This window comes from Ahaetulla prasina, chromosome 8 (assembly GCF_028640845.1).
Source record: "Ahaetulla prasina isolate Xishuangbanna chromosome 8, ASM2864084v1, whole genome shotgun sequence".
NCBI lineage: Eukaryota > Metazoa > Chordata > Lepidosauria > Squamata > Colubridae > Ahaetulla > Ahaetulla prasina.
In genome coordinates this window covers 75,195,821-75,267,909 of record NC_080546.1, presented here as the reverse complement: position 1 = coordinate 75,267,909, position 72,089 = coordinate 75,195,821, and the positions used below count along the sequence as shown (strand labels likewise).

Genomic DNA, 72,089 nt, shown 5'->3' with positions numbered 1-72,089 from the left:
TGGCCAAGTGTGATTGGACACACAAGGAATTTGTCTTGGTGCATGTGCTCTCAGTGTACATAAAAGAAAAGATACGTTCATCAAGGTACAACATTTACAACACAATTGATGGTCAATATATCAATATAAATCATAAGGATTGCCAGCAACAAGTTATAGTCATACAGTCCTAAGTGGAAAGAGATTGGTGATGGGAACTATGAGAAGATTAATAGTAGTGCAGATTCAGTAAATAGTCTGACAGTGTTGAGGGAATTATTTGTTTAGCAGAGTGATGGCCTTCGGGAAAAAACTGTAGGTAGCTGTTTTGCTTTCTCATACATCATGCTTTAACATAATTCTCACTCGCTCACATCATCCAGTTTAAGTTGGCAAAATTCCTAACATACAAAGCTCCTTGGTACATAACTGTTAAATATGAGACTGTCAGAGGAGAGAAACTCTTACTGAGATTTTTAAAAGCTCTTTTCATCTTGTTTATTAAGGATTTCATTACATTGATTGCTGCCGTTACTTATTCATAACAACCTTGAGAAAGTTAGATCAATTCATAATTATTCTGAAGCAGTCTTAAGCTCTTTTACATAGTATTATGTAATATATAGAAATGCACAGTCTGATTCCTTTGGCTACATGTTTCTAAACTTTACAAAATGTAATGTGACAGATGCAGAAAAAATATTGAATTCAAGACTTGGGTAGTCACATAATAATATTACAATTTAATTAAGTGCAAATACAAATGCTTAATAATTTAAACAATATTTTTAAAGCAGTGTTGCTCAATCTTGGTAACTTTTAAGTTTGGACTTCAACTACCATGTTGCCTGGGGAATTCTGGGAATTGAAGTCCACACAGCTTAAAAGTTGCCAGGGTTGAAAACATGCTTTGTGGTTTATATCTGAAAAGCTAAATGTGAACCTCAGCTTGGAAAGTAGTTTGGATCTTGTAGCATTTGTCTACTGAAGCACTACAATACAGTGGCCAGTAGTAATTGGCCATTTTATAACAGATTGTTAACTAAAACTGAATTAATTGAACAAGCCTTCAATTATTATTATTTACAAAGATATTTTAACTTTGTATATTTTATTGTTTTTATCTTTGGCTGTACACCGCCCTGAGTCCTCCGGGAGAAGGGCGGTATAAAAATTTAAATAAATAAATAAATAAATAAATAAGCCTTCCAACAGGCTTGTTGGAAGCCTTCCAAAAGCCTTCCAACAAGCCTTCCAACCACTTTAGAGCAGAAAAAACAAAAGTGCACATTTCAGCACATAAATCAGTATGCTTTAAAGATTTTTTCCCCCTATCATGAACTTGTTCTGTTTGTGCCATTCCCTTTAAAAACTTTCCGCGGAATGCATTGCGCTCTATAGAACATCAATATTATATTTATATGTGAAATAATATTTTAAGGGCGTGACACAGTGGTGGGTTGCTATCAGTTCACCCTGGTTTGAGCGAACAGGTAGCGGCGACAGTGGAAGGCTCCACCCATCCGCCCGGATGCTTCTGTACATGCACAGAAGCGTCACACAAGTGCAAGCATACGCACGAGCGAACCAGTAGCGACGGATTTTGAAAGCAGCCCCTGGTGTGACTTGCATGCTAAAGGTTGGCTTCCCACTTTGCATTCAGAAAATTGTTAAAAATGAGCTAGAATTGTGGACTACTATAGCAGTCCTTTCTGTTAAAGATCTAGCTTATTGAGGAAAAGAAGTGCTTTATTGACAATTTTACAGATAAATGTATTTATAAGGAGTTTAGATTTATTTTAAATTTAAAAAATTCACACAAACTTGCTCACTGGCTCTGCATGATGTAGCAGAAGCAAAGGAAAAGGTTTGTTAAATTAAACAGGGTAAAAGACATTTAGTAGCCTTAAATATAGCAAGGCGGCTTACTGTATAGTACACCATGACAACATAAATAGTCCCTAGTTTATTAAAAGTTACATCGTTTTAGCTGTTATGCTGTTACTCATTAAATGCTCTTTCGGAATAAGTGAGTATAAGTGCAGGGTCCTGCAGATTTTCCTATACCATATTTTAACAAAGCTGATAATAAACACACAATTGGACCATAGTATTAAGATTTGTGGTGGTTATAGAAAGAATTTAAATCAGATCTTATAGCTCCCCCATGTGGAAATTTAAAACATTGAATGTAAGAATGAAATAAAATTAGCAACAATACTATTTAAATTGATTAAAATTTATGTTATGTTTTTATAACTTATATTTTGGAGACAAACTCTTCTATAAATATCTTTGACAATCTAGTTTTAGACAGTAAGATTACAAAATTATAAATACTTTATAAAGTGGTTACTTATTATTTTAACACAAATAACACAAATAACAATATTAAAAAGCATACATGCCATTTGTCTGAAGTTTCAGAAAAATGTATACATAATAAAAAGCTTCTATGATCAGCAGTCTTGGGTCTAGTAATTAGAGACCCAGATTTCTCATTTTTGTTAGGAAGCCCAAGGTTTTAATACAGGAGACAGTACTTCTCTGTATTTTGACACAATCTTTTGTTTTACTTATATATTATCAATTTCTCCTTATTTTCCTCTATATTTAAATTTCTTGAATTACTTTATAAAACTACGGTTATGCATTTTTCCACAGGCAAAAACTAGGAATGTCAGTCATGTAAAAGTTCGCCTTGAATGCAGTTTACAAATTGTATTGTTATTTCAAGATACGGCATATATGTTTGCTCTTAAATTTGCTTTTAAGACTATCAGAATTTTATCTAGGAGCAGTAAATTGAGCTGTGTTAGATATGACTTGATTCAATCTTGATTCATTGTTGAGGTATATGTTAGCATATATTTGAATATTTTTTATAGAGCCATGGTGGCACACTGGTTAGGATACAATATTTCAGGCTTTCTCTGCCCACAGAGTTCAGTCCTGATTGGCTCAAGACTGATTCAGCCTTCCATCCTTCCAAAACTAATTCTCCCTTCTTTATCAGCTTTAGGTCTTTTTCAAGTAATGTGACACAAAGCAAGTGCTCCAGTGCTCATTTTAATATATGTTTATGAAAATTATTATAATTATTTAAAAAAATCACTTTAAAATATTTTCCTCTGCAAATAATTAGCTTTGTTAAGCATAGACATTTTCTAGATATTCTTTCTCTTCAACTTCAAGCTGGATATTATCTAACATACCATATGTTTCTGGGCTTAGGGACAACTCTGTGAATGTCCTAGAGTGGGCCAGAAAGAGCCCTGACTTGAACTCCATTGAACAATTCTGGAAGGACCTAAAAATGTGATTCCCTTTTGCTATCTTTTCATAAGCAAAGTAAATGGAGAAGAAAAATTCACTTAACAACTGTGTTACTAACTTAACAACTGCAGTGATTCACTTAACAGCGGTGGCAAGAAAAGTCATAGAATGGGGCAAAACTCACTTAACAACAGGGGTGGGCTGCAGGGGGTTTGCAGGGGTCTGGGAGAACTTCTAGCTAAGATTCTGTGCAGTTCGGAAAACTCCCAAATCCCACTCCTGGCTGGCCCCGCCCCACCCTTCCCTTCCCAGGAGTCCCCATGCAGCCTGTTTTGGATGCAGGTAAGTCCAGGGCATGTGCAGAGGCATGGGGAAGGCGAAAAATGGGCCTACCGGAAGTTCGGTAAAAGGGAAAAACAGGCCTACCAGAGCCTAAGGAGGCCGTTTTTGCGCTCCCAGAGGCTCAAGGAAAGCCTCCAAAGCCCGGGGAGGGCAAAACCATGGCTCATCCACATCATATCAATTCTAGAAAAAGATTTATTTATTTTATTTTATTTGTTTGTTTGTTTGTTTGTTTGTTTTGTCACACAGTATATATAAGCATAAGCATGAAATAACTATACAATATATAAGCATATATATAAGCATGAGTATGTAATAACTATATTAATTGGATATAATGAAAGGAAACAATAGGACAGGAACGGAAGGCACGCTTGTGCTCTTATGCACGCCCCTTACATATCTCTTAGGAATGGGGTGAGGTCAATAGTAGGCAGTTTTTGGTTGAAGCTTTGGGGATTTTGGGAAGAGACCCCAGAGTCAGGTAGTGCATTCCAGGCATTAACAACTCTGTTACTGAAGTTATATTTGTTGCAATCAAGATTGGAGCAGTTAATATTAAGCTTAAATCTATTGTGTGCTCGTGTATTGTTGCAATTGAAGCTGAAGTAGTCTTCGACAGGAAGGACATTTTAATAGATGATTCTATGAGTTAAACTCAGGTCATGTCGAAGGCGGCAGAGTTCTAAATTTTCTAAACCCAGGATTTCAAGTCTGGTGGCATAACGTATTTTGTGAAGAGTGGAGAACTCTTCTTGTAAAATATTTCTGGACACGTTCAATTGTATTGATGTCAGAAATGTGGTACGGGTTCCAGACAGGCGAGCTGTATTCAAGAACTGGTCTAGCAAATGTTTTATATGCTCTGGTTAGTAGTGTAGTGTTTCTGGAGAAGCTACGCAAGATTAGGTTTACAACTTTTAAAGCCTTTTTTGCGATGTAGTTGCAGTGGGCTTTGGCACTTAGATCATTTGATATGAAAACTCCAAGGTCTTTAACAGGGTGGGGGTCATCTGTAAGGTAATGTCCATCCAGCTTGTACTTAGTGTTTAGGTCCTTTTTTGCAATGTGTAAGACTGAGCATTTGCTGGTTGAGATTTGGAGTTGCCAAGTTTTAGATTTATGTCTCTCTGAGGAAAAAATTGTGTCCTTTTGCCAGTCTACCTTAACATCTCCATACATCAATCAAATCTAAGATATCAATCAATTCAAAAAAGAAGTTTGGGGCAGTTTCACTTATCTTTCTTTAATTCTTTTGTCAGCTACTTTATCCAATTCTGGAGCTACTACTCCATTCCTATTGCCAAGTATACATCAATACTGAAAAGAGTCAGAGAGTAACTGTTCAGACAAGTATTTTAAAAACTTAGTTTTTTTCTTGGTACGGGGCAGGGGTAGCTTCTACTCACCTTTCCTACTGTTCTCATCGTGCTCACACACACACTCTTCTTTGCATGCGCAGATCCCTTTTGATGATGTTTGGGTCAGTGGGCGGAGCCTCCCACCGGTTTTACTACCGGTTCTATAGAACCGGTCTGAACCGGGGGCAATCCACCACTGGTATGGGGGTGTATATACCCACTTCAATAGATTTTATTTGCTGTAGTTCAGTTTTCACAATTACATATCTACCTTGGTCCTCAGCAAACAATAAATGTGATTGTAATTGGGAGTCTACCTACTTCATAAGTTTTCTTCTTACAATTGGCAGAGATACATATTCCAGACCCATCATTTCATTTATTAAATACTTTTAATCAGTCTCTTTGATATTAGTTTCTTGCAAGTATATTATGTCTTGATTTATTTATTTTTTTTACATAATGAAATAACTTTTTTTCTCTTTTGTGGGAAATTTGCTTCATTAACATTCCATGTCAAAATCCTACAATCCATCATTATTTAAAAAAAAAAATCAGGAAATCCAGCTATGACTCCCATTTCCACAGCTTGTCCTCAGTCAGCAACAGACTTCCTTTTGCCTTTTCCTTTCAAATCCAGTTCATATGATAGTTGAGTTTTATCTTTTGGAAAATGGCGCAGTTCTGATCCATTATTGCTTACATCCATTTTAGCTGCAAGACTTTAAAAAGTTTTACAAAACTGCCTACATGACGATCAAAATGGTTTTCTACCCGGAAGACAATTAATAGATAATGTGAAAGTAATTGTAGACATAATTGAACATTTGCAACAATGTAATGACAAACTGGTTGCACTAATCTTTTTATATGCAGAAAAAGCTTTTGATAATTTGAACTGGGACTTTATGTTTTAAGTAATAGAAAAGATGGATTTTGGACTGGGTTTTATACAGGAGTTAAAGTCCATTTATATAGTCCAGAAAGTTCGGGATATGCTAACTGAAGATTTTAGGTATTATGGCCAAACCAATTGAAAAACTGTATATTATAGTAAACAAAAACCAGCACAACAACCAACAGGATAATTCTGACAATTAATGATAAGCCAGACCAGGCAACTGCTAATACTATTTCAGCACCAAAGGAAAACATTTGTACTGTTAGTGAAAACTGGCTAAACTTGAAATATGCCAACAATGTAAATATGAACGTACAAAAGAACTTAACAGATCCAGGCAACTTTGTAGATAAAGACGAAAGTGCATTGAAAAATGCAACACTTAAGAAAAACATTTCTTCAGACTGCAATTTGAAGGAGGAACTTCTAACAAATATGTTTCCTAAGGAAATGAGTCTTAAGTCTCCAGAAAATTGAGCTCAAAGAACCTGAGGTTTGTCCTTCAAAGTCATCAAAGAAATTGTCTGAAAATCACTTTCCAAGATCTTCAGCTCAACAACAATCAGAATTGCAAAAGAAGTCAAAGGAAAAATAGCAGTGTCATTTTGAATAATTTCTCAACAGACAAATACATATGCCAGAAAATAGATTTTTGTAAACTAGGATTTTGAAAATAAGTGCTAGAACTATAGCAACAGAAGTTGGACTATGCCAAATATTTTAACAATCATAACGTTACACTGCAACCCCAAGCATTTTAAGAAGCAGCATTTAATTGGATTTTCAGCATTTAACAGTTATGGAAGGTACACAGATATGACACAGAGACTGAAATTTTATGCATATTTTATAGGATTAAGATGAATTGTAAATGAGGAAGTTCCTTCATAGTAAATTTTAAAGTGATTGAAATACAAGCATAGTTTTCTTCACCTTTATTTTACTTTCCAGAAAGGAAAGAGGTTTGGCAAAACTCAAGTTTTATTTATTTGGTCAGACCCAAAGATTTTTCTAATGTATCTTATGAAAGAGCATTTTCAATTTAAGAAATCGAAAATTTTTAAATCCAATCTAACTTGGTGCTAACCTGTACTATAAATTTCAAGGAATACATGTCCATAATTTTTCATGGTTTATTAGTGGCTATTGCAAATGATGGAAAGTACATGTCTATTGCTTAAGGAAATATTCAAGCAAGTTCTCCTAAGAATGAAACGGGAAATGGTGAGACATTGCAAAAGCAGCTAAAGACTAACCGTCCACAAAGACAACAGAGAAAAAAGAGCTTAAAGATAAATGGCTGTATTTTCGAAAACAGAAATTGATTTCTCTGGAGTTTTGTATTTTAGATCTCATTGCAATAGTCACTTTTTTAAAAAAAAAAAATAAGGAAGTAGGTTTACATATGAGCCAATCTGAGGAAAGTTTTGTGGAAGCTAATAATAGCACAGTGAATTGTGGCTGTTGGTTAAATTGACATAAGCTATATGTAGCCGTATTTCCTTTCTTACTTCACACTTTTAACAATTATCTATTATTATGCTCTATGCATTGTGTGCATGTGTATGTATGTGGGTTACCAAAATTGGGATGATTGAGTTAATGAGCTCCATTTTTATCAATTAGAAAGTTTAAATTATTTAATTAAAAAAATTAAAGGCTTTGTGTGATCTCTTAGATTTGATTAGATGCTGTATGCTGTATGTGAATTTGCTTATACTGTATAATTCAGTATATTGAAATATATAAATATTTAGATTTGCAGTTTTATAATCTTAATACCAGAACAAAAATATACAAAATCTGAATGAAATTTACATTTAATCTTTCCTTTGACTAGCCCTGGCTGCAACTATATCATATAAAACTGAAATAATTTTTCAGGAAACTTTAAACCTCATTGGAAAAGTGAGTGAGAAGAAAGAAAGAAAGAGAAAGAGAGAGAGAGAGAGAGAGAGAGAGAGGGAGGAAGGAAGGAAAGGAAAGGAAAAGAAAGGAAAGGAAAGGAAAGGAGGGAGGGAGGGAGGGAGGAAAAAGAGAGCATTTATAATAGGCCTGCTTATAGCCATGCTCATCTGGTTTTTGTCAGTCAAAATTTTATTATTTATTCTTGCTTCCATTCCAACCCTATTTGGATTTCTACCTCAAAAAAGAATAAAAGAATCTGAGAAGGAAGAGAAAAAAGATTTATGCTAATTTATTCAGTATCGTAAAATGGTAGCCTTTCAACAGTTGGTTATATTGAATATGGTACCAGCATAGGGAGTGTTTCCACGATAGTAATCTTTAATTGTATTTTTATTCTGAATGTTCCTGTCTGTAGAAGGATTTTTTTTTTCATTCCTAGTTCCTTCCTCTTTTTCCATCACCATACATGTCCGCTTGCTGTATTACGGGATTTCTGCAATATTTTAGAATGAATACTCAAAAGGATTCTGAGGGAAGAGAAAATGAAGAATCTTAATTTTTTTTCATTGTGTTCTTTGGCTCAGAAACCTTTGCCAAATAGCAGTAGTAATTCTGTTCAAGAAAGGGAGAGTCTGGCTCCATCCATTATTTTATAATTATTCATTTTACTCATTCTCTTGTTAATATGCAACCTATCGCTTCTGGATGTTTCAGTTGCTATTTAATGCAAGCATCTAATGATCTTAATATAAAGTGTTGTCATTATGATTCATTCACTGACCAAAGACTTAAAAGGAAACACGGGAGACATTTTTAAAAGGTTTCTAAGCAGACTGAACTGAAGCATGTGCGCAGTGAAAAAGATGAATTCAGAACTACTATTAATATAAAAAAATAATATCAAAGCAGTTTGATATTAATATCAAAGCAGTGCGGGAACTTACAAAGGAGATAATAAATCTACACACAAGAGAGGCAAGTAGACAGCAAAAGGTAAACGGAAGGCAAGCAATATGAAGTTTTTCATTTGAAATCCTTTTTTGTGATTCTAGTCCTCAAATTTTTTAATTCGTATTTTAATTGTATATTGCACTGTTTGTTTTACCTTGGCTGTACACCACCCTGAGTCCTTCGGGAGAAGGGCGGTATAAAAATCGAATAAATAATAATAATAAAATAATAATAATAAAAAAATCAAATAATCCATGAAACAAATTGATTTGATTTAATGCTATAAATTGGAGAATAGCCTAATCTTTACATTTGCTTGTCGGATTAGGACAATGGGAACCAGTGACCCCAAAAAAAAAAATCCATGATGATCCTTATAATCATACATAAAACTATAAACTTTAGAAATAGTCATAGTTTAGAAATGAGTTCTCCTTATTCTGCTGTGTGTTGAAGTTGTTTAATCATTCAACCTGTAAGAAGTAGTCACCTGCCTATCCTAGAGAATGAAATATTTTGGGGAATATTAAAAGAAGTAAACTATTATATTTCCCCAAAGGAGAAATGGAAAAACACATTCTTAGAGGCAGAAATCAGTCTTCCTTAATAGCCTACAGCAGATGCCCATTAAGAAATCCTGGGCCTATTCACAAAATACCTTTACCTCCAGGTGATGGGATTAAGGATAGGGCATGACCTTAATCCCATTCATTGAGAAAAGTGGAAACAATACCTGTCCATTTAGAAAAACAGGCTAAAGACAATATTTAACAGGATTTTAAAAAAATCAATTACACATGCCTGACAGGATTAGGACCAAAGAAGTGATAATTAAGACCCACAATGAGCCTTTGCGGAACAAATAAAACCAACAAAATGATAAAAACACACAAAGCAAGCCTCCAGATAACAAAATGCTGTTAAAAAAAAACTATGTACAAAAGCCCATGTAAAACCAAACCAATTGGTCAGCTGCCCCAGAATCACGTGCTGTTGCTCATCGCTAAACAGAATCTTTCTTTCCGATCAGCCTCCATTTTGTTTCCAGCGCCTTTCTCCCAGCTTGGAACTGAACCAGGTGGATTTTTCTTCCAACCTATCTTAACAGAAAATGGAATAGAAGAGAAGAGCAAGTCTGCTTACTTATTGGCAAGAATGCAATGAAAAGAGTGTTAAAGTTTGGTTTTGTTAACTGCTTTCTGAAGAAGGTTTCTACCAGTAGCCTAAGAAGAAATGCTTGGAAAAGTCTTGTTCAGACTGAGGTAAAGACTGTGGAGATTCTTCTGCAAGTGTACAGGCCAGTCAGAGCAGCTGGGGAAGATGCAGCAGCGCCAGCAATTGGAGATGGAGAGAGGAAGACTCCTAGCAGACACTTCCTTCCTTCAGCTTTGTGGGGTCTGTTCACATGTTCTTTGTTTTTTTCCTGTTTGGGGAAAATGTCAGTGCATGTCACCATCTTACATTAAACACTGAATTTCCTCCCAAAATTTTTATAATGTAAGGTCCAAAAATGCATTTGAGTCACCAAAATGCCAAAGAGAGAGAGATCCGAGAAGAGATTTGAAAAGTAACAGCTTTTATTTTGCAAACCAAAATAGCTGGGTGGACAATTTTTCACGGCATACAGGCAGAAAGCATGCAAGGAAAAAAGCCACACCTTGTTGTGACTCGTCCTCCCTCCTCTCCTCAGCCAGGCCCCTCCCGTCTCCAACCAGGCTTTTTATCAGACTCTGAGTCTGATAATGAAGATGAACGGCCTGTCATGCCTCCAGCCCCTGGCCCTGGCCCCATGCCCGGAGAGGATTCAAGGAGTGAAAGGAGTAGCCCAAGAAACCTCACTCATACAGCATGTGTTCCTTTGGCTCAGCCTTCAGAGCAGGAAGCCAGCCAGGTGCTGGAATTACTCAGGCCTACTCCTCTGACCCCTCACTTTCCAAGACGCTGACAGCAGATCCAGCTAAAGACAATTCAAAGTGGGAGGACCCTCTCTTCCGGAGATTTGAGAGGTGAAGCCAGCAGAAGGAAGGGTGGGGCAGGCCTGGATAAATGCTGAGTTATGGAGCCACACCCCACAGCCTATATAAAGGACCTGCTTTTGGCATTCCAACCTTGAGTCAAGCAAAGTCTTATCTAGTTTGCTGATATCGGACTCTATCGCTGAAGTCACAACTTGGACTCCTGCCTGCCCTGTAAACCTCGAAGGAACTTGGCAAGCTACAAAGGCTTCGTTGCCAAGTTTGTTACGGACTTCCTTGACTCGTTCGTCGGAGTGGGAGTGGGACACAACACACCTCGGGGAAGGTGTGGCATCCTTTTATACCTTCAGAGACATCAGCTTAGTATCTAATTCTGGTCCCCTGGCCCAGGCTTCCCTTGTAGCCCTGCATTGGCAATGCAGCAAGGAACAGGGGGGCTGAGTGCTTAGCAACACAGGTATTTGCCCGATGTAACCCTGACAAACCATGACATACCTGGCACCAGGCACTGAGTTGTACACAAAAACAAGATAAACAGGAGTTAGATCACTGGTAGAAGCAAATGACAGAGGCAATTCTAATTCTTACAGGAGCAAAGCAATTCTTACAGAAGTGAAATAGCAAGTTATTATTATGTCCCACTAATTCTACCTATTCTACTATTATTATGTCATGTCCCTTCAAAAATATTTGCTATTAATTAGCCTTCAGAAAAATAATGAATAACAAAACAAATCTTAATTGCTGCTATTGAAGTGTTTAAAATAGGCATACCTTGAGGAGACAAAATCCAGAGTTTATCTGAAAAAGATTCTGCTTAAACTAAATTTCCAATCAACTATTAACATATCTTCAGTCAAATATCTGAACATCATTTTTGAAGATATTTTTATTACTTTTATTATTTTTATAAATACCTGTAACTCGAGCCTCTTCCTCCTATTTTCCCCACAACAACAACCCTTTAAGGTGAACTGGGCTGAGAGAAAGTGACTTTCATGCCTAAAGCGGAATTAGAACTCACAGTTTTCTGGTTTCTAGCCCAGTGCTTTAACTGCTGGACCAAACTGGCTTTTTTATTTCAAGACCATAAGAGGCATTTTTAAATTTAACTACAGACAGTCCTTCTTAAACCAGACACTTGGCAACTCACAACTGCAACAGTCCCAGTGATGTGATCAGCCTTGTCAAACTTTACTGCTGACTTCTGACAATTGAAGTCACTGGGGAAGCCAGCAGGGGGTAGCAAAACTGATCACATGACACTGCACTTAATAACTCTGGAATTTGCTTAATGATGGCAATTGGAACTGCCATTGTAATTCGACATGGTCATGCGATATTGCGATATTGCACTTTCCAACCTGGTCACCAAGTTGGTCGTTCCAATTACCACCATTAAGTGAGAACTGCCCGCATAAACCATTGAGTCTTTCCTTTAACAATTTCTATTTGTTTTTCCTGTCAAATTTTATTACATTTATTGGGATTACTATTTTGGATGCATTTTAATAGTCTCATGAGTTGTTAATAGCATAATTTAAAGGGACAATGAATGCAATCCATTGTACTTTGAAATTTATTATTTGTGAAGGCAAGGGGACAAGTTTGTTTATAGTTATTTATAGTTACTTACCAAATTTATATATTATGAATTAATTATTACTGGGACTGTGGTCTTATTGTAGTTCTTGATATATGTCCTCTGTCTGTTTCTCAGTCTTTTTCTTTTCTGTGACTTTTTAGAAATTCTACAGAAAAGAAAGAACATCTCTATAAAAAGATACTAAAAGTCCCAATTGGGGGCTACCTGTTAAATCATACATTCCCAAAGTTAATGTATTATATATATTCCAGTTCCTGATTCTTAGTTTTACTCCGTGCAGGGAAACATGCAGTGGTGGGATTCAGCCAGTTCGCACCACTTCGGGAGAACCAGTTGTTAAGTGTCTAAGCAGTTTGGCAAACTGGTTGTTGGAAGAAATCATTAGGGCAGAGAACCGGTTGTTAAATTATTTGAATCCCACCACTGGAAGCATGTTTCATTTAATTATTTTTCACCTGATAATCTCATCACTTTAAATATTTCCCACAATATCTGCAACACCAGGTAAAGGCTTTTGATAGTTCCTCTTTTCTATTGATTATGCACAGACCAACTGTTTCAAATAAAGCTAGCAAAGGAATTTTAAATTTATTTATACATTTGATTGTTTTTACTGTTTATTTCATATATTTCATTTTATTTTAGTAATCTGCCCCTTTTTTGATTTAACTCTGTGTGTTTGTGTAACTATATATATATGTATGTATGTATGTATGTATGTATGTATGTATGTATGTATGTATGTAGGTCTTTGGTTATTCGGGTTTTCTCCCACGTAAAATTGGAAGTGTCTTGGCGACGTTTCGACGAAATCCCATTCGTCATCATCAGGCTAGGTGCTTACAGCTTCCTATTTCTAGGAGAAATGTATGATCGCTGCTGTTTCTTCCTTTTAACTGCTAGTGGGGGTTTGAACTGATTGGTTGGGAGCTTGGCTGTGTTCTGATTGGGTGGAGGTGTGTTCTGATTGGTTGGGAGTTTGGCTGTGCTCTAATTGGATGGTGGGGTTGGCTGTGCTCTGATTGGCTGGGGATGTGTTCTGTTGGGGGGGGCTTAGTTGTGCTCAGGTTGGTTTGAGATGCAGGGGGATTTGAATTGGTGAGTTGCATTGCTGTTGTTTGGCTTCACGTTTGTGGTCGTGCTCCATCTTCATGGTGGGTGTCAGTCTGCTGCATGTATGGATTGGAGGGGTTTGAAATGGCTAATGATGCAGCTGCAGTCTGGCTTCTGGTCCGTGGTCGTGCTTCATTATCGGTGTGGGTTTGAGTTTGCTTTCTGTATGGATGTGTGGCACTCATGAGTGTGGGTCTTGCATCATTCTTCGTGTTAGGGACTCGTTTGTCGATAAGGGCGGGTTTCCAAATGGCTGGTAGGCGGGAGGTATCATCTCGTTTATTCATGCTGTGTGGGCGTTTTTCTATCTCGATGGAAATAGGAAGAAATAGGAAGAAATATTCTAGAAATAGGAAGCTGTAAGCACCTAGCCTGATGATGACGAATGGGATTTCGTCGAAACGTCGCCAAGACACTTCCAATTTTACGCGGGAGAAAACCCGAATAACCAAAGACCTACATACAAACACCCGCGAAAACCTCAGAAAACAAATATATATATATATATATATATATATATATATATATATATATATATATATATATATATATATATATATATATTGTTAAATAATATATATTATCTTTCTCTGCTCCTGTCCATGTCCATGTTTTTGGAGTATCATATAGAAGTGGTTTGCCATAGCCTGTGTGCGTGTGTCTTTGGGGGGGGGGATTCTCAGTGTAGCTACAGTCTTTGATTTTCTTAGTAATATTAAACCAGGTCAGATTGCTTTGTATTTTGAGATCAGACAAAAGAACTGTCAGGATTCCAAGTAATGGATCCCTTGCAGGCAAAAACTCTGAGGCAGGTAGATTCCTCAGGTAAGGTAAAGGTAAAGGTTCTCCTTGCACATATGTGCTAGTCGTTTCCAGCTCTAGGGGTTGGTGCTCATCTCCATTTCAAAGCCAAAGACATGCTGTCCGACTAAACGCCAAAGGCGCAAGGAACACTGTTACCTTCCCACCGAAATGGTCCCTATTTTTCTACTTGCATTTTTTTACATGCTTTCGAACTGCTAGGTTGGCAGAAGTTGGGACAAGTAACAGGAGCTCACTCCGTTATGTGGCACTAGGGATTCGAGCTGCTGAACTGCCGACCTTTTGATCGACAAGCTCAGCATCTTAGCCACTGAGCCATCACATCCCTTAGATTCCTCAAAGAATAGCTTTATTGGAAATATCATATTGGCACATATCTGGCGGAAACCGACTCTGAAAGGTCTCTCGGTTTTCACCTAATTAAAAGAAAAAGTTTTCCCCCAATCCCAAACTATCAGTCACATGGCCCAATCAAAGCAGCATCCGCTGGTCTGGTGACATAACTCCTCCTTCATCCGGCCAGATGTGAGAGCATCCTTGATTCCCTAGAGAAAGTATTTTATCTTGACTACACAACCCCAGCTATCTATAATCCCCCCCTCGCTATCCCTCAGCTCTAGTGTGGCAGCACTGAAGCTCCAAGATGGCTTTGGCCAGGCCAGCTTCAGGGTTGACAAGAACAGCTAGATGCTGCCATGCAAATATTTTGATCAAAAACCTGTATAGCCATTCCTCTATTTGGTTACATTAGATACCATGCCTGGAATATATGTGCATGTCCATTTATGAACATAACCATAATCAGACTCTTTCCAGTGGAAAAGTTGTGTTGATCATTCAAAATATTTTAGTAGAGAAGTGATTAATTATCACACAGTACTCAGAGAGGTTGTGTCCCAGCTTCACTGATATAACTACAGATCAAGACAAAAATGAAGCAAAATAAAGATCTGATACTGCAACTAAATCATATCAATTTCATGCATATTTCCAGCTATTTTTTATTGTTTGTAATATAAGCCAGATCATACAAACAGTCCTACATCATTCATTTTCATTTTGAGATATCCAGTTTTAGATGACTAATGATTAATTCAGCTTTAATACTGTTGTGCTAAGATTTATGAAACTGAAATGAAACTAGGTCACTTACTTAAGATGAAAGATTGCTTAAATTTCACTAATTTCACAGAAATACGTTAGATATTAAAACTCCCTCTGCTTCCTTTCTTTTTTCCTCTATCAAAAGATAATGTCCCCTCAAGGTTTTGCTATTGTTAATTGTTCTTTTTTTTTCACTTCTCATTTACTGAAACGTAAATCTTTCTTCATGGAAGAGGTTATGTTGTATGGGAAGAACTGAATTATGCTAAGAAGGAATTTTTACATATAGGAAAAAAGAACCCAAACACTAAGTACATACTAGATGGACATTACCTTACTGACGACCCCCATCCCATTAAAGACCTCGGAGTTTTCATGTCAAATGATCTAAGTGCCAAAGCCCACTGCAACTACATAGCAAAAAAAGCTCTAAGAGTTGTAAACCTAATCTTGCGTAGCTTCTTTTCCAAAAACACCACACTACTAACCAGAGCATATAAAACATTTGCTAGACCAATTCTAGAATACAGCTCACCTGTTTGGAATCCTCACCACATCTCTGACATCAATACAATTGAATGTGTCCAGAAATATTTTACAAGAAGAGTTCTCCGTTCCTCTGAAAACAACAAAATACCTTACCCCACCAGACTTGAAATCCTAGGCTTAGAAAGCTTGGAACTCCGTCGCCTCCAACAAGACCTAAGTTTAACTCACAGAATCATCTATTGTAATGTCCTTCCTGTTAAAGACTACTTCAGCTTTAATTGCAATAATACTAGAGCAACTAATAGATTTAAACTAAAGGTCAACCGCTTTAATCTAGATTGCAGAAAATATGACTTCTGTAACAGAATCATCAGTGCTTGGAATACTTTACCTGACTCTGTGGTCTCTTCCCATAATCCTAAAAGCTTTAACCAAAAACTCTCTACTATTGACCTCACCCCATTCCTAAGAGGACCATAAGGGGCATGCATAAGCGCACAAACGTGCCTACCGTTCCTGTCCTATTGTTTTTCTTTTCTTCTTCCTATATATATATATATATATATGCTTATGCCTCCTAATATTTACTCATATATGTGTTTATATGCTATATAATCTTTTTGTATGATACCTACATATATTGTTGTGACAAAATAAATAAATAAATAAATAAATAAATAAATAAATAAATAAATAAATGAATAAATAGTAACTTTGAGTAGGAAATCTGAAGCTTCACTGAATACATCCTTATTGTGCATCATCATGTATCCATTAAAAAGAAGATAAAGCCTGATGTATTTTAGTCAAAAAAATACATGGAAAGGTTGCTTCTAAATAACTTTTTAAAATGTTCTTTTTAAGATGATAATTTACCAGTTTTTATTATTCTAAACTGTAATCTTTCATAAAAGCGCTATAAAAAAATTAAAAGGAAGTTTTCCCACCAAAAAGGAAACGCTGATCAGCTTATTACTGACGACGAGAATTTTATCAGAGCTAAAATTAGTTTGCAAGTACATTTCCTCCTTTCTGAGTTAATCAAGAATATTAACTTTCACTTAAAGAGATCCACATAGTTTTTTCTGTGTGTATTGTTTTCAAACGGATGGTATTTACTTAATTTTTTATGGGCAGATATTAGGAAAATGGCAGACATTTTGATTACCAGAATGAATGGTGGTTAAATGAGAATTAAATATTGGTTGTTATTTTGCCACTTTTGTATGCAAAATAAACTTTTTTAAAAAACCAAGGCATCTGGAGTTTCTCTTTTCTGATGAAATATCTTTAATAATAAGACAAACAATGATGTTGAAGATGCCTCAATCAGTGGCATTGTGGGGTTGACCCCTTGGCTGCTTTCACTTTCCATTTCGGGGAAGAAGAAATTTTATCTTGTTTGTTTCAGGTTGAAACTCCTTGAAGCAGCATTTTCTGACTTCTTTAACTTCTATTTTATATATATTTTATTTAGAAAATTTATACTATATTTTTTTCTGATGCTTTAGGGCAGGGGTTTCTAACCTTGGCAACTTTAAGACTTGTGGACTTCAACACCCAGAGTTCCTCAGCCAGCAAAGCTGGCTGAGGGATTCTGGGAGTTGAAGTCCACAAGTCTTAAAGTTGTCAAGGTTGGAGACCCCTGCTTTAGGGCAGTTAACAGCAACAAATAGGAAAAAAAAATAGCCATACAAATAATTGTACAAATCAAATCAAAACCAAGAAACCTTTTCAGTAATGGATATTAACTATATAAAAGCCAGAGAAAATTGTATATCCCCATAACTATGTTTTTACTAAGTCTAGTCATTTTGGTTCCTAGTAGAAGTTACCTCATAATATAATTCTGAATACAAGGCCATATTCCCAAAAAAATGAAAACATAAAAAATTGTAAAAATATATTAAAATGTTTTTCATTTTGGTCTCTGCCCATCACATATAAGTTTGCTGTCTGCTCAAAAACCTTACTGGAATATTCTATATTTGAGGTTTCTGACGGGAAGTTCCTCTCTATATTTATATAAAGCATGTTCTTCAATTTTCTTTCTTTCTTTTAGCAAAAACAACCCTGGAGCACATTTTGCTGAGTTGTTGTTCTTACTCATTTTATATTCTTAGAGTTTAAAAAAAGTTGCAAAAGATTTCCGTTGTTTCAAAAAATGCTAACAGGCTGCGGTGTTATTCCTTGCCGTGTGTATGGTAGTAAGCAACATATCAGCACTGTCTACATATTATTGTGACCAGTGGTGGGATTCAGCCAGTTCGCACCACTTCGGGAGAACCAGTTGTTAACTTTCTGAGCAGTTTGGTGAACTGGTTGTTGAAAGAAATCATTAGGGCAGAGAACCGGTTGTTAAATGATTTGAATTCCACCACTAGTTGTGACCCAGGCCCAATTAGGTAGTAGTAGAATAGAACAGAACAGAACAGAACAGAACAGAACAGAACAGAACAGAACAGAATAGAATAGAATAGAATAGAATAGAAATGCTGTTGCTGGCCTTATGGGAGGGGTCAATCATCTCTTGGTCCTACTCCTGAGTTGTCCTCTTTGTTTGAGCTGCTCTTGCCTTCTGGCAGCTCTTCTTATGCGTGCATTAGGAACAGGCCCCTACTGTTCCTCTGCCTCACTACTATCAGCCTCTGGAGGCTCTGGAGTCCCACATCACTCCCTGGCCTCATCTCTGCCTCTGACGCAGAGCCCTCATCCGGGCCTTCCCCAGCCTCCAGGACTGGCCCATGTTCTTCCTCAGCCTCATTGCTGTCCAACTTGGTTGCCAGCTCCGCAGGCTGTTGGCAGATCACAACACATATTGCATAAAGTCAGAAAAACAGGCGCATGTGCTGGTTGATTGGTTGGTTACTTACTCAGGCTTCTTTCCTCATAAACTGAAGTAATCTATAGAACATCAGTTAATTATGACAGTACTTCCATGGGATAGGCCAAATCTCCACTTTGTTAAATGCATTCCTAAGGAACCAAGTAGTGGTCCTTTAAAAGTACAGTAAGGTGAAGAAAGACTGACTACTCATGGACACATTCCATAGAATGAACCCATTTCTGGAAATGCTGGCCCCCTTAAGTGCTGGTAGATGGTATTTTCCTTGGGAGATCTTCAGATCTACACTTCTGATCTCACAGTAGTCTTCAAAAGCAGCACCATTATTAAAAGACGCTTGCTCCTGAGGAGGAAAGCTATGGCAAATCTAAACAGCGTACTAAAAAGCAGAGACATCACCCTGCCAACAAAAGTGTGCATAGTTAAGGCTATGGTTTTCCCAATTGCAATGTATGGCTGTGAAGGTTGGACCATAAGAAAGGCTGAGCGTCAAGGAATCGAGGCCTTTGAACTCTGGTGCTGGAGAAGACTGCTGCAAGTCCCTTGGACTGCAAGGCAAACAAACAAGTCAGTCCCAGAGGAGATCAACCCTGATTGCTCTTTAGAAGGCCAGATCCTGAAGATGAAACTGAAATACTTTGGCCACCTAATGAGAAGGAAGGACTTCCTGGAGAAGAGCCTAATGCTGGGAACGATTGAGGGCAAAAGAAGAAGGGGACGACAGAGAATGAGGTGGCTGGATGGAGTCACTGAAGCAGTCGGCGTGAGTTTAAATGGACTCCAGAGGATGGTAGAGGACAGGAAGGCCTGGAGGAATGTTGTCCATGGGGTTGCGATGGGTCGGACATGACTTCACAACTAACAACAATATCACTTAAATCACTTTGTTATAGGCCAGATCACCTAGGCAACAAAGTGGATGGACTCAGTTTCAGTTGCAATGATACAGCAGACTTGGTCATAGTAAAGGTAAAGGTTCCCTTTGCATATATATGCTAGTTGTTCCCGACCATGGAGACATCTTTGGGCAGTGCTCATCTCTGTTTCAAAGTCAAAGAGCCAGCACTGTCCGAAGACATCTCCGTGGTCATGTGGCCGGCATGACTAAATGCCAAAGGTGCACGGAATGCTGTTACCTGCCCAACAAAGGTGGTCCATATTTTTCTACTTGTAATTTTTACCTGCTTTGGAACTGCTAGGTTGGCAGAAGCTGGGACAAGTAACGGAAGCTCACCCCATTATATGGCAGCACTAGGGATTTGAACCGCTGAAGCTGGGACAAGTAATGGGAGCTCACACTGTTATGTGGCAGTAGGGAGTCGAACTGATGAACTGCCGGACATGGTCATAGGAGACTTGAAAGAACAGGTGTGGGATAGATTTGTTATGGAAAAAAATCTATCCATAAGATTGCTGTGTGTATATGTATGTATTATGTAAGACCTGTTCATACATGATAATTGACCACCATTGTCTCAACATTCTTCTTTTTCAGTGAATTTCTAATCTGCTGTCAGTCAGCTTCCTCTTAATGTTTTTGTGCACCATATTTCTAGCTGACATTGCTTCTTAATTAAACCGTTTCACTGTCAGTCAATTGATTCTTCTTACTGAGCACTACAGATATATAAGAGCCCCAACATCCATGCCTCGTTGAAATAAAATATTAAAATGCTTTGTTTTTTCAGCCTCTCAACCTTCCCTATGTGTATGCATATTAATAAATGTTAAGAGTATAAAAATGCATTGCACATATTATACAATTCCAGTGTAGCTTACATTCAAGGAATGTAACTTAAAAAGACACCCCTATCATTTCCAGAAATGTATGGTAACTCAGGGTGGTGGTATTAGTGGCTACTCCCCTGTGGAACAGCTTAGACGCATGATGGCGAACCTATGGCATGTCTGCCAGAAGGGGCACACAAAGCCATGTCACCTGGCATGTGCAGCATCACCCATTCCTCTTCCGTGTTTCTGATGCATGTGTGCATGCTGACTAGCTAGTCTTCTGGTTACTGACGTGCATGCGCACATGATGATCAGCTGGCCTTCATGCATGCAGCAGTGCCAGAAACCGGAAGATCAGCCCGCCAGCTGATCATCGCGCATGTATGTGCACCAATAACCAGAAGACTAGCTGGCCAGTGCACATGCGTGCACTGGAAACCAGAAGTTCATTTCCTGGCACACGCATGCCCATTGGGCAGCTCCTCTCAGTGCACGTGCACACCAGTTATGCCATCAATGCCCGAGGGTCCTTGAGTGGCTCAGACTGCTAAAACAGTCTGTTATTAACAGCAGCTGCTTGCAATTACTGCAGGTTCAAGCCCCACCAGGCCCAAGGTTGACTCAGCCTTCCATCCTTTATAAGGTAGGTAAAATGAGGACCCAGATTGTTGGGGGCAATAAGTTGACTTTGTATATAATATACAAATGGATGAAGACTATTGAAATAGTGTAAGCCGCCCTGAGTCTTTGGAGAAGGGCAGGATATAAATGCAAATTAAAAAATTAAAAAAAACATGCAACCTCGGGATATCCACCCCCTTGCCTGCCAGGAGCACTGCCACCAGTCATTCCCCTGTACCCGCCTGCCTACCTGCCTTGCCAGCACCGTCACCGCCACCAGAAAAGGCTGCAAAGCTGCGCTGCCCGGGATCCATGTGGTGTCGTGTCCCACTCCTCCGCTGACGGCTGGGTCCGGGAAATCCGAATCAGGCTTGCCTCTGCAGCTCTGCCCAAAGTCCTAGCAAAGTCCTCAGAGCAGGCAGGAGACCAGTAAGTGACTTCAGCAAGATAAGTTTGACTTTTGCCTGACTCAGAGACTGCCAGAAAGTAGCTCCTTTATATAGGCCATGGGGTGTGGCTCCATGACTCAGCACTCATTAAGGCCTGCCCCTCCCTTCCCTCTGTTGCCTCCGCCTCTCCAATCTTCTGATGCGAGGGTCACTCCAATCAGCTGTTCTTGGGAGTAAACCCTCCTCAGGCTCACCTGCTGTGGATGAGGGGGAGGGGTCTAGCTGCTCCGTTTGCCTGGGCATGGAGTCAGGGCTGGGGCAGGGAGATGCTCCTTCTTCTGCAGTTTGTGGGGGCATGGAGCCAGGACTTGGGCCGGAAGGCATACATTCCTCAGTGTTGGGGAGCAGGTAAGAAGGCCCCGGCTGCTCTGAGGGCGGGCAAGACACAACATGTGGGCTGCTGCAGGGGGAGACCAGGTATGGCTGGCTGGCTGGCTGGCTGGCTGAACACTGCCCAGAGCGTGAGGCTGGTAGGAGTAGCCGCCGCTGCCACTTTGCCAGCACGAACGGCCTCCGCTACTGCTTCTTTGCAGAGGCAGTGGCAGCTCCTCCTCTACTTCCTGCCAGCCTCATACTCTGGGCAGCATCCATCATGGCCGGCATGGCTGGCTGGCTGGCTGGACATTGCCCAGAGCCCAAGGCTGGCAGGAGGAGCAGCTGTCGCTGCCTCTGGACTTTCGGCACACAACGACAAAAAAGGTTAGCCATTACTGGCTTTGACCTTAGAAAATAGGTGTAAAAACAGGAGAGTTTTCAATGTCACTGTCAGCATCTCTTGTAAAATTCCATGTGGGGCAATTACATTATTAAAAACTTCATCTAGATTTCATGTTCTTTAGAGGAAGTGCAAGTAAAGCATACAGTAATATTAGTATTTTGTTATGACTACTTAACTCTTGCATTCATTGAATAAACAGGAAATGGGACAAGGATCATGTGGTTAGTTTATGAATTGCTGGTTCATTATAATGGATGAAGACATATAAGGAAGAAAGTTGTCATCAGTATTACAACATAGTTACAACTCAAATCTTCATCAACCAGTTCCTCTGTAACATTGTGCTCCCAGAGGTGACATATGCACCTTTTTGGCCTTCTGAAAGGACCTGAAAGTGTGGCTCTGCCCACTGGCCTTGGGTCCCAATGGGGATGGGTCATTCTAGAGGTTGTTAGCAGATTAAGATAATATATCACCTCCTCTTTGTGTGCATCTTGGTCCCTTCCTCTCCATCTTTGTTGAATTTTTAAATTCAAACTTAGTGTTACTATTTAACGTTTTATGTTGGCAATTTGTTGATTGATTGTAAGCTTGAGTTGCCTTTGGCAAGATGGGCAGCATATGGCTTTAATAAATAAATATTTTATATTTTATTATATTTTTATTTTATTTTATTTTATTCTATTTTATTTGGAAGGTAACAGCATTCCGTGTGCCTTTGGCATTTAGTCATGCCGGCCACATGACCATGGAGACATCTTCAGACAACGACTAGCACATATGTGCGAGGGGAACCTTTACCTTTACCTAAATTTTTTTGAAGAGAGTTCCTGCCTTAACTTCTGATCCAATTTGAGAGACACAAAGAAGTCCAAATGTTGTATTTTCTACTGTTGGAAGAAAAATCTAGTCTGGTTCTAATCCGGGAGAAAGGCGCTGGAAATAAAATGGAGGTTGATTGGAAAGGACTTTTGTTTACGGGTGAGCAGAACCAACAACAGCATGTAATTCTGGGACAGCTGACAAAATCGGGTTGCGATAGGTGGGCTTTTATACATTATTTGTGGTTTTGTGTTTGAAATGCTCCAGGGGTTGTGCAGTGTAATGAGCTTGGTGTCTTTTGCTATTCTAATAGTGGCGGGTTAATCCTATTATGATCTGAACGTCATGCCCTGTCCTTAATCCCCATCAACTGGAGCTGAAAGTGTTTTGTTTGGCAATAGATTGGCCCAGTCTTTCCCAGGATATTTTTCAGCTGTGTTAAAAGCAGATTTAAATACAACTCTGATCAGCTATAAGAGTTGTTAACCTAATCTTGCGTAGCTTCTTTTCAAAAAACACTACACTACTAACCAGAGCATATAAAACATTTGCTAGACCAATTCTAGAATACAGCTCACCTGTTTGGAACCCTTACCACATCTCTGACATCAATACAATTGAACGAGTCCATAAATACAACAAAATACCTTATCCCACCAGACTTGAAATCCTAGGCTTAGAAAACTTGGAACTCCGTCGCCTTCGACAAGACCTAAGTTTAACTCATAGAATCATCTATTGTAATGTCCTTCCTGTTAAAGACTACTTCAGCTTTAATTGCAATAATACAAGAGCAACCAACAGATTTAAACTTAATGTTAACCGCTTTAATCTAGATTGCAGCAAATATGACTTCTGTAACAGAATCATTAGTGCTTGGAATACTTTACCTGACTCTGTGGTCACTTCCCATAATCCTAAAAGTTTTACCCAAAAACTTTCTACTATTGACCTCACCCCATTCCCAAGAGAACCATAAGGGGCGTGCATAAGCGCACAAACGTGCCTACCATTCCTGTCCTATTGTTTTTGTTTTCTTTTCTTCTCCCTATATATTTATATATATATATGCTTATACCTCCTAACTTTTTTTACTCATATATATATTTATATGCTATATAATCTTTTATACGATGTTGTGACAAAATAAATAAATAAAAAAAAAAGCCCCCGCCCCCTTCCAAAAAAAATAGTTATACTATCCTCAAAATTGTATTTCAGGGCTGTTGCTCACTCATCGTCCTTCTGTTTGGTAATTAAAACATATCCAGTTCACATCACTTTTAACTGATTCATTGGGTTCCTGGTTTACATGAACTTAACCTCCAGTAAAACTAAAAGGAAAAAACCAGAACGAAAAGTGTTTTTAAATAACTTAGGGAGATTCCAGAGCACGTTCAGAAACTGAAAGTGCAAGACTACTAGAATCATCTGCTCTTTTTTGGTAATGTAATTCTAAAACAAGAGACCTTTCAGAAAAATACTTTCATCTAGACATGCCAACTACTTAGAAATTCCAACTAATGTTTTTTTTTTTTAAATGAATTGGCAGGAAAGAGTATAAACAGCAGGCAGCAGTGGAATAACAGGATTTCCAGAATGTGAACAAAAGATCATTTGTTTTCTAGATCGCAGAAGATGTAGCAATGTAGCTTCACATTTTTTGTAGCAGCTGTATTTAAGGTGCGTAAGTGTAAGCAGCCGAGTGTATTGCAGTCTAGGATCTGCAATTACTCTGAAATTGTTGAGCTTTGTCCAAAATAAAGAAATCCTTGGCTAGTTTTCTAATGGGGAATGCATTCTGAAAATGGATTATTGTTGATATTGCTCCCAATCAAACCATAACACCAACCATATAAGAATAAACAGAATTTTCAATAAAAGAGCTGGAATTTTCAAAAGACCTATGTATCGGAGTGGTATTTACTTTCCTTCGCTACCGGTTCGCAAATGTAAGTGTGCATGTGCAGAGCGTCAAAAACGGGATGTGATGACATCCGGGTGGGTGGGCGGAGCCTCTCACAATCGCCACTACCAGTTTGCCTGAGTCGGATAGAACCGGCTGAATACCACCACTGCAGTGGTGGGTTGCTCCCGGTTCTGTCCGGTTCTATAGAACCGGTAGTAAAACCGGCAGGAGACACCACCCACCTGCCATGACGTCATCATGGGTGATCTGCGCATGCAAACCGATAGTAAAGGTAAGTAGAACCCACCCCTGCACCACTGCTATGTGTTGTGATCCAGGTTCCTGGACCCGGACTCCTGGACTTGGATGATTCAGAAAGTGAGGGAGAAGACCTGGCAAGCCCTGCTTCTCTTGGGGCCTCTCCCTCCCTGGCACCCACTCAAAGGGAGGAGGAGGGGCTGGCAAGGCCTGATTCTCTCGAGCCTTCTTCTGATTTGGCAACGCCCCAAGAACAGTTTTGGAGTGATGCAAGATTGCGCAGATGTGACCGGCGCGCACAGCAGAAGCAGTGTTGGGATAAAGCCAAGGAATGATGGTCATGCAGTGACATCTGCAGAGACTATAAATAGGAGGCGGGACTTCCTGGTTTTTTGTCTTGGACAAAGCAATGAATTTGCGCGGGCAAACTGTATCAATGGAGGGAAGAATATATTCGTGAGTAATTCTGGCCTTATCTATAATTTCCTCGTTATCTCCAGAAACTTGACAGGCCCGTGGGTAAACGTGGCCAGGACATTTATCTATGTAAATAAAGTAGAAGAGGAGGCCTTTGACTGACTCTTTGTTGGGAGTATTGGGGGAGGGAAACAGAACACTATGTATGACAATAAAACAGTAAACAACTTCTAATTGAATCAGACATGACCCACCCATGATCAGCAGAGGAGATCACTAAACACATTCCACTCTATACTACACCTGATCCGGATCTATATGAAATCTTCAGTTTACATAAATTACTTTAATTTCAAAAATTCTGGGCCATCCGCTGCAGTCAGACAGTCATCAGATACCCCGCTGGTATAGTGAAGCGGCCAAAAGAGGACATGTAGGCTACTGATGTGAAGACCTGGAAACTCTTCAAAATGTACAGAAGCTTCTTCTTTTTTTTTTGCCATTTTTTTTTTATTTTTTACAAACATAATAAAAAAATCTTTTGTACAAATTATTGGTCAGCTACATTTTTAAACATATTAAATTTCACATATTATAATCTAATACAATAAATCTTCCTCCTTCTTCCTAAATTCAATTATTCATTTGCACAAAATCTGATAGAAAAAAAGGTCAAATTCAATGCATTCAGAAGAGTATTTGAGTGAAGTCTAGTCCCCCGTGGTTAATTCCCCATAAATTCCTTAATAAATCTTCAAATTACGTTTTTTGAAGTTTCACCAATCAACTTTATATCTACATTACTAATCAGCGGTCAGACCATCTAAAATCATTTTCTTAAAACTGCCCAGAGATCACATAGACAATTTCTTTCTTGCCTTATCATTTTCCTCTGCCTCTAAATCAATAACATATATTTAAAGTTTCTCATCTAATCTATTTTTAATATCTAAATCTTCTATTTACGTTTTTTGAAGTTTCACCAAACTCAACTTTATGTCTACATTACTAATCAGAGGTCATCCTATCTAAAATCTCTTTCTTAAAACTGTCCAGAGATCACATAGACAATTTCATTCCTCCCTTCGTCTTCCTCTACCTCTAAATCAATAACATATATCTAAAGTTTTCCATCTAATCCATTTTGATATCAAACAAAAAATTTAACATTTACAATGGCAGTCACTAATTATTTTCCCCAGTTATTCCCCCAAAATATTGACTGTTTCCTTAGAAGTTTTATCAAATCCTTCATTACCTTACTTATTTGTAAGAACAAAAAAAGAGATTTTCTTCCTCAGTATAATAACACTCATTTCCCTCTTATCCCAATTTATTCTAATATTTTTCCCTCCATTTCCCAAAACCTCAATTATTTTTATCATAATTGTCACTCATATTTTAATATAGATATTAACATTTTCTAAAATAAATTTCTTAATATAACTCTAAAAGCAGCCATTAGTTCCTTTCAAAAAAAATGTTGTGTGTCCACATCAGCAGCGCCTCCTCCGTGGGAACACTATTCCATTCTTACTTTCTTTCTTTGCCTCTGAGTTCTTCTTAACTAAAAAATTCTCCGCTTAAATCAATAATCCAAAGACATACCATCTAGAAATCTCTTCTAAAACTGTTGTGTGGTCCCAGCGACATCAATCCTCATGGGAATAGTCACAAGAAAGCTATTCAACTCTTACTATTTTCCTCTGCCTCCAATTATAAAGGCAGCCATAAGTTCCTTCCAAAAGAATGTAGTGTGCCCACACCTACAGAACTTTCTCCATGAGGAATATTCTGCTATTCCATTCTTGCATACTGTCTTTGCCTCTGGGTTCTTGTTTAAATAGGGAATTCAATTTCTATAGTTCAAAAACACGCCATCTGAAACTATTTTCTAAAGCTGTTGTGTAATCCCAGCAACACCAATTCTCTAGATATCTTCCTCTGCCTCTAGATGTCTCCTTTTGAAACAGTTACATCTCACAAGTAATAAGTAGCCATTTTTGTGACAAAGTTCCTTTGTTCTCAAATGCTTTGGTACGTGGAGGTCAATTTTCCAAGATTTCCCCTTTATTGTATTTATTTATCTTCCAGGTTCTTATGTCCTATTGATATCTTTAATATTCCATAAATTTAAAACAGAGGGATTTGAGATATTCGCATAAAAAACAGTTCAATAGCTTCTTTTACTTTTTTCTCCTATTTCTTTAATTTTCAATATAATCTGTTAAGACTTCCAGGAATCTCCAAACCATTGTTTAGTTGGAAAAAATTTATTTTCCTTTTCTTTATTTAAATGGGGCTCTGCTTCCATTCCAAGCCCTATCTTCTCTCTTTTACTTCCCGAATGTGTATTCTCCAAATTGACTTTCACTTTCACTTGTTATTCAATTAGCCGCCAATCTACAAGTTCTCCCCTGTGCCTATTTTAAATTCTTATTTTTTCTTTGTGAGATTATCACTCACCTGACTTCAACAATTTGTTTCTTGATGTTTCTTTCTCCTGCCCGCTCTTGTGGCCGCTGCGGCTTTGGTGCAGCTGCCATGATGGACTATGGCACTGCATTCCACCCCGCTGGGTCAGCGGAAAAGATCCGGAGCAATGGGGAGTTTTCCATCTCCCTGTTCGCTCTGGCAGCTCCCCCACTCTTTGCTGCCCCTTTGAGGCAGCTATGGTCCGATCCAAAGTTTGGACAGACCCCCTGGGTGGGGGTTTATCGGCGCAAACCCTGGAGACATCAGGGTTTGCGACTGTCTCGCCCACGACACTGGCCACGCCTCCAAAATGTACAGAAGCTTCTAATCCAAGTCCAACTACCAGACACTGAGCCCAGGTAGAAAAAGAGCTAGTACATTAGATAGGACCCAAGGTGCAAACTATGCAAAATAGCCTTGGAGACAGTCCCAATGCATAGTAGCAGGGTGTAAGATGCAGACAGGAATATCAGCAGCTGGCAATGTGAGGAACATTTGCACAGTGTATGGGCTAGACCAGGGGTCGACAACCCATGGCTCTGGAGCTGCATGTGGCTATTCCATCCCTCTGCTGTGGCTCTCTGTTGGCACAATTTTGAGAGGAGCTTCTGGTTGGGGTTGGGGGGAAGCACAGTGTGCCAAGAGGGAAAATGATGTCAAGGGGCACGTTTTTTGGTCAGCTCCATAATTGATAGGGCTTTCGGTTAGGAAAGGTAGAGGAAAAAGGATGCCACGCTAGGAGGAGACTCTATGGTGGGGGGAACCAGACTTCCAGTCAGCTCCAGAATTGAATGGGGAGGTTGCCGACTCCTGGGCTAGACTCTCCCAAGTCCAGATGGACAATCCCAGTGGTGGAATCTAAATTTCTTTCCTACTGGTTCTGTGGGCATGGCTTGGTGGGTGTGTCTTGGTGGGGTGTGTCATGTGACCGGGTGGGCATGGCTATGTAACTGGGGGATCAAAAGACAGAAACTCACTAACAATGTCCTGCTGGAGCAGGGTTGGACTAGATGACCTCCAGGTCCCTTCCAGCCAGCCCTGGATTAGAAGCTGCATCTAGTGCCAGGTTTGTAGTCCTTCCTTCCTCTCCTTCCTCTCCTTTCCCCTCCCTCCCTCCCTCCCTCCCTCTTTCCTTCTTTCTTTCCTTCTCTCTCTCTCTCTCTCTCTCATGAACCCCCCACCCCACCCCATTTTTTGCCTACACCCCCCATTTTTTGCCTAGCAGGCTTCAGCTTTTTTAGCTTTTAGAAAATGCTTTCAAAAGTTAAAAAAAAAAGCCTCTGATGATCAGGCACCTCAGCTGGGATCGTCAGAGCCTTTAAAAGCACTTTTTACAACATCTTTAGCTGAAGAGGTTGTTAAAAAAATGCTTTTAAAAGTAAAAATCAAAATAAATAAATAAATAAATAAATAAATAAATAAATAAATAAATAAATAAATAAATAAATAAATAAATAAATAAATAAAGGCTCTGACGATCACGTGGCCCAGCTGGGCATGTGGGGGGGGAGTTGCAGGGATTTTTGCTACCAGTTCTCTGAACCACCTGCCGCTATTGCTACCGGATCGACCGATTCGGTCCGAACTGGGAGCATTTCACCCTTAGACAATCCCTCAGAAAATCATAAAGAATAACAGAGAGTAATAGGCCAAGAAATGGATATGAGCATCACCTTCTAAAGTCAGACATGACTGTGCAGGGGAAACCTTTATTTTTACCTCTACTCCATAAAGCATAAACTCCCAGACATTCTAATGCAGGCTGGAAATACTATCATATGTTAGGAGCAAAGCATACCCATTGTTAATTTATTTATTAAATTGATGTGCCACCCAACTCCCAGTGAGTCTAGTGGTTCATACTAAAACAAGTGAATCACGTGTAAAAAAAAAGTGGGCAAAAATAACAAACAAGAGAGGAACAAAGTAACAGCCTGTTTGGATGGTTGGCATTACTGCTGATAATGATCAACCTGAAAGGATATGATACCAGAAAATAGTCTGGAAGATTACTTGAACGGCATGAGACAAGAATACAGAATAAGTAACCAACCAGAGACCCAAGAATGATAAGCATCTGTTTAGAAGAAGGCCCCCTGGTTTCAAAGAAATCCATTTTTCTATACCTATTACATTATTCCTATTAGGTAAGAAGTGGCTTATTCTCCACAATGAAGTCCTTGTAACCTAGAAAATTAAAACTGAATATTTTCAGAAGAGCTGATGCGGAAAGTAGCAGGTGTCCGAACGGTGCAGGGTGTTGTCGTTTTTTTAACAATGGCTCCCCAGCATTGATGGGGGAGAAGCAGTAGAGCGTGCTCCATTACATGCAGCAAAATATTTTGAGCCAGCAGGGTCAGACTCCATCAAAACACATATCATATTACAAATATATTTCTTTCCCGGACAGGAGCATGCGTGAGAAAAAGTAGCCTTCATTAAGACATCTTTCCTCCCTCTCCATGAATTGAACACATGGAATGAAGTGAGAATAGAATAGAATAGAATAGAATAGAATAGAATAGAATAGAATAGAATAGAATAGAATAGAATAGAATAGAATAGAATAGAATAGAATAGAGTTGGAAGGGACCTTGAAGGTCTTCTTGTCCAACTCCCTGCTTAGGCAGGAAATCCTATACCATTTCAGACAAATAGCTATCTAGCCATCTATCTAAAATTTTCCAGTGTTTGAGCATCCACAACTTCTGGAGGCAAGTTGTTCCACTGATTAATTGTTCTAATTGTCAGGAAATTTCTCCTTAGTTCTACATTGCTTCTCTCCTTGATTAGTTTCCACCCATTGCTTCTTGTCCTACCCTCAGTTTCTACGGACAATAGTTTTGACTCCTTCTTCTTGTGGCAACCGGTGAGTTATTGGAACACTGCTATCATGTCTCCCCTAGTACTTTTTTCCATTAAACTACAGCAACTGTTAAGTAAAGTGAAAATCCCAAGTTGTTTCTTAATATTAATATTAATAATAATAAAATTATTAATAACAGCGTTGGAAGGGACTTTGGAGGAAGCTAACTGCACCGGCTGAATAATAACAACAACAACAACAATAACAGGAAGAAGATCACCATTGGTCAGCTGCAGAAGGCCACCTTACTGGGATCTGCTCGCAACAACAACAACAACAACAAGATCACCATTGGTCAGCTGCAGAAGGCCACCTTACTGGGATCTGCTCGCATAATTCGCTGATACATCACGCAGTCCTAAACGCTTGGGAAGTGTTCGACTAGTGATCTGTGATACGAAATCCAGCATAGTTATCTTGTTTGCTGTGTATACTGTCATTTTGTGTAAATAAAATAATAACAATAATAATCCGTATCAACCATGAGCACCAGTCAATGGTATTTGTGATGCATTTTTTGAATGTTCAGTTGACTGAGATTCATGTTTAATGAATAATAAGAATCATCATCATCATCATCGTGGTGTTCTGAAGTGGGAAGGGTGCAGCGTTGTTTTAAATCAGGGTTACACCCTCCTTGCAGGACAACCACCTGGGACAGTTTGGGCAGAAAAACTTAAAATAGGGGAACTCCCAAGCATAAGGCGGAACGAAGAGGGGGGGGGCGTAGCGCGAGGCGTGGCTATCGGGAAGGAAATTTCGACATCTAAATCTATTTGTGACTGAGGCGAAGCCACCACCCAAACTTCCCCCCCCCCACTCCTCCTCCAAGGGCTGCTTTCCCCTGGGACGCCGCGCTGGTTTATTCGGAGCGCCTTCCGAGGAAGCGCATCAGATGTTGCGGAACCGTCGCCAAGGCTTGTAGGAAGGCAGCCGGGACGTTTCGGAAGCTCGGCGAGTGAGTAATAACGCCAGAGGCGTGTCTTTTGTTTCGCTTTTAACTCTTCGTTTTTTCTTCAAAGATTAAAAACCTCCGTTGAGGAAGCGCTCCCGAGCAAGCGCTTCGGCGTAGAATGCCGTTCGTGGGAGTTTTGAGTAAGGAGGCATCGTAAGTGCTTTTTTTCCCCCTTTCACTTAATAATTGGAATTTAACAGGTGCAGGAAGAAGAAGAAATAAAGAAGAGGTGAAGATTTGGAGATGAAGGGTCTTGAGATGACGTTTAAGTTATATATGTACAGATGACGCGAGAGCCGTCCAAGGTGATCTGTATGGTGGGGGGGGGAAACAGACTAGGAAAATGTGCAGAGAAGAGCAAGAAAAAATGCAGAGAAGGGCAGGGATGATCAGGAGACTGGAATATAAAACAGGATGAACCACACTATAAAAAAGATGTTGACACTCTAGAAAAAGTGCAGAGGAGAACAATCAGGGTGATTAGGGGTCGGGAGACTTAAACATATGAAGAATGGCTGCAGGAACTTTATTTTTTTATTTTGTCACACAGTATATATAAGCATAAGCATGAAATAACTATACAAAATATAAACATTTATATACTGTAAGTATGAGTATGTAATAACTCTATTAATTGGATATAAGGAAAGGAAACAATAGGACAGGAACTGTAGGCACCCTTGTGCTCTTATGCACGCCCCTTACAGACCTCTTAGGAATGGGGTGAGGTCAATAGTAGACAGTTTTTGGTTGGGAAAAAAAAAACTTAGTGAAGAGAAGGACCAGGGGAGACATGATAGCTGTCTTCCAATATTTGAGGGGCTGCCTCAGAGAGGAGGGAGGGTGTCAAGCTATTTTCCAAAGCACCTGAGGACCAGACAAGGAATAATGGATGGAAATTGATCAAGGAGAGATTCAACCTAGAAATAAGGAGAACTTTCTGACAGTGAGAACAATCAAACCACCTTCAGAAATTGTGGGATCTTCATCATTGGAAGCTTTCAAGAAGAGACTGGACTGCCATTTGTGATGCAAATTTGTGGTGCAAATGGTGCAGAGTCCCCTGCTTGGGAGGGGGGGGGTTAGACTAGAAGACTTACAAGGTCCTTCCAAGTCTCTTAATCTGTTAATATCCCGTGCTTTTTAACCTTAAAATTGAAATGATGATATTATGCTTTGGGGAATGTTATGTGTTGTGTGGAAACACTGCTGCTCCCTTTTATGTAGGGATGGGACTTACAAAGATCCATTTGATTCTCCCATAGTGACGAGGTCAGGTATCCCCATTAGCACTTAACTCATATGTGGGCATGTACGTTCATGCATATTTTACATTTATGGTATGTAATCCCATGGACCTGTGTTTAACTCATAGAATCATCTATTGCAATGTCCTTCCTGTTGAAGACTACTTCAGCTTCAATCACAACAATACACGAGCACACAATAGATTTAAGCTTAATGTTAACCACTTCAATCTTGATTGCAGAAAATATGACTTCAGTAACAGAGTTGTTAATGCTTGGAATACACTACCAGACTCTGTGGTCTCTTCTCAAACTCCCAAAAGCTTTAACCAAAAACTATCTACTATTGATCTCACCCCATGAATTGAATACATAAAATGAATATAACTAAAGGGAACATTAGGACAGGGATGGTAGGCACGCTGGTGCTCTTATGCAGACCTCTTAGGAATGGAGTGAGGTCAACAGTAGACAATCTTAGGTTAAAGTTTTGGGGATTTTGGGATGAGACAATGGAGTCTGGTAGTGCATTCCAGGCATTAGCAACTCTGTTACTGAAGTCATATTTTCTGCAATCGAGATTGGAGCACTTCACTTTAAGTTTGAATCTATTGTGTGCTCGTGTATTGTTGTGGTTGAAGCTGAAGTAGTCATTGACAGGAAGGACATTGTAGCAGATGATTTTATGACTATGCTCAGGTCATACCGAAGGCGGCATAGTTCTAAATTTTCTAAACCCAGGATTTCAAGTCTGGTGGCTATAGAATTTCAAGTCTCTATAATTGAGTAAGTGATGTAATCATGAAAATGGTGAATATATTTTTTTTACACTTATATCCCGCCCTTCTCTGAAGACTCAGGGCGGCTTACACTATGTTAGCAATAGCCTTCATTCTATTTGTATATTTATATACAAAGTCAACTTATTTCCCCCAACAATCTGGGTCCTCATTTTACCTACTTTATAAAGGATGGAAGGCTGAGTCAACCTTAATTAATTAAAATGCAGGAAATTAATTAAATTAATTAAAATGCAGGAAAAATGAAATGTTTTTAGACGAGCTCAAAAGGACTGCAGCCACATCACCATTTTAGATCCTACCCATTCTATAATTTATTATAATCTATAATTTCACTGCAGTCACACTGCTCATTCCCTTGTGCTCAAATTTGCTTGAAATCTGGCCACATTATTTCCCTGGTTATGACAGGAAATAACAATCTGTTTCTTCTTTGAAACAGAGGTCAAACTGACCTGAATGTTTAGTCTTCACAATTGTTTCCTTTCTCGGGAAAGAGTTCAATGTGAATGGCAGTAACAGATTTGGAAAATAAACTCTGGGCACTTTGTGCAAACTTATTCATTTAACTAATTTTGTCCTTTTGCTGTACTTCTCTTTTATTTTCTCTTGTGTTCCGGTGTTTAAAGCCAGACATATAAATCCTGGTTTTCAAGGAATAAGAAATTGGGATTAGGAACAAAAAAGCTGTTTGTATAGTTCCTGAAGCTTTGGGTTCCCAAATATGGATTTAACTCTGACTGGAACTGAATGACATAAATCTGCCCATGTTGAATCAGGCAGCTTTCATAATGGGGTATAAACTATATTTTATACCCCATTTGGATATAAATTATATTTTTGGTTAGTATATAGTCTATATATCTATCTATATCTATATCTATATCTATATCTATATCTATATCTATATCTATATCTATATCTATATCTATATCTATATCTATCTATCTATCTATCTATCTATCTATCTATCTATCTATCTATCTATCTATCTATGTAGGTCTTTGGTTATTCGGGTTTTCTCCCGCGTAAAATTGGAAGTGTCTTGGCGATGTTTCGATGAAGTCTCATTAGTCATCTTCAGGCTTCAACTTCTGCTTCTGGGAGCAATGTGTGATTGAAGCTGTTTCTTCCTTTTAACTGCTAGTGGGGTTTGAACTGATTAGGCGGAGCTAGTGGGGTTTGATGACTAATCAAACCCCCACTATGATTAAAGGAAGAAACAGCTGCAATTGCTCCCCAGAAGCAGGAATTGTTGATGACGAAATTTCATCAACTGATTTCTTCATACAGAAAAATCCTCAGATTCACATCCTCAGAAAACAAATATACCATAGTATATATATATATTATATATATATACTATATATATAAAATATAATATATATAATTATAATTATATTATATATAGTATAATATATAGTATATATATATTATATATACTATATAGTATATAGTATATATGTTTTCTGAGGTTTTCGCGGGTGTTTGTATGTAGGTCTTTGGTTATTTGGGTTTTCTCCAGCGTAAAATTGGAAGCGTCTTGTGACGTCTCGACGAAGTCTCACTCGTCATCTTCAGGCTGGTGTTTAGAGCTTCGTGCTTCTAGGAGCAATGTTTCTACACAACATATAACATTCCCCAAAGCATGATATCATCATTTCAATTTTACAGTTAAAAAGCACAGGACATTAACAGATTAAGAGACTACAACACCTCTTTTTGGGCTCCCTATGACATTGCAGCCCCCCCCCCCACCAGTGATCTGCGGATTGAGAACCACTGATGTAGCTGAACACATAAGAAATAATGTCCAACTGTCATTAAAGCTACTTCTAGCTCTCTGTGTGATATTTGTTAATATTGACTGCATCTTGTTTTTATAACCAAACTACTTAAAATTACCAAACGTATCTTGTATTGTATTATAACATTGCATTTTATTTTATTTTATTTTAAAATCTTTTAGATAAACATGATGTTGCCAATTTGGAGTCTTTGGTTTATCTCAATTGCTGGAGCTAAAAGTTTTTCTGCTGAAAAGAGCATCCCATTTTGTGACGTTGCCGATTGCAATTTTCGTGGGAAGAGTCTGCACACAGTTCCACTGGGCCTATCAGATGCTGTCTTGGGACTGGACCTGGCCTTCAATAGCATTGTGCATATTCGAGATGCTGACCTAAAGTCTGCAGTCAATCTTAGAACACTTTTGCTTCAATCCAATTTAATTCAGACAATTGACGAGAATGCCTTTGACTTCCTTGGAAAGCTGGAGCATTTGGATATATCATGGAATAATCTGACCTATTTGTCACCCACTTGGTTCAGAAATCTTCCTTCTTTACAGAAATTAAACCTAAAAGGGAATTCCTACTCAACACTTGGGAAATATCCATTATTTTCTGGCTTACAAAACCTGAGATATCTATATTTGGGAAATGATAAATTCTCTTCTTTACAGACAAAAGATTTTGAAGGAATTTCAGTTCTTGAAGAACTGGAGATTGAAGGACAGAATCTGAAACAATATTCACCAGGAGCTCTACAGTCTCTTGAACGCATAAATCACATTATTTTGAATGTTACTGTCAACTCCATGCTGAATTTGATTTTAATTGATGTTAAAAATTATTTGGTGTTTCTTGAACTGAGAAACATACACCATAACCTTTTACTCCTTATCCGTTATTTCAAAGAAGTTCCAATGATTGCTCAAAAGCTTAGATTTAGAGATAGTGTTTTTTTAGAAAATGAGGTTGTTCCTTTATTTTATGTGTTATCTGAAATGACCCGTTTACAAGAGTTAGAAATTATAGATAGCAGATTACAGGGTACTGGGAAGTTCTATAATATTCAGCAAATTTCTAGTAATGTACATAAAATAACAATTAGGAATTTAAAAATAGATGCATTTTATTTATTTTCAGATCTTTCAACCATGTGGTATCTTGTAGAGAATATTACCAGACTGACCATTGAAAATACAAAAGTGTTTCTTGTGCCTTGCAATTTTGCAAAAAGGTTCCATTCAGTAGAGTATCTTGATTTCACAACAAATTTACTTCAGGATTTGTTTTTTGAGCATTCATTGTGTCCAGACAGTTGGCCTAAACTGCAAACTCTCAATGTGAGTCAAAATTCTTTGACACATCTTGATCGGACGGCTCGAAGTGTGGCTCATTTAGTCAGTCTTACTAACCTAGATGTAAGTCAGAATAACTTAGAACAAATGCCAGAATCGTGTCTTTGGCCAAAAAGCTTGAAATACTTAAACATCTCTGGCTGTAAAGTAGAGAAACTTACAGGTTGCATCCCCGACTCTTTAGAAATTCTGGATGCAAGCAACAATTTCCTCTCTGATTTTAAGGTGGGCCTGCCTCATCTTCAGGAACTTTACCTTAAAAATAATAGGTTAAAAGCTCTACCAGATGCTGCCTTCATCCCTCATGTAATGTTTGTGACTATTACAGAAAACAATGTGTTTATGTTCTCTGAGCAGGAACTGGAAAAGTTTGGAGAACTGAAGTTGCTGGATGCCCGTTATAACAGTTTTCAATGCAAGTGTGAATTTGTTTCCTTTGTACAGTCTTATCCAAGAATATATAATATCTGTATTGGTTGGCCTGAAAATTACATCTGTGATTCTCCAGATTATATAAAAGGGAAGCAGATTGGAATTGCCCAGCTGCAATTGACTCACTGTCATTTCAGTTCTTTTGTGTCCATCCTTTGTATTCTGATAATCCTGATCATTTTGGTGTCAGCATTTCTTTGCTACAAGTTTCATGTCATTTGGTATATGCGCATGACTTTGGCCTGGCTCAAAGCAAAACGCAAGCCTCAAAGGACCCATAACCAGGCAGTCTGCTATGATGCGTTCATTTCCTACAGTGAACAAGACTCTGAATGGGTGGAAACTATTATGGTGGAGATGTTGGAGCAATCAAACCCTCCATTTAAACTCTGTCTTCATAAAAGAGATTTCATGCCTGGCAAATGGATTGTAGACAATATTATTGACTCCATTGAGAAGAGTTCTAAAACCCTGTTTGTGCTGTCAGAGAATTTTGTACGGAGTGAGTGGTGCAAGTATGAATTGGATTTTTCTCACTTCCGTTTTTTTGATGAGAATAATGACACCGCCATTTTGATCCTCCTGGAATCTATTCCAACAAAAACAATCCCGGAAAGGTTTTGCAAACTCCGAAAATTAATGAGAACCAAAACTTACCTTGAATGGCCAAGTGATAAAGATCAACAACAGCTATTTTGGTTTAATTTGAAAACGGCAATAAAAGCCTAGATGAGAAATTGGTATAATACACCTTTTCCATTAGTTTTAGCAGCCTCTCTGGTGTGAAGAATTTGTTATGGTTCAAGATACGCAGACCAGACTAGTCCATTAGCAGGAGGCAAGTAGGCTTCCAGAAGTGTGATTTCTTGAACACCAAACTTTTTCGTCATCATGTACGTTGACTGCTTTTCTCTCAGCAGAAATATCGAGAACGTGCAATGCTAGCTTTGTCCAAGTTTTGCACATGTATCTCAGCTCTTCAGATATGGATGAGAACAAAGAAATTAGCAGGGGAGTGTGTAGCAGCTAAGGTACAGTTCTAGCAGAGTCTTTGAGAGCCAACAAATTGAGAGATTGAGATGATCGTTAGATAAAATTTATGAATTGCATTAAGCCACTTTTTGCTTTACTGTGATATATTAAACAAGATGTTACCTGAATTCGTGCATCATGCTAAGCTGTAAATCTTGATTTACAAATCACAGGGACCTGTATAGTACAATAAGCCAAACCCAAAGAAGCCACACTGTGTTTAGTTTGATGTGTCCACTGAGTTAACTTAGGTGTGATAAGCAAATGAGGCCAGCAGGGAACCAACATAGATAGCTTTTCAATCATGATTAATTATAAAAAAACATCAGCATCTACATTCGATGTTGAACAAGAGCATATATTATATGATTGTTTATTGTTTAAATATTAAACAATAAATACACTTTAACTTAAGTCCTTTTCTATTGTTTTTTTTTAGGGTTTGGTATTTGCTAAGAGCAGACAACCACTTGATGGCACATAATCACTCAACTGCTAGATGGCATTTTACTGGTTTTTATTATCTTTTGAAAGCTCCCTGGAGCCATTAAGAGATAGGCAGCGTATAAATCAGTTAAAAGCATAAAATGAATAAATTGTTTAGTTGAATGTATCCTAAGATGAACCCTAAGGTGGGACTTCCTGTCATCTTCAGTTTTTTGAGAAAATGACCAGCGTATTTGCATTAAGCTTCATTTATTTTTTCTAGGGCAAAAAAGCACTTCCTGGAACTATTTTAGTTTACTGATTGAAAAATGTATTTTCCGGTAAGATTTTGCATATTGATTGCATATTGATTTAAATAAAGTACATAACTATTTGGTACTTCTATATTCCAGCTATTTCTTTGGCTCACCAAGAGACACGGATCGATAACATAACATTGTTAAGCTAAAACAATGAACTATATCTAGTTGCCATTGGAGCCAGCCATTCAAGGCCTTCTATAGCCAACTTTTTCAGGAATAAAAATCTTTAAAAATGATTTCTGTGGGAGTTAATTAAACTAAAGTTAAATATGCCTTCTAGTGATGTCCATTTATGGCAGTTGTGTCTTAGAAGTGTGCAAACTCTACTGATTTCAGTAGGAGTTGAGTGCATATAACTGCATGGAGTTGTGGCCAGAATAGAATAGAATAGAATAGAATAGAATAGAATAGAATAGAATTTTTTATTGGCCAAGTGTGATTGGACACACAAGGAATTTGTCTTGGTGCATGTGCTCTCAGTGTACATAAAAGAAAAGATACGTTCATCAAGGTACAACATTTACAACACAAATGATGGTCAATTATTCTGATAATGGCAAAACATTTTGGTAATGCTAAAAATGATACAGAAATACATTTATTTCAATGCAGGATATTTATAATACAATAATAATAACAGAGTTGGAAGGGACCTTGGAGGCCTTCTAGTCCAATCCCCTGCCCAGGCAGGAAACCCTACACCACTTCAGACAAATGGTTATCCAACATTTTCTTAATAATTTCCAGTGTTGGAGTATTCGCAACTTCTGCAGACAAGTTGTTCCACTATTTTCAACATCTGTTTGAGTACTGAGGCTGAACTTTGGCATATTACATGTGATTGTCAAAAGTTTTTTGCACTTTGGTGGTCTGACCATCACTACATCACAAACCCTTGCAGAGAAAGGGGGAAAAAAATAAAACTGCTTTGGATTACCTGCATATAGATTTCAAAATAATAAAAAAACTATAAAGGAAACCACAGAAAGGGGGAGAGTTTGTTCTAGATTTGGCAGGAGATGGTCTTAGCGTGAAAGGTGACTGGGTGAGGCATAGGGTAGAGAAGGTACAGTTGAGAGAGACAGATGGCAGAGAATCCATGGCCAGGGAGATGAACTAGGAACGGGCCTTAGGCAATTGAGGCCAAAGAAGGATCTGCAGAAAAGATTAGCAGACACCCCCTCCCCTCGAAACAGACCAACAACAGGGCAACTCAACTCTAGACAATAGTGGGGAAAACTCTATGTCATTCAGAGGTTGGTCCACTGGGCAAGAGTATTAAAGAGGAGAGGCTGTTAACATACCTAAGCCTGCAGATAAGTAGAGGAGGAGAAAAAACTTAACAGAAATGCATTTTTACACTATTGGCTGGGATTTCTGGAAATTAAAAGCCGTGCATCTTAAATGTTAACCAGTTGAGAAACATTTCTCTAGGCAAAGTAATAGAAATGTAAGTCATTTAAATTAAATTCTACATATTAAGTTATATTTATCCTTGGTCACTATACATCAGGGGTGAAATCTAAAAATTTTCCCTACCGGTTCTGTGGGCGTGGCTTAATTGGTGGGCGTGGCTTGGTGGTCAGATGACTGGGTGGGCATGGCCAATAACAATAAATAATAAAAATAATAAAGTATAAAAAACAATAAGAGGTATCAAAAACCAACTTTCACACTTTACACACACACAACACAACACAACACAACACAACTGACTCACACAATGTAAAAGCAGCTGCACTTCACACAGCCACAAAAAGCTCAAAAACCAACTTTCACACTTCACACATACGCACACACACACACAAAATGCCACATACAGCTTTCTGAGATTTTGTGTGTTTGTGTAGTTAGAGTGAAACACTACAGAAACACACCAAATCTCAGAAAGCTGCACAAATATTTTATTTTATTTTATTTTATTTTATGGTGGACTTCAAATCCCAGAGTTCCTCAGCCAGCAAAGCAGGAAGTCAAAGCAAGCTTTTTTTTTTCTTCAGTAGCTGAAGAAAGCATGGCATTGCCAGCCCAAAAGAGCAGTAATTATAGGTAAGTGAGGAGGGGGAATTGGCTGGGCATGGGTAGGGGCTCTTGTAAGTGGGGTCTGTTAAAAATGTGAGTTTAAAAGCCTGCTAGGATCAGGAAACTCCTCTGGGATCGCCAGGAGAGGCTTTTAAAATGTTGGTTTTTTTCTTGTTTTTTTCCCCCTTTCGGCTGAAGAGGGTTTTTTTTAAAAAAAACTTTTAAAGGGTTTTGATGATCTCTGCTCAGCCCCACGATCATCAGAGGGGTTTTTTTTAACTTTTAAAGGCATGTTTCAGCTGAAGAAAAACTTTTAAAAGTAAAAAAAAACAACTCTGCTGATGGTGTGGCTCAGCAGAGGCGGGGGTGGGGGGGCGGGGCCAGGGATTTTTGCTACCAGTCCTCCGAACCAGCAGCTGCCATCGGTACCTAATCGGGCAAGCCAGTGCAAACGGGGAGCATTTCACCCCTGCTATACATGCACTCAAATCATGAGTCCTTCGTGAGAACGGCTGTATAAAAATCGAATTAAATAAATTAAATAAATAAATTAAATAAATAAATAAAGTCTTGTAAATATACAGGCACTTCTTGGCTGTGGTAGGGTGTGTCTGGCTTCATTCCCATACATTCCTACCATCTTAACAGAACTTAAGTAGTCCAAGGAGGAGTATTGCTTTTATTTTATTTATTTATTATTTATTTTATTTAATCATAATTTTATACCGCCCTATCTCCCAAGGGACTCAGGGCGGTTTACAGCCAAGTAAAACATAAACATAAATACAAGTTAAAACCCCAATTTAAAAAACTTATTAAATACGGCCAAATATTAAAACCACAATAAAATAATAAAACCCCATTAAAACCAAATTTAAAATTTAAAATTCTAGTCCAGTCCTGCGCAGATAAAAAGATGTGTCTTAAGCTCGCGGTGAAAGGTTCGAAGGTCAGGAAGTTGGCGAAGTCCTGGGGGAAGTTCGTTCCAGAGGGTGGGAGCCCCCACAGAAAAGGCCCTTCCTCATGCCGCCAGCCGGCACTGCCTGGCTGACGGCACCCTGAAGAGTTCCTCCCTGTGAGAGCGTACGGGTCGGTGGGAGGCAATCGGTGGCAGTAGACGGTCCCGTAAGTATCCCGGCCCAATGCCATGGAGCGCTTTGAAGATAGTTACCAAAACCTTGAAGCGCACCCGAAAGGCCACAGATAGCCAGTGCAGTTTAATAAGCTCTATAGCAATAATAAATTCTATAAATTCTATAGTTTAATAATTTCTGTGTGGCATGTAACATAGACAGAAAGCTTTTCCCCTTAAGCATGAGTCCTAGTTGGGCCTACTTTAAATACCAAAAAAAGATTGGACAAGCTCTTTGTTTATATTTCAAGGTCATTTTTTCCAAAACAAAAGTATTAGTTTGAATTTGTATTATAACATATTAAAGCCATCTGCAATTTCTATTGAATGCCTAATGTAATGTATTACTGTAAGTTTTGGCGGGAGTTTTAGGCGGGAAGTATCTCACTTCTGATTGGATGCAGCCTCTGGCTGAAGTGTATATAAGGAGAGGTTTTTCTCCAGAGTTTTGCTGGGTCACACTATATTAAAGAGCTGTTGTCACTAACCTGGTCTCCTGCCTCGTCAATACCCAAACTTAACATTGGCGGCGAGGTGGGATCTTGAGGCAGAGCACCAGATCAGAGCTGAACTCACTACGAGAATCAAACCCAGCAAGGTGATAGCGAATGCAGCGATGACCGGCTACACGCCACCCACTCCGTTTGACCCTGCCCAGGAGACATGGGGAATATATATGACCCGTTTCGAAAGTTTCCTGGAGGCAAACGAGCTACAGGGAGTCTCCGACAACCGCAAACGGGCTTACTTCATAAGCCACTGTGGGTCCGCAGTCATCGCTGCCGCAGAAGCCTAGCGGAGCCAACACCGCTACACTCCGTATCGTGGCAGAACCTTCAGACACTCCTGACGAATCACTACGCACCACGCCCGACGAAATACCTGAGACGGTACAACTGTGGGGAGCGCAGGCAACAAGTACGCGTGTCTATCAGAAACTACATGGCAGACCTGAGACAAGCCTCCAAGCATTGCGAGTACCGCGATCTGGACGAAGAGCTGCTGGAACAACTTATACGGGGGGTCAGAGACATCCGTTTGAGGAGACGGTTGCTAGCCAAGAGCAACCTGACATTGGCAAACGCCTGGACGGCCAGAGCCCATGAGATGTCCAACCATGCAGCAGACACCTTACAAAGCGACTCACGCCGATGGCGGGCGCAAAGCCGAGCACAGTCCACCACGAAGAAACCTATCGTGAGTCAACCAGCGAAGAGGAGGAAGAAGTCCACTACACGGAAAATCGACAAGGAAGACCCGGAGGAATGCGGAAGTTGCGGGGCGACATCAGCGCCAAAGATGTAAGTTCAGGGACGCCATTTGCGGTGTGAAAGGAAGGGCACCTGGCTCAAGTCTGCCGAGCACCCCAACCTTCCCGCGAAAATTCAAATCGCCAATCAGAGCGGCTCTGAGTCAGAGATGCAAACCCACATTCTCCGAAATTTCAAACCAGCCAATCAGAGCGAGATCGGCGAGGCGACCCGCGATTGGCCAGGAAAGAAAGAGCGAAGTCAAACCGAATGACTGTTACCATAGACCACGCAGCTACCCGCATCAAGAAAAGATCTTCACAAACCCGACAATTGAAGGCGTACCGTGCCGACTGGAAGTAGACACAGGATCAGCTATCACAATCATGTCCTGGGACACTTTTGTGAAAGCCTTGCCACATCGCAAGCGCAAGCTACAGAAACAACGGCTCCGGGTGCAGGATTACCAGGGCAACCGCATCCCTGTTCGAGGGACAACGACCGTCGAGGTCAATGCAGGACATCGAAAAGACCCTGCCCATCACGTTAGTCGAGGAACCTTGCCAAGCTTGCTGGGGCTAGACTGGTTCCGGGCGTTGGGAATGGGGTGACTGGCGCCCACCGGAGCGGATGCAACCTGCAAACGCCCTAATGGAGGAATTCGCAGACGATTCGAGGACCGTTTAGGCAAGTACAAGGGACCCCTATCTCCTTCAATTTAGACCCCAAATAGCTCCCATTAGGTTAAAGGCAAGGAGGGTTCCTTTTGCACTCAAACCTAAAATCGACAAAGAGTTAGATAAATTAGTCAGCCAGGGATACTAGTGCCAGTTGACCATGCCAAATGGGAGACGCCAATCGTCACCCTATAAAACCAGGCGGGTCCATAAGAATTTGCGCTGATTACAAGGCTACCTTGAACAAAGCATTGCAAAAGCGCCTACCCAGTTCCAGTAGTGCAACACTTATTGCACTCACTAGGGCACGGACAAGTTTTCGCCAAATTAGACTTGGCACAAGCGTACCAACAGCTACCCGTAGATGCTAGCACAGCTGAAGCCCAGACCATTGTAACGCACGGGGTGCCTTTAAGTGCACCCGGTTACAGTTCGGGTGAGTGTGGCCCGGGCTATTCAAAATTTGATGGAGCGGCTCCTACAAGGGTTACCGAGGAGTCGACTATTTCGATGATGTGTTGGTATCAGGGAAGATTTAAGAGAACTGGGAAGCGATTAAGGAAAGTTTTGGCCATTTTTAGGCGGCAGGATTAAAAGTCAAAGCAAGCAAGTGTCAGATAGGGTCGAATCTGTTGAATTTTGGGCTATAGAATAGACAAAAAGGATTCACCCACTGAGAGCAAAGTCAAGGCGATAAAGAGAGCCCCAGCACCCAAAAACAAGACAGAACTCCAGGCTTTCCTGGGTCTGGTAAACTTTACGCCGTGTTTTTAAAAGACAAGGCAACCGTTGCTGAACCGCTGCATAAGTTGCTTGGAAAAAACACTGCTTGGTCGTGGGGGAAGTCAGAGAATAGGGCATTTGAGGCAGTAAAAAGTTTGCTATCAAGCGATAGACTGTTAATACAATACAACAACAGACTGCCGTTAGTATTGGTTTGTGATCGTCCCCTATGGAGTAGGAGCTGTACTTAGCCACAGACTCCCAAAGCGGCACTGAAGCCCCTATAGCGTTCTATTCACGAGCGATGTCCCGGCTGAGAGGAATTACAGCCAGCTAGATAGGAGGCTCTAATAGTGTCAGGGTGAAAAAATTTCACGAATACGTTTTTGGGAGAGACTTTGAAATTATCACTGACCACAGACCGCTATTGGGATTACTGGCTGGCGACCGCCCAACGCCAGTGGCACTATCACCCCGGCTGACCAGATGGACTATTTTTCTGGCCGCCTACTCTACAAACTGCAGCATCGACCTGGAAAGAGCTGGGGCATGCGGACGCATTGAGCAGATGCCCATTGCCCGGGGAAATCGAGGACCCTACTCCGGGCACCCCCGTTCTACTAATTGACTCTTGGGACTCTGGCCCAGTCACATCGCAGGAAGTGGCTCGGGCCTCCTACCGGGACATTGTTTTAAGAACTGTAATCGGTTGGGTTCAAGGGATGTCAGTACCGGGGCGACTGCTTTAGAGAGTTTGTAAAGAAAAGAGGGAATTGTCTGTGCAAGGGGTGCCTGCTCTGGGGGATAGGGTGGTAGTTCCAGAGAAGCTGAGGAAAAGTCCTGGAACTACTGCATGAGGGTCACCCAGGAATTGTAAGGATGAAGGGCTAGCCAGGAGCTATGTCTGGTGGCCCCTAATGGACAGGAAATCGGTGACAGGGTTGGCCGATGCCAGGTATGTCAGGAATCCAGACCACTACCACCCACGGCCCCAGTGTTGGAGTGGGAGAAACCCCAAGGCCCTTGGTCCCGCATACACATTGATTTTGCCGCCCTTCCACGGCCAAACATTTCTAATTGTGGTGGATGCATTCTCCAAATGGCTGGAGATCATCTAATGAAATCCACAACCGCTGGAGCTGTCATTGCAGCACTAAAACACCTTTTCGCCACGCACGGGCTACCGGACACCCTCGTGTCCGATAACGCCCACAGTTCACCGCAGCATTATTTGAAGGGTACCTGGCTGAAGAGGGCATCCGACATGCCCTCTCAGCGCTGCTCCACCCCGCGCCGAACGGCCTTGCTGAGCGTTTTGTTCGGAGTGCGAAAGAAGCGCTATCACGAAGCGGCCCGGCGATTGGCAGGCACAGATCGACGCATTCCTAACCGCCCAACACAGGACCCCTGTGTGGCCACCGCCGCAGCCCAGCCGAGCTATTAATGGGCGGAAGCTACGGTGCCCGCTAGACCGGCTACACCGAACTACGTGCAGGACGGGTTCAAAACAAAACCAGATAGAATCCGGGAATTAAACATAGGAGACTCAGTGTGGGCACATAATTACAGCGACGGCCCAAGCTGGAAGAGGGGATAGTCATAGACAAAGCGGGCCCCAAATCTTATCTAGTGGAAATAGCGATGGCAGAGTTTGAGGCGCCACATAGATCAATTAAGAAACAGATTGAGCGATAAGGCAGAATTAGGCGAGACCAGCCCTGACTATGATTTAATTAACCCCACAGCTGACTGGAGCCGAGAACAAACAGAAAGCGAGAACCAAACAGAGACTTATCTGAGTCAGGCGAGGTCCAGCGACACCCTCCGGTCCCTCTAGAGGACAGCAGGTCCGAGCCGGCAAATAATCCAGGGCGGATGGCGGGAGGAGGAGCTCAGAGGAACGAAAAGCCCCTCCGCAAGCTCGACTCAACTCCAGAAAGTGAACTGCGCAGGTCCGGGAGAGTCAGGAGACGCCCACGATCAGGGACTACGAGAAGTAATATGCAAATATTGGCAAAGTGCCTTCTGGGAGGAAGGAGTGTAATGTATTACTGTAAGTTTTGGCGGGAGTTTTAGGCGGAAATATCTCGCTTCTGATTGGATGCAGCCTCAGGCTGAAGTGTATATAAGGAGAGGTTTTCTCCAGAGTTTTGCTGGGTCACACTATATTAAAGAGCTGTTGTCACTAACCTGGTCTCCTGCCTCGTCAATACCCAAACTTAACACCTAATATATAGATTATTGCTATATTCCACTTTTATTCTTTCATTGCTTTTAACCTGCCTGAAAGAAAATAGCAGGGTGATACACATTTGTATAACTAATGCCAATCTTCAGCTTTATGTGAAGACACAAAGTATAAAGTTTACAACTGCTAAAAAATTGAAAAGCAGTAATGTATACTGTAGCTACAAAGTAGCTTGTAGACATTGTTTTTGTGTCTTAATTAATAAACATTTCTACTTCATTTACAAACATATATAAAAGTTACTTTTAAGAATGTGTTCCAAATTATTTTATAGTACCAATGCACTATAAAGATAAAGGTAAAGGTTCCCCTGCACATGTGTGCTAGTTTTTTCTGGCTCTAGAGGCGATGCTCATCTCCATTTCTAATGCAAAGAGCCAGTGCTGTCCAAAGATGTCTCCATGCCTGGCATGATTCAGCCAAAGGCGCACGAAATGCTGTTACCTTCCACCAAAGATGGTCCCTATTTTCTACTTGCATTTCTTATCTGCTTGCAAACTGCTAGGTTGGCAGAAGCTGGGACAATAACAGGAGCTCACTCCGTTCCGGCACTAGGATTCGAACTGCTGAACTGCCGACCTTCTGATTGACAAGCTCAGTGTTTCAGCCACTGAGCTACCGCGTCCCTACCAATGCAATAAATCCTATGAGTGATTTTTGCTGAAGTGTAGCTGAATACAGTAGCCTCAAATAGATATGACATTTTTGTAACATTTCTGCTTTTGCCATCCACATTCTATTTTCTTCCTAGAAAAGGACAAAATTGGAAAGTTTTTATGTGAAATCTGCCTGTGTTTCACCCACGTATGGTTTTATTTCTGGCTAGTAAATAATTCCATCTCTTCTTCATCCCCCACCCTTTTAATCTTCCACTCCTTTTCTTTCTCAGAATTATGCTCCATCAAATTCATGGATGCTTTATGCTATAAGATTGTTAAAGAAGGCTGCCGCCCTGAAAGTTTATCATATATATTTTTTTCTTTTAAATAACTATTTCTGTTCCTGTTTATAGACTACCCAAAGGCATTTTCTTTCCTGAACACTGTGGTCATCATCTTTGTTTTCAATAATAAAATAAATAATAATAATAATAAAAATCAGCTGGACTCACAGAAGTATATAATTTCTAATAGGGTAAAAACTTTACACCCGAAACAATAATAGTTTTAATTCTTTAATTCTGTTTTCGTGAAGTTGGCTGAGCACTCAGGTTCAGAATATTAGCACTTTGACGGCCCCCTGCTGGATAATTTGTGAGATAAAAATGGCATCTTAAAAATGAATTCATTTATTACAGCAGGGGTCTGCAAACTTGGCTCTTTTAAGACTTGTGGACTTCAACTCCCAGAGTTTCTCAGCCACCTTTGCTCAGGAACTCTGGGAGTTGAAGTCCACAAGACTTAAAAGAGCCAAGTTTGCAGACTCCTGTATTACAGGATACAGTTTTATCAGCCTCCAGACCTTTGAAAATCAACACATTTGTTACGTCTCTAAAATCGTGTTTCTTAACCTTGGGAACCAATTAACCTTGGGAACCCAATTAACTCCCAGTTTCTCCCAGTCAGCATCCACACTTTTTCAAGATGTTAGGATTGAGAAAATTGAGAATATTGTCCTAAATAGAGGGAGTCCTCAACTTACAATAGTTCACTTAGTGACTATTCAAAGTTATAAAGGCACTGAAAAAAATGTTTTGTAACCATTTTTTACAGTTACGGCCTTTGGAGCATCCCCATGTTCATGTGATCAAAATTCAGATGCTTGGCAACTGGTTCATCTTTATGACGGTTGCAGTGCCCCAGGGTCAAGCGATCCCCTTTTGTGACCTTCTGACAAACAAAGTCAATGGGGAAGCCGGATTCACTTAACAGCGATGTTACTAAATTAACGGCTGCAGTGATTCGCTTAACAAATGTGTCAAGAAAGGTGTTGTGTCTTGCCCGCTCTCACCGCAGCCGGGGTCTTCTTATCTGCTTCCGAATGCTGAGGAATGTCCTAGTATGCCTCCCGGCCCCAGCCCTGGCTCCATGCCCAGACAGGCTGAGGAGGAGGGGGCACCTCCTGGCCCCAGCCCTGGCTCCATGCCCAGGCAAACGGAGCAACTAGACCCCTCCCCATGCCCCACAGCATGTGAGCCTGAGGGAGGTCAATTACCAACAGCTGCCGACTGGAGTGACCTCGCTCAGAAGAATTGATAGGCGGCGACAGAAGGAAGGGAGGGCCAGGCCTGGATAAGTGCTGAGTCATGGAGCCACACCCCATGGCCTATATAAAGGATCTGCTTTCTGGCAGTCTCTGAGTCAGGCAAAGTTGAACATATCTTGCTGAAGTCACTTTCTGGTCTCCTGCCTGCCTTGAGGACTTTGCTAGGACTTTGGCAGAGCTGCAGAGGCACACCTGATTCGGATTTCCTGACCCAGCCGTCAGCGGAGGAGGGACATGACATAAGGTCACAAACGGGCAAAACTCATTCCAGAAATGCGTCCCTTAGCAACATACATTTTGGGCTCAATTGTGGTCGTAAATTGAGGACTACCTGTACCTGCTGGTGGGGCAATTCTTGAGTCAACATCTTTTTTAAAAAATTTTTTACATTTATATCCCGCTCTTCTCCGAAGACTCAGGCGGCTTACATTGTGTAAGGCAATAGTCTCATTCTATTTGTATATTTACAAAGTCAATTTATTTCCCCAACAATCTGGGTCCTCATTTTACCTACCTTATAAAGGATGGAAGGCTGAGTCAACCTTGGGCCTGGTGGGACTCGAGCCTGCAGTAATTGCAAGCAGCTGTGTTTTAATAACAGGCTGTCTTACAGCCTGAGCCACCCACGGCCCCAGTGTTGGAGTGGGAGAAACCCCAAGGCCCTTGGTCCCGCATACACATTGATTTTGCCGGCCCTTCCACGGCCAAACATTTCTAATTGTGGTGGATGCATTCTCCAAATGGCTGGAGATCATCTAATGAACTCCACAACCGCGGGAGCTGTCATCTCAGCACTAAAACACCTTTTCGCCACGCACGGGCTACCGGACACCCTCGTGTCCGATAACGGCCCACAGTTCACCGCAGCATTATTTGAAGGGTACCTGGCTGAAGAGGGCATCCGACATGCCCTCTCAGCGCCGTTCCACCCTCGTCGAGCGGCCTTGCTGAACGCTTTGTTCGGAGTGCGAAGAAGCGCTATCACGAAGCGGCCCGGCGATTGGCAGGCACAAATCGACGCATTCCTAACCGTCAACACAGGACCCCTGTGTGGCCACCGGCCGCAGCCCAGCCGAGCTATTAATGGGCGGAAGCTACGGTGCCCGCTAGACCGGCTACACCCGAACTACGTACAGGACGGGTTCAAAACAAAACCAGATAGAATCCGAGAATTAAACATAGGAGACTCAGTGTGGGCACATAATTACAGCGACGGCCCAAGCTGGAAGAGGGGGATAGTCATAGACAAAACGGGCCCCAAATCTTATCTAGTGGAAATAGACGATGGCAGAGTTTGGGCGCCACATAGATCAATTAAGAAACAGATTGAGCGATAAGGCAGAATTAGGCGAGACCAGCCCTGACTATGATTTAATTAACCCCACAGCTGACTGGAGCCGAGAACAAACAGAAAGCGAGAACCAAACAGAGACTTATCTGAGTCAGGCGAGGTCCAGCGACACCCTCCGGTCCCTCTAGAGGACAGCAGGTCCGAGCCGGCGAATAATCCAGGGCCGGATGGCGGGAGGAGGAGCTCAGAGGGCGAAAAGTCCCTCCGGCAAGCTCGACTCAACTCCAGAAAGTGAACTGCGCAGGTCCGGGAGAGTCAGGAGACGCCCCACGCACTGCAGGACTACGAGAAGTAATATGCAAATATTGGCAAAGTGCCTTCTGGGAGGAAGGAGTGTAATGTATTACTGTAAGTTTTGGCGGGAGTTTTAGGCGGAAATATCTCGCTCTGATTGGATGCAGCCTCTGGCTGAAGTGTATATAAGGAGAGGTTTTTCTCCAGAGTTTTGCTGGGTCACACTATATTAAAGAGCTGTTGTCACTAACCTGGTCTCCTGCCTCGTCAATACCCAAACTTAACACCTAATATATAGATTATTGCTATATTCCACTTTTATTCTTTCATTGCTTTTAACCTGCCTGAAAGAAAATAGCAGGGTGATACACATTTGTATAACTAATGCCAATCTTCAGCTTTATGTGAAGACACAAAGTATAAAGTTTACAACTGCTAAAAAATTGAAAAGCAGTAATGTATACTGTAGCTACAAAGTAGCTTGTAGACATTGTTTTTGTGTCTTAATTAATAAACATTTCTACTGCATTTACAAACATATATAAAAGTTACTTTTAAGAATGTGTTCCAAATTATTTTATAGTACCAATGCACTATAAAGATAAAGGTAAAGGTTCCCCTGCACATGTGTGCTAGTTTTTTCTGGCTCTAGAGGCGATGGTCATCTCCATTTCTAATGCAAAGAGCCAGTGCTGTCCAAAGATGTCTCCATGCCTGGCATGATTCAACGCCAAAGGCGCACGAAATGCTGTTACCTTCCCACCAAAGATGGTCCCTATTTTTCTACTTGCATTTCTTATCTGCTTGCAAACTGCTAGGTTGGCAGAAGCTGGGACAAATAACAGGAGCTCACTCCGTTACGCGGCACTAGGGATTCGAACTGCTGAACTGCCGACCTTCTGATTGACAAGCTCAGCGTTTCAGCCACTGAGCTACCGCGTCCCTACCAATGCAATAAATCCTATGAGTGATTTTTGCTGAAGTGTAGCTGAATACAGTAGCCTCAAATAGATATGACATTTTTGTAACATTTCTGCTTTTGCCATCCACATTCTATTTTCTTCCTAGAAAAGGACAAAATTGGAAAGTTTTTATGTGAAATCTGCCTGTGTTTCACCCACGTATGGTTTTATTTCTGGCTAGTAAATAATTCCATCTCTTCTTCATCCCCCACCCTTTTAATCTTCCACTCCTTTTCTTTCTCAGAATTATGCTCCATCAAATTCATGGATGCTTTATGCTATAAGAAGATTGTTAAAGAAGGCTGCCGCCCTGAAAGTTTATCATATTTTTTTTTCTTTTAAATAACTATTCCTGTTCCTGTTTATAGACTACCCAAAGACATTTTCTTTCCTGAACACTGTGGTCATCATCTTTGTTTTCAATAATAAAATAAATAATAATAATAAAAATCAGCTGGACTCACAGAAGTATATAATTTCTAATAAGGTAAAAACTTTACACCCGAAACAATAATAGTTTTAATTCTTTAATTCTGTTTTCGTGAAGTTGGCTGAGCACTCAGGTTCAGAACATTAGCACTTTGACGGCCCCCTGCTGGATAATTTGTGAGATAAAAATGGCATCTTAAAAATGAATTCATTTATTACAGCAGGGGTCTGCAAACTTGGCTCTTTTAAGACTTGTGGACTTCAACTCCCAGAGTTTCTCAGCCACCTTTGCTCAGGAACTCTGGGAGTTGAAGTCCACAAGACTTAAAAGAGCCAAGTTTGCAGACTCCTGTATTACAGGATACAGTTTTATCAGCCTCCAGACCTTTGAAAATCAACACATTTGTTACGTCTCTAAAATCGTGTTTCTTAACCTTGGGAACCAAGATGTGTGCAATTAACTCCCAGTTTCTCCCAGTCAGCATCCGCACTTTTTCAAGATGTTAGGATTGAGAAAATTGAGAATATTGTCCTAAATAGAGGGAGTCCTCAACTTACAATAGTTCACTTAGTGACTATTCAAAGTTATAAAGGCACTGAAAAAAATGTTTTGTAACCATTTTTTACAGTTACGGCCTTTGGAGCATCCCCATGTTCATGTGATCAAAATTCAGATGCTTGGCAACTGGTTCATCTTTATGACGGTTGCAGTGCCCCGGGGTCAAGCGATCCCTTTTTGTGACCTTCTGACAAACAAAGTCAATGGGGAAGCCGGATTCACTTAACAGCGATGTTACTAAATTAACGGCTGCAGTGATTCGCTTAACAAATGTGTCAAGAAAGGTGTTGTGTCTTGCCCGCCTCACCGCAGCCGGGTCTTCTTATCTGCTTCCGAATGCTGAGGAATGTCCTAGTATGCCTCCGGCCCCAGCCCTGGCTCCATGCCCAGACAGGCTGAGGAGGAGGGGCACCTCCTGCCCCAGCCCTGGCTCCATGCCCAGGCAACGGAGCAACTAGACCCTCCCATGCCCCACAGCATGTGAGCCTGAGGGAGGTCAATTACCAACAGCTGCCGACTGGAGTGACCCTCGCTTCAGAAGAATTGATAGGCGGCGGCGTCAGAAGGAAGGGAGGGGCAGGCCTGGATAAGTGCTGAGTCATGGAGCCACACCCCATGGCCTATATAAAGGATCTGCTTTCTGGCAGTCTCTGAGTCAGGCAAAGTTGAACATATCTTGCTGAAGTCACTTTCTGGTCTCCTGCCTGCCTTGAGGACTTTGCTAGGACTTTGGCAGAGCTGCAGAGGCACGCCTGATTCGGATTTCCCTGACCCGGCCGTCAGCGGAGGAGTGGGACATGACATAAGGTCACAAAACGGAGCAAAACTCATTCCAGAAATGCGTCCCTTAGCAACATACATTTTGGGCTCAATTGTGGTCGTAAATTGAGGACTACCTGTACCTGCTGGTGGGGCAATTCTTGGAGTCAACATCTTTTTTTAAAAAAATTATTTTACATTTATATCCCGCTCTTCTCCGAAGACTCAGGGCGGCTTACATTGTGTAAGGCAATAGTCTCATTCTATTTGTATATTTACAAAGTCAATTTATTTCCCCCCCAACAATCTGGGTCCTCATTTTACCTACCTTAAAAAGGATGGAAGGCGGAGTCAACCTTGGGCCTGGTGGGACTCGAGCCTGCAGTAATTGCAAGCAGCTGTGTTTTAATAACAGGCTGTCTTACAGCCTGAGCCACCCACGGCCCCTTCACATTAAGGTCATCTTTAACATCTTTGCTCTGCCTGCTACAACAGAGGACTGTTCTGCCCTTTTAACCTGGGTGTCAAACTCAATGTGCCACGTTGCTGTCCTGTGATGTTTCATGACGTTTTTCCCATCCGTGGAGCTAGGGTGGGCGTGGCCTACATGTGACACATCCGGTTTGACACCCTTGGTCTAAGACCGTGATGGCGAACCTACGGCACGCGTAGCCGTATCAGTGGGCACACGAGCTCAGCTCGCTGAGGCTGAAAACGGCCCATTTGCCAACTTCCAATCCCATTGGCAAACGGGCTCTTTCTGGCATTCGGAGGATGTCTGAAGGGGTGCAGAAGGCCCTCCCCAGACTCCTAGAGAAGCCCTGGAGTCTGGGGACAGCAAAAAACGGCCCTTGCGGTCCCACTGGAAGTTGGCAAATGAACCGTTTTTTGGCCTCCGGAGGACCTCCATGGGAGTGGGGAAGGCCGTTTTCACACACACACACACACCCCAACTCCTAGAAAGGCTCTAGAGCCAGTTAAGAGAGAAAAATGGGCCTACTGGGCCATTATGTGCCAGGAGCGGGGGAAGGGGGGTTGTCATGCGCGCATGCATGGGGGCGAGGCGCATAGAATTATGAGTGTCTGCACACATGTGCGCGACCCACCCACCCCGGCACGTGATGGCAAAAAGATTAGCCATCTCTGGTCTAAGGGATCCTGCACTAATAGGTAGCATAGCTACTGTATAGGTAGAAAGTATTTCTGGATTCATTGCATTACTCTTGACTTTTAAAAAAATTAATGTTAAAAAAAGACATCCCTGTTGCTTGCAATGTGAACAGAAACTGAAAAAAACACCACCACCCAGGAATAGGGTTTGTACTTCAGCTGTGCTTACCTCCAACCAATTGCTCTCAACATGGCCCTGGAGATGTACTAGAGAGGGCTAGTGGGTAAATGTTTAAATATTTGTATTGGGACCACTTTCAAGGGATATTTCATGCCAATGTTCCTATGGAGACCTGGGATTTCCTGCACTCCAGCCCTGGAATCCATCAAGGAATGTGATTTGAGCATCGATCTTTCACTGCAGGGTTTGCTTTGCTTCCCGAGTTGCCATCTGTTGCATTCATACACCTGGATATAGATATTTGAGCCAGGGAACTATGTATATATTTACACCTCTGTGCAAAAAGGTCTTTCTAAGAGTTGGAATCCTGAATAAAAATCTTTGGCGATTGTATTCCTTGGGTCAAAGGGTCACCGTGCCTAATGTGTGTACTTTTGAGATCAGGAACAAGGAAAGTATTGGATTTGGGGTTCCATGGAGTGCCAAACCTTTCTCTACTCAGGAACATTCTTAAATGATTAACAGATCACTGGTCACTGACCCTGTGTGAAAGATAATTGATTCTTTCTTCCTAGAATAAAATGAAAAAAAAAATCCTCTGCAAAGTAGCTGAAATTAGCTACCATAAGAAAGAAAAATATGCTGTTGTTCTTCATAGGAAAGAAGCTGAAGGGAAAATAATGCGCAAAATGAAAAAAAAAATGCCCAAAGAATTTTAAATTAAGTTCTTCCCATCAGTGCTCTTGGAAGTCTAAATTTTATCTGTTTTCTTCTTCAAACTGTTGAAACAAAATTGGGATGGGACAAGCAGAATACTGATTCTTTGGCACATGATATGATCACAATAAACTGTTACTAAGAAACTGTGTATGAAAAATCTGCCCTTAAATGGTTGCCATTTTTCCATGCCAGCATATAAAACCTGGAAAAAAATCCTTGAAGGAAGCAGCAGTAAACTGCTTACAAGACAATTCCATGGTGGTAGTTACGTAGCCACCAGAAATCACGTATTCCAAAATCATATAAACACATTTTAAAAAATTAAAAAAAGGACACGTTGCACATAGCTGAAAAATCTGGAGTGCAAAGTTTACTTCTGTATGCCAGACTAACCGAAGAATAGATGTGGAAATCTGTGTAGTCAAAATTCTCTCGCCTTTCCACATTTGACAGGCCAATAATCCATTAAAAGTCTGAAACCTTTCCAGCATTTGGGGCTTCTTCACTCAGAAGATCTTACCTTTTTTATTCTTCTTATGCCAAAGTAATTCTATGCTTTTATGCAGGATCCAGTGTTACAGGAATTAAAATTCATATTTGGGTGAAAAATGCTATTATAGAATAACAGAATTGGAAGGGACCTTGTGGTCATCTAGTCAACCCCCCTGCACAAGCAGGAAACTCTATACTATTTCTCACAAGAGGCTGTCCAGTCTCTTCTTGATTATTAGATGATGCAGAATTTTATTGAAGCACATTATCATCAATCATTGTCTAAATTATAGCATAATAAATTAGTATACATCAAAAATTCACTGCCGCCTAACTAGGAATTCACTGCCGCCTAACTAGGAATAAACCACTGTGTATTACTGTTTAAAGGCCTGGTCAAATTCTATTTGGAGTTGCACTAAAAAGTGTAACTAATTAAGCCAAAAAGTAGTGAATTTCTCCTGTGTCTTTTATTACAAAGACTGAAAAAAAGATACAATAAAAATGGATCCTATGGATTGCAGAGATGTTTTCACAAAACCTAAAGACAAAAACACGACAAAGTGTAAACTATGATGTAAAGTTTATATACAAGAATATAAGGTTTATCTGGATTATTTACAAGGTTTGGGAAAGTAATATTTTACAACTTTTTTTTTTTTCAAAGAGCCACTACTTACTTTACAGTTAGGCTACAGAAACCTTTAATTTGTGAAGCATCAAAGTACTTCAATTTAAAACAGTACTAAGCTTTGTATAAAATACTATGTGCAAATGATTAATACACACTTATTGATGTACTTCTTGCCCAAGTAGCACATGTGCATGGATAATTTCTCTGTAATGAATAAAACTAGATGACGCATTCCCGATAACATAAAATTAGGCCTAATATTCAAAGGTAAATAGAGACATAGTGATGGCTATAGTTTATAGCACGCTTTCAATGCAACGTATGTTGGCAGACGCCAGTCCCATAAAGTGCAGTGCACCTCCCCACAGAAGTATGCATGAGATTGAAGTTTAATGCACACCAACTCATGGACGTTAGAGGCCCTAAGCATGTATAATTCAGCAGAGGATTTGGGGAAAGAAACTCTCAAGATATTTTTGAGTTCTATTTTGCCCATCTTTGAGTTACAATTTCTGTTAGAGTAAAGTTTTTAAAATGAACTTTGTCTTTTAAATGCCAAGTTGCAAAATTGGCATTTAAAATTGGCGCTGTTATCTCCCACACTGTGGCTCCCACATTTGTTTTTACTTGGAACAAAACCAAACTGAACAAGTCGACTCCAATGCCCAAATGGATACATAACCTACGCAGAAAGGTTAGCCAGACAGAATGTATTATGAATATAATTAAAGGAAGAATTATAAAGAAGATCAAAGTTAGGTTTTGGACAGCTCTAAACAATACATTTTGGAAACAATTATACAGAAGAAAAATCATGATTTGGGCAATTATAGTTTATTATATGTACACAATTAGAAGGAGGGAAGCCTCTTTTCTTCTTAAAAGAAGCGGCTCTTTCATGCTACCGGGTGTTTATCGCTGCGGGAAGAAGATGCGAAAGAACTTAAGGCAGGGCAACTAAATGTGACCAGAAACTCCAAGCAATTAGCACTGCAGCTTGCGGATGCTGCGTGAAAACCTCTTAAAAACTCGTTGGCCTTTCTGCCATCGTTTGACGGAGGTGATTACCAACTCCCCAGCCAACCTCTGTCCCATGACTAAATATGGTGCGTTGATATCATTCATCTCATCGCAGGTACACTGAAGGCCACCTCTGAGCCAGAGCACCGTCTTCTTCAGGTCTCTTTCCGTCACCCCGTTCAGCTTGTAGATGGTTTTGCTCTTTGTTTCTGGAGTGATCTTGGTGTCTCCATTGATGTAGGCGATCTCCTTCACTTTTATCTTTAGAGCTAAGAGGGATAATGAGGAACAGAGCAGGGGTGGAGGTGGGGTAAAAGAAAGAGAGGGGGAGAAGAAGAGGTTTTTCTCTCATTCAGGCACATAAAAGAGAATCCAGTGAGGGAGGTCTTCTCTTGCTAATTAAACTGTCAGGTTCTGACAGAATGGACAGCAGGTGGCTCCATTTCTAAAGCCATCAAGAGCATGAAAGTAATTTCAGTCCGAATCAATCTTTGGGTGTATTTCTTTCACTTTCAAAGAAAAACAAAATCTTTGCTAAATGAGACTCTTCCTCTAGATTTTGTTGGTTGCAAATACCGAAGGTTTTTCTACATTAAAGCTTTAAAAGTGCCACATGGCTTCTTACAAAGAAGAAAAGAAAAACAACTGTCTTTTCATAGAAAAAGCAATCCCCATTTCTCCTGAAAATAGTCTGATTTAATTTAAAAAACTCCTTGGTTAATCGGTGCATTTTATCTATTGCATTTTGAAAGAATGAACAAAATAATTGTGATTTATAGCTGCATTAGATTTGGTGCAATAACTGAAAAAAGAGAGAGATAGCATCATGTTTATTAAGAAAAACCAAATATCTGCTTGGTTGGAATATCAGATGAAAACTTAATGCTAGTTAACATGAATAAAATTCACTCTCTATGCTATTCTTTAATGATAAGGGCATTGATCGTATAAATTTGTGATCAAACTGTAATAAAATAACTTCTTCAGTTAGAATATGATAAAATTACAACATATATTTATAATTTGTGCCAGTTACCCTTGTTTCCTTGAAAATAAATATCCTGTCTTATATTTTTTTTGAACCCTGAAGTAAGTGTTTGGCCTTATTTTTGGGGAGGTCTTATTATTTTAGGGTGCGTGGAGCAAGATGGGGTTCCTCTTGCCTTATCTGATTTCCAGCTTTGAGTTTAAATATTTTTGGGGAGAGCTTATTTTCAGGGGGAAGCTTATTTTAGCGCATATGCTCAAAAGCCCGATTGGGCTTATTATCAGGGAATGTCTTATTTTCGGGGAAACAGGGTAGTTTATCACATTTTACTTGTCTTATTCAGGAGGGTTTTCCAAATATTCTTATCCAGAAATGATACATTATTTGTCTTACCTCTATAAAGTAATTCTCTAACTTTTCTTCTAGAGCCAATACTCTTTAGTTCCTGGTATGTCAGAATTTCACGGGACAAATTAATCTCTTTTTAAGAAAAGATGCCATTTCTCTACCCATATGGAATGTGAAAGATTTGCCCAAGCTGTTGGGGATTTGTGGTAGATTAATGTAACAACGTTGTACATTTAAAATGTTACACCAACTTAAAATCTGAAGTGAAGCCTATCAAAAGTATTTCTCAGCTTTCCTTTCATATCTTTGTGGTTGTCTTGTGCTCTGAAAAGTCAGGAGCAATTTTCTATTTTACTCTTCCCAAGAAGCCATTCCTCCCTGCTGCATAAGAAATGGGGACTGAATAGGATAAAGCCTGTTTTCAAATTCATAGCAGGACATAAGCCGAGGCCTCCCTCCTCAGTCCCCTTCCTCTGCAGGTGGGCGGAAGGGAAACAGAATGAAACCAAGGCCTCCAACACTACTGTGCTACTGGGCTCCATTTCACATCAGCAAAGAATCAGAAAATTCAAGGATGTCACATTCATATTATTTATATTTCTGCAACTCTGAAATACCTGACATGGCGGTTTCAGGGGGTAATAAAAAAGATATATATGTCTACATACAACTAGCTAATTCCTGGATTCTATTACTCCCCAAGGTGACCAAATGTGAAAACCAGTTGGTTTACATAGACAGAGGTACTGGAATAGAATCACTGGTAAAACTATTGAGAACTAAACCAATGTCTGTTGTCATCTATAGAACAAGGTACTGTACAACCAATACACATGAAAGAGAAAAAAATACAGGTTCCCCCCCCCAATTCAAGCATCGTTAGAACAGTTTGGACTTTGAATGTCCAGCTAAGGAAGCTTTAGAACAGCGGTAGTCAACCTTTTTATACCTACCGCCCACTTTTGTATCTCTGTTAGTAGTAAAATTTTCTAACCGCCCACCGGTTCCACAGTAATGTATCCACAGTAATGTGTATCATCATCTGTGCATGCCTCTTGCGCATTGTGGATTGGGTTGAGGGTGGGGACGCTGGCTACCAGCTCTGCTTGTCTGTTACAGCTGGCTGGTGGGAGGGGAGATGCGCGAGCTATTCTGGGACGAGGCTCTTTTGTTTGCGGTCACACCATAGCGCCATTTAGTTTCACTTATGTTACATGAACTAAATTTATGCGCGGGCAATACAAATAGTATATTTTCAGAAATTTAAATTGTCACGGGGGATTTTATGAAAACCTAATGAAAATGTTTTTAAATAATGCTATGAATTTTTTTAAAAAAGTCAATTAAATTAAAAAAAAAGGAAAGTGCTTCAATATCGGACAAAACCCCTACCGCCCACCATGAAAGCTGGAACGCCCACTAGTGGGCGGTAGGGACCAGGTTGACTGCCACTGCTTTAGAATCTCATTTCTTGCTAAATAGAAAGGAGACGAGGCCACAGTGGACAACGTTGTATAGAAAAAAGAACAACAGTAGAAAGGCCAGAGCACACGACATGTTTATTACAAAGAGCAGCTCTCGTAGTCCTGTGATGGTGAACCTATGGTACGCGTGCCACAGGTGGCACACCGCGCCCTCTCTGTGGGCACGCAAGCCGTTGCAACAATTCAGCTCCTCTGCACACGTGCGCCACCCACTGGCCAGCTGGTCATCAAGTCTCTACCGCACATGTGGGGGGACACGTGTGGGGGGCCATGCGGGCATGAGTGGTGAGTGGGGCGCATGCGTGGGGGTGTGAGGCATGCAGGGGCCGCACCGGGGCCGCATGCTCCTTGTATTTTGGAGGTTCGGGTGCGCATTCACGCACTGGGCACTTGGTCCGGAAAAGTTTAGCCATCACTGTCCTAGTCTGATAGACTAAATAGAAACCTAATAATAATCCTATCGTTATGTGAATTAGGATCCACTGCTGAAATAAAAGCTTGAACGCCTTTGTCATTTAAAATTGACCATAATTGCACGTCTTACAAAATTGATTGTTACTGCAATCAGAGGACAAAATCCCTAGTTTTCAATCAGAGTATCTCCCTCGTACTTACCAAAGTCATTTTTGCAAAGATTTTCTACAATTTCATTGTCGTCTTCATTCTTGTTTTTGCAGGCATCACAAACTTTTGGCACTGTAAGAAATAAGTTTTAAAAAAGAACCTTGAGAGAAGTTTCAAATGAAAGAAGTAGGAAGCCATTTGGAACGAAAGGATACACTTTTAATATGTAGTTATGGCAGGTTTTCTTATTCTTGATTTTATTTCAGGATAGCCTGAAGGGCTGATTCCAAAGCATTTGGAGCCTGAGATAACTGATGAATCCCACTGGCCATTTAAAAACTGGTGAAAAAATAGGTAGCCGGTACTAAATAGATACCATAGATACCATAACAAATTCAATGAAAACTCCGAGTGGATTTTTGAACCATGGACATGGATTCTGAGTGGGATTGAAGTCTCTCCCTAACGCTCTTACACAGCAGGTCCTCCAGAGCATGGCTCTCCAACCTTGGCAACTTTAAGCCTGGCGGACTTCAACTCCATCAGGCTTAAAATTGCCAAGGTTGGAGACCCCTGCTCCAGAGAGAAGGGATTAATGCCCTGGTGGAAGGGCATTGGAAGACCCAGCCATCTTCAGGAAAGAACATGGAGCAATGAAAAAGTGCATAAAATGCATTTACTGATGAGTTTCTTTTACGGAATTATCCTTCTCCAAATCCATTATTTAAAAACAACAGCGGGAGAATATCATCTTCCCCATCCCCAAGTTAATTAAAGCCACATTTTCTAACACTAAACTGATACTAGCTGAAAGCTCCAACTTTTAAAAATGAAAAATCAGTAGTGTGAATGTGTTGCTTCTGTTATCAATATTTTATCAGATTCAGCATTTCCTGTTACCTTTTATTCATACAATACCTACAGAAAACTTAATTGGCCAGTTGACATGGGAATGACTTTCTGTACTGATTAATGTTAGGACAACAGTTCCATAATTACAATATTCAATACGCTCAAATGGTTAAAAGTATATGCAGTATTCCAAGTCATAGTGCAACTTTTGAAGTAGAAATTCAAAAGGGAACTATACCCATTCACTTGGACTTAATCCCAGTCTATCCCACTCTATTTGTAATAGAGTGGTTTAAAGCTATCATCCCATACAGTACAGAGGTATAGGTAAAGGTAAAGGTTCCCCTCGCACATATGTGCTAGTCGTTCCCAACTCTAGCAGGTGGTGCTCATCTCTGTTTCAAAGCCGAAGAGCCAGCGCTGTCCCAAGACGTCTCCGTGGTCATGTGGTTGGCATGACTAAATGGCAAAGGCGCACGGAATGCTGTTACCTTCCCACCAAAGGTGGTCCCTATTTTTCTACTTGCATTTTCTATGTGCTTTAGAACTGCTAGGTTGGCAGAAGCTGGGACAAGTAACGGAAGCTCACCCTGTTACGCGGCACTAATGATTCGAACCGCTGAACTGCCGACCTTTTGACTGACAGGCTCAGCGTCTTAGCCACATACATACTTAGATTAAATAAGCTCTTATCAGGATCCTAATCCTGTCCTAAACTTGTTCTTAATGTTTTTTCAGGATTACAGAATTGAACCTGCCCCTAAATTCCTAAGGTCTACAGTTGCAATCCTAGGGGATCACTTTGAATAAACTTGCTTAAGAACAAGTTGAGGATAGGACCCGATGCGGATAATTTTAAACACCCATATCTAGAACTACATAAGGTTTTACGGAATCCAGGCTAGCTTCATTTTATATAAAGAGATGCACTGAACTTTCCAAATCTAGGAAAGCAAAATCTAAAATGGATTGGTTTCTATCATTAAAGGATGCCTTGCAAATCACGTTTTGGGGGTTTTTTTGGTTTTTTTTTTACTGTGTGAAAATTTGAGATACGATCTTCTACAGTTCTTCTACAGGAATTTACATTACATGCTCTAAAGTTCATTTGATGTCTCCAAATTTGTATCTGTGATGAAAAGAAACATGACATGTAGAAAGTTGATACTTTTAAAAGACACTACAAACAACTATTCTCAGCAAACTTATTCCCCCTGTATATTCCACTGAGATGCTTCGGGTGGCAGCATAAGACCGCAAACCGTATTCATGTACTGGAAAGATATCATGGAATCATTCCTGTCCCAGTCAATTCGCCCCAGATAATTGCCTCAAAATATGCCCCCAAATCAGGGGTGAAATCCAGCAGGTTTTGGAGAACCGGTAGCGGAGATTTTGAGCAGTTCAGAGAACCAGCAAATACCACCTCTGGCTGGCCCCAGAGTGGGGTGGGAATGGAGATTTTGCAATAGTCTTCCCCCAGTAGTGGGGAGGGAATGGGGATTTTGCAATATCCTGCCACACCCACCAAGCCCCACCTACAGAACCGGTAGTAAAAAATTAGATTTCACCACTGCCCCAAATCAACATTTACTTCAAAAGCCACTTAATCTACAGCAGCTTCTAATTCCACATTTTAAAAAAAAAAGTAACCAATTGCAATGGAATCCATCCTGTACATTCATTCTACTTTGGGATGCTGAAGATTTTGCGATTAAAAAAGTAAAGTCTGAAAAGGTGACAATCTTTTGAGCTCAGATTTCGGCCAAGAGACGCTGCGCCCGAACGGCTTCAACCTGCCCGGGGATCGGCCGTCGAAGCGCCCCCTTCGGCGGGCTCTTACCTTCCCTGGGAGTCGGGAGGACGTGGTCGCTGCTGGCCAGCGGGATGCACAGGTCGTTGTCCTGGGGGAACCGGGCGCAGTCCAGCATGTCGGGCCAAGGGAAGCCGAAGGCGGACATCACCGGGGCGCAGCTGTTCTTCACCTGCTCGCAGAGCGAATGGCAAGGCTCGATGGTCTCGTCCAGGTCGGCGATGCAGACGGGCGCGAAGAGGGAGCAGAGGAACTTGCGCGTGTCCGGGTGGCACTGCTTCTGCACCAGCGGGATCCAGGCGCCCGCCTGCTCCAGCACCTCCTGCATGGTCTCGTGGCCCAGCAAGTTGGGCAACCTCATGTCGGGGTACTCGATCCCGCGGCATAGCAAGAGGGAGGCGGGGATGGGCTTGCAGTTGGACCGCTTGTAGGAGAACTCGGGCTCCCCGAAGAGAAAGAGCCCGCCCGCCAGGCCGAGGCAAGCCGCCGAGAGGACCAGCAGGCGCGGGAGAAGTTGCCGCGGGGGGCGCATCTTGCCGACGGGGACGCTGAGCGGAAGGGCCCCCAACCACCACCCCCTTAGGGGAAGGCAGAAGCCGGCGAGAGGAAAAAGGCGGTCGGGGGGGGGGACGAGGCGGAGGAGAGCGGCGGGGGAGCGCGAGCTTCCAACCCTCCCTGCGCCGGCCACGCGCGGCTTCCCGCGAAGCGCTCCGGCTCCTGGCGCACCGACGGAGAACGCTGCCCGCCACTCTCGACGTTCGCGAGGGCTCCTGCGGGCATTTTGTATGCAAATAGCGAAGGGGGATTGGGAGGGCGAGGAGGCGGAGCCGCCGGACAGAAAGCCGGCGTGGATTGGTCGTCGCTTTCGCCAGGGGCCGTAGAGGAGAGGCTAACGCTTCATTGGAGTGCGTGGTGGGGGTGGTGGGGGGTCCTGGGGGTGGGAGTGGGAGGAGCCTCTGCCGAAGAGGAGTCTCCCCACCCCCTCCCACACGCGCGGGCGGGCTTGAACGCGCTGCCCAGAAAGGAGCCCGGACGGCGCTCGTCGAGGTTGAACGGCGCGGCTTGGTTCTCCATCTCCCGGCCGGCTCCTCTCACAGCTTCTTGCCTGACGGCGCCGCGAAGAAGCCGAAATGTTGCTTCTTTCCCTACGGCTGGGCTGGCGCCGCTCGGGCAGAGAAAAGCTCGGGGGTTGGAAGTCAGGGAGGCGCACAAGCACGCCGCCCCCCGCTCTCTCGACAGTCTCTCTCGCTCTTTTTCTCTCTCTCCGACTCCTTCCCTCTTTCATTCTCTTTTCTTCCTTCTTCCTTCTCTGCCCCTCCTTTCTCTCTTCGTCTTTCTCTTTCCTTCCCGCCTTCCATCCCTCTCTTTCCCACTCCCTCTCTTTCTTTCTCCACCCTTCCTTCTCCCTCCCTCTCCTCTCTCTCTCCTTCCTTTCTTCCTTCTCTCCCCTTCCCCCTCTCTTCCTTTCTCTTTCCATTCCTATCTTTCCTCTCTCCCCTCCTTCCTTCTTCCTCTCTTTCCTTCCCCGTCATTTCTCCTTCCTCTTTCCAGCCCTATCTTTCCCTCTCCTCTCTTTTTCTCCACCCTTCCTTCTCTCTCTCTCTCTCCTTCCTCTTCCTCTCTCCTCTCTCTTCCCTCCCTCCTTCCTTCCCTCTCTTCCTCTCTCCCCTCCCTCTCCTTCCTTCTTCCTCTCTCCCCTCACCCTCCTTTCTCGCTTCCCTCTCTCTTTCCCTCCCGCCTTTCATCCCTCCCTTTCTCTTCCCCTCCCTCCTTCTCTCTCTCTCTCTCCCTCTCTCCTTACCTTCTTCCTTTTCTCTTTCCCCCTCCTTTCTCTCTTCCCCTCTCTCTCCTTTCCTCCCTCTTTCTCTCCCCCTCTCTCCCTCTCTTTCTCTCTCTCCTCTCTCTCTTTCCTTCCCGCCTTCCATCCTCTCTTTCCCACTCCTCTCTTTCTTTCTCCACCCTTCCTTCTCCCTCCTCTCCTCTCCTCTCCTTCCTTCTTCCTTCTCTCCCTTCCCTCTCTTCCTTTCTCTTTCCATTCCTATCTTTCCTCTCTCTCCCCTCCTTCCCTCTCTCTCTCTTTCCTTCCCCGTCATTTCTCCTTCCTCTCTTTCCAGCCCTATCTTTCCCTCTCCTCTCTTTTTCTCCACCCTTCCTTCTCTCTCTCTCTCTCCTTCCTCTTCCTCTCTCCTCTCTCTTCCCTCCCTCCTTCCTTCCCTCTCTTCCTCTCTCCTCTCTCTCCTTCCTTCTTCCTCTCTCCCCTCACCTCCTTTCTCGCTTCCCTCTCTCTTCCCCTCCCGCCTTTCATCCCTCCTTTCTCTTCCCTCCTCCTTCTCTCTCTCTCTCCCTCTCCTTACCTTCTTCCTTTCTCTTTCCCCTCCTTTCTCTCTTCCTCTCTCTCCTTTCCTCCCTCTTTCTCTCCCCCTCCTTCCCTCTCTCCCTATCTCCGTCCATCCCTCCTTCCTTCCCTCTTTCCTTCTCTCTCTCTCCCTCCCGCGCTCTCTCTTTCTCTCCCCAGCCCTCCTTCCCTCCCTCCCTGCCTATCTCTCCGTCCCTTCCCCCGCCCCCACCTCTCTCAGATCGGTCCCAACAAACCGAATCTGCCTCCCTCGGAAACGAAGGTGGGGGGGGGAAGCAAGGGAAACGGGGCAGCGGCATCTGGGGCGCGCATGCCGTGTGCTGTGCGGGGTAGGATGGGGTTGCTGCTTTTAAACGACGGGATATATAATACAAATCGGCAAAATGCCGACCAAAATGATCCAAGGGTCCAATACTTTCCTTTAGCAAAGTTTGAAAGAATTGGGATTCTTAAGCTTTAGAAAGAAAGATAACAAAAGATAACTGAAGCCGGGAGAAGGATCGCGAAAGCCGGTGGAAATGCCGAAGTGGAGAAAGGAAGCCCTTATTTAGAGAGCAGATCATTCATCCTGAGGAATATAGAAGTGAATGACCTCTAATTTGGATTACTATAGAAGTGGATGCAAATAAATTACTCGCATTCATGGGGGACAAGTCTGTAAAGAGCTATTTTGAAGACTCAAGAGTTACTTCTGGGCTTGGTTCCAAATGCCACTTGTAGTATAGAAGAAGTCCAGCAGGAGTGGGTTGCGTCTCTCTCGACTGCTTTTTGCTTAATATCATTATCATTTATCTTTTTAAAAAAATTAGAATTAGAATTCTTTTATTGGCCAAGTGTGATTGGACACACAAGGAATGTGTCTTTGGTGCATATGCTCTCAGTGTACATAAAAAAGAGAAGATGTTCTTCAAGAATCCTAAAGTACAACACTTAATGACAATCTTAGGATACAAATAAGCAATCGAATCATACTAGGAAACAATCAATATAAATTGTAAGGATACAGCAACAAGTTACAGTCATACAGTGGTCGGAAGTGGGAGGAGATGGGTGACAGGAACGATGGGAAGATTAATAGTAATGCAGTAAATTCCCCTAAGAAAAAGAACGATGCAGAATTTAAATTCAATATGTAATAAACTAAATATATGCTAATATAGATAGAAAAGTAATTGCAAATAAATTAATATAGTCTCCTCTACTTTCTTCCTGCCAATATAAAGTCAGCGCAAAGGCATATAGTTCAAAAAAAAATGTTAAAACAGGCTTAAAAGTCTGATACACAGCATTTAAGGAAAACAAAGTTACCTTTTCTTGTTATAATCCAAGTGCAATAAACTCAAAGCTCTTCATAATAGACAAAATTCACTTTTGTGGCATGTAATTTAACAGCACATGTGTAGCTTTAACATATAAACAGGGTCTCAGCAAAAAGAACTAGCAGGAGTTAGGATTAATGTACCTTCTATCTGATTGCAGGTCGGCAACATAGGGAAGGACAACAGCCAAAGTTTTTGAAGACATTCACTGGAGAAGCATAATATTTTGTTGGGTTAACCCATTTTTTTAAATTGTAATTGACATATTTAGCATTTTTTTAAACCTGAGAACCCAGTTCACAATTTCTTTTATGTAATCCACTCTGTGTGTGTGTGTGTGTGTGTGTGTGTGTGTGTGTGTTAAAGAGAGATGTGTCAGGAAATTTTAGTTTTGCTTCTAGACAATTTTAAATACTACTAAATTTAAAGAGACTACTAAAGCATCTAGACAAAATAGATACCATAACCAAACTAATGATTTAACTATATATTACCATGCATTTTTTTAATAAATTATATTCCAAATTATATTTCAAATATCAAATTTTGCAATGTGAACGGTCATGCTAACTCTTTAAATGTTCGTGATTTTTTTTAGGAAGATTAATTCAATTTAAAAGGCCATCAGTCTGCTCAAATGGTATTTCTGGACTTGCATTAACAGAATACAAAGCTGAATAAAACTGGGAAATAATTATGCAACAGTTCCTATGTTTCGTCCCCTATGAAACTCTTATGAGTATTAGGTCATATTGTTTCAAACAAGAAACCAACAATTTCTGCTTCCAATACTTCTGGTTAAGAAACTTTAAGGAAAATTCCACATCCAAAGGATACAGTTGTCCTAGCTCCAATTTTAAAGGAATGATATGATTCCGAAGTATGCTTTTACACACTTGAGAGACAATTTTTAAAAGTGCCAATTATCTGTTGGAAAGAAAAATACACATTAACATGTGGGGGGTGGTTATGGCTGATAAACTAAAAAGAATCTATCAATAATACATCAAAGTATCATTTCCCTTTAACCTAAGTTATTTTGTCTAAAGTCAATGACGTTGTTGAACCACAACAAGATGACACAAGGTGTCATGTAACACCTTCAGGTAGACTTAATCAGGGATTTAGAAATTATCACTAGCCCAAATGTTAACATATGCCATATAGGGATTTAGTTTATAGTTTAGTTAAACTTAGTTTAGTTTGGCTAAATTTAATTGTATCCATGTATCCACAACATTAAATTCTCGCATGCTTTCATGACAGCAGTCCAACTCTTAGAAAGGGTTTTCTGTTTTTAAATTTTGTTATGATCCTTTATTGTACCCAATACTAAATTAAAAACTGAGTACCATTATAAGGTCTACCTGTAAATTGAAAATGTTTGCCAAACAATTATATAAAATATATACATTATTTCTAGTCAGACCACAGGCATGTATCCAAACTATTTCACTGTCTCCATTATTAACCACAACTCTTTCATAATAATATTCAGTGTCCAACGCTTCTTATGAAATTTGAGGCTTTATATTTCTATCTCTCTGGCCAGTTTTGAATTTCTACTTAATAAAATCTGATCCACATACTTTTTAGGATCCCCAAAAGATTTTTTTTAATCGTTTTTCATATGGGATAAAATTAGTTTCTTGCAAAAACAAACCAACCCAAACTTCCTTTAGGAAGAAGCAGTTACATTTTGTAAGCCATCTTTCTCCTATTAGATATTCTTCACAGTTTTTTGTCATTCCTAAGGATTAGTTTGTTGTTTAGATGAATTGTTTGAAAAGTTACAAATTTTTCAACTCTACACAATTGGATTAGTATTGTGTTGAAAAATTCTTCTTTGTTTTTTAACCCACTTTATCTAGTTGAAATGATTGCTTTCAAAACTAATTACTGTGGAAGGGGGGTGGGGGCGGGAAACCATTGAGTGAATTATCATGGGTGGGGCTACTTACTTGAGTTACAGTTAAAGGATGCCTATGAATATTCTGTTCGATACTGATTTCTCATCAGTCCAAACATTTGCAGTGTCTCTTGCAACGTGTTCCGTGAGAACTTGAGGAAACCTCTTGTGTTGTTCTTTTCCAAATCCAAACATGGATGTAGTCAAGGACACTGCAGAATATTGAAGAAAAATATAACAGAAAGAAAACATGGATTGTTGTCCCCCCCAGGCCCGTACAAGGTCACTTTACAAAGATAAGGTAAGCTCCAAATTCCTGTCAGAATAAATTCTAAAGATTTTAACATTAGCTAGGAAGATAGAAGCAGAGCAAGATGACTACTCTATAAGGAAGTGGAAGAAGAATATATTTTGGCACACTTTGAAATTGAAATATGCTTGGTATTTTAAACTTCATTAAATAATTCACATGTCTCTATGGCAATTGCATTGATGTTGATGTCTTCTTTAGTTCATATGCAATTTCATCACAGTATATATTTTCTTCATTATTTTGGAATTACTATATACTGTAGCAGCTCTATTCTTAGACAGTGAGGCAGACTTTAAAAAACAGATTTGTATTCTACTACAAATTGTATTGACATTGTGTTTTGCTGCCAGAGGGAGAGACAGCACCCAAAATAATTCAAACAGCAATGAGAGTAGGTGAGTTCACAGTGATTGTTTAACTTCAGGCAGCTGAATGACTTGAATTGACTACACCTCTCATATACTATTTCCTTAACAAGATGGGAGCCATGATGCTATTCTAATATTTTCATTGACAAGGAGGAGAAAAGTTGTATTTTCTTCTTTCTGCTAAGGAATTTGAATTGAGATGTACTGCAGCTAACCAAATCAACAACGCCAACACCCATGGGACCATGGTTGGTTAAAAGAGACAGTCATATTTTCATCAAAGTCTATTACTGTGGATTTTATGTAGCAAGTTTTAATTAAAAATGAGTAAATAAATGTTGAGGGTGAAGGTTTGTTCTCCAAGCCAGGGGTCTCCAACCTTGGCAACTTTAAGACTTGTGGAACTGGCTGAGGAATTCTGGGAGTTGAAGATTGGAGACCCCTGCTCCAAACTATGAGTTGGTTTCTGAATGTTTTGTTTACCAGGCTAGGTAACATCTTCATTGGAGTTTAGGGGATGTCAGTGTCTGTTCTCCTGACCCATCAAAAGACCCTCACTTGACACACCCACACCTGACCCATTTCAAGACCTGCTGACCACACAAAGCCCTTATAAACAGAACACTGTTACCCCCTAAACTCCACTGAAGATGTTACCTAGCCTGATAACAAAACATCCAGAAACCAAACCTCAAGCTCAGAGAACAAACCTTCACCTGAGCTACAGATATTCGCCACTATTGCATATCAAATGATTTAAAAGATGGTCTTCTTTAGCAGGCAGTAAAAACGTATTTGAACAAGTCATACATTTTTGGATCATAATTTGTTTCCCCTTAAATTTAAACCCTTTTCCAGTCCTGTGTATGTGCAGATGTTGAAGGTGTAAAAAAAAAACTGCATGGGCGCTTTTGATGTAAACATGTAGTTCAAGTTCTAAAATCTGCAATAATATAGGACTTCATTTGATAAGGTAAGCTTCAAATTTCTGCCAGAAGAAATTCTAAAGATTTTTAGGAAGACAGAAGCACGGCAAAATGACTACTGTATAAGGCAGTTGAAGAAGAATATGTTTTGGCCCAATTCAAAACTGAAATATGCTTGGTATTTTAGCCTTTGTCTTCAATAAATAATGCACAGGTCTCTATGGCAATTGCATAGATATTGAAGTTTTCTTTAGTTCATATGCAATTTCATCACTATATTTTCTTCATTATTTTGGAATTACTATATACTATATCACAAGGATGTCAAACTCGATTTCATCGAGAGCCGCATCAGGGTTTTGGAATGCTACCATACTTAGTCCAAATATTTTGCTGAGGCCAATAACTGTTCATATTCTGATGCACATGCAACTTGCTTAGCCCACTTATCTTTCTCCAGCATTTTCTCCACACATGATAGTCCTGTAATATAGGAAGCTTAAAATCTCTTCACCTAGAGATAGACCAAGCTAGGGTTAAGCTGGGGGCATGGCCTTTCACATCCCCCCCCCCTTTTTAAGGAATATGAAGGGAGTTTGGTATCAAATTTTATTTATTTATTTTTTATTTATTTATTTAATTTTGTCATAACAATATACACAAGCATCACACAAAAAGATTATGTAGTATATAAACATATATATGAGGTAATATAAGGAAGTATAAGCATATATCTATATAAGAAGAAGAAAAAACAAGCAAACAATAGGACAGGAATGGTAGGCACGTTTGTGCTCTTATGCACGCCCCTTATAGTCCTCTTAGGAATGGGGTGAGGTCAACAG

At 40.7% G+C, this 72,089-nt stretch overlaps 2 protein-coding genes and 1 non-coding gene across 5 annotated transcripts; 2 read left to right on the top strand and 1 right to left on the bottom strand.

Moving 5' to 3' along the window:
- Positions 1-1,795: 1,795 nt before the first annotated feature.
- LOC131203584 (small nucleolar RNA SNORA66) lies at positions 1,796-1,922 on the top strand. The gene has a single exon (XR_009156432.1). It is a non-coding gene; the product is annotated as a small nucleolar RNA SNORA66 (small nucleolar RNA).
- A 29,834-nt stretch (positions 1,923-31,756) lies between these two features.
- Positions 31,757-39,532, top strand: TLR2 (toll like receptor 2). 3 transcript variants are annotated; one of them, XM_058193134.1, is made up of 2 exons: positions 31,757-31,897; positions 35,911-39,532. In XM_058193134.1, exon 2 carries the CDS (start codon positions 35,917-35,919, stop codon positions 38,242-38,244), a length of 2,328 nt encoding a protein of 775 aa, XP_058049117.1. In that variant the 5' UTR covers positions 31,757-31,897; positions 35,911-35,916; the 3' UTR covers positions 38,245-39,532. The 3 variants fall into 3 exon arrangements, with proteins under 3 accessions (XP_058049117.1, XP_058049118.1, XP_058049115.1); XM_058193135.1 differs by having other exon boundaries at positions 31,776-32,034; XM_058193132.1 differs by having other exon boundaries at positions 31,776-32,047.
- A 17,355-nt stretch (positions 39,533-56,887) lies between these two features.
- SFRP2 (secreted frizzled related protein 2) lies at positions 56,888-64,838 on the bottom strand. Its single transcript, XM_058193137.1, has 3 exons — positions 64,084-64,838; positions 61,440-61,520; positions 56,888-58,273 (listed from the first exon to the last, which is right to left on the bottom strand). The coding sequence occupies exons 1-3, from the start codon at positions 64,583-64,585 to the stop codon at positions 57,969-57,971; spliced, it is 888 nt and encodes a 295-aa protein (XP_058049120.1). The 5' UTR covers positions 64,586-64,838; the 3' UTR covers positions 56,888-57,968.
- Positions 64,839-72,089: the final 7,251 nt, after the last annotated feature.

Bases quoted from the DNA above. Each gene is read 5' to 3' on its own strand.
- TLR2 (XM_058193134.1), top strand. From the start codon at position 35,917: ATGATGTTGCCAATTTGGAGTCTTTGGTTTATCTCAATTGCTGGAGCT.
- SFRP2 (XM_058193137.1), bottom strand. From the start codon at position 64,585: ATGCGCCCCCCGCGGCAACTTCTCCCGCGCCTGCTGGTCCTCTCGGCG. The intron at 61,521-64,083 runs GTAAGAGCCCGC...TATTTCTTACAG, and splicing joins CCTCCCGACTCCCAGGGAAG to TGCCAAAAGTTTGTGATGCC. The intron at 58,274-61,439 runs GTAAGTACGAGG...TATCCCTCTTAG, and splicing joins TCTTTGCAAAAATGACTTTG to CTCTAAAGATAAAAGTGAAG.